The sequence below is a fragment of the Urtica dioica genome, chromosome 11, assembly GCF_054948205.1.
Source record: "Urtica dioica subsp. dioica isolate 48M chromosome 11, U.dioica_male_clone48M_v1_H2, whole genome shotgun sequence".
Taxonomy (NCBI): domain Eukaryota; kingdom Viridiplantae; phylum Streptophyta; class Magnoliopsida; order Rosales; family Urticaceae; genus Urtica; species Urtica dioica.
The window spans coordinates 1,681,518-1,741,321 of NC_142766.1; the positions used below are offsets into that span (position 1 = coordinate 1,681,518).

The following is a 59,804-nucleotide window of genomic DNA, read 5'->3' on the forward strand; positions in this document are numbered from 1 at the left end:
TCTGAAACACAGAAGCATGCCAAGAAACCAACATAAAGGTGTCTAAAAAGAGGTTAGATGTTACAGACCAAAAAAAACATTAACCAGAGGGATTAGAGACATCGTTGGCAAGAGAACTTTGAGAGTCGCTGCTGACAGCATCTTCTGAGTCTTGTTCATCAGGACACGTAGAGGGACTTGGTTGAGAAGTGGAAGCACCATCCATGGCAGAAGGGAGAGTCATGACAGAGATAAGACGCTCACACGCAGTCTTTCTTCGAGAAGAGATTGCAATGACTTCGTTAAGAGCAGCAACTTCTTCCAACAAACCCTTGAGGATATCGCTCTTGGCATTTTCTGACAGGGGAGCCACTTTGATGGTACCACCAACCGGGACAGATGTTGCGACAGAAGGCATGACAAGGTCCCTGGCATGTTTCCCTTCAAACAACTTAGGACTGAAAGAGAGTTCACTGGGAGGTTTACCTGCAACATCGTCAGCCCTGAGCAGATCCTTCTTCTGAGCAACCAGCAAGCCAGACAGGAGCGAAGGGAAGCCAATAGGAAGCTTTACTGCATAGGACTTAGCATGCTTCGCCAGGTGGCTGAAAACAAACTCCCCAAAGTCGAAGGACGCCCGAGTACCAATCTGGTAAATGAGGCATGCTAGGTCGGAGTTGATATTGGAGCCGTGAGAGGAAGGGGCCCAATTTGCAATCCCAATTCTGTACAGAACAGAATACTTCGCCGAGAGATCTGAGGAAGGCAGGGAACCCTTGGTGGGCCAAGTCTTCTTATCATCGTTAGTGAGCTCTTTGGCAACCTCATCCAAGGAAGGAAGCCGATCAGCAGTGACAATTTTTCCTCTACCCAGAAACTCGTTGATGGCAGTAGATGATATATCAAAGCAATGGCCACGAACATAGACTTTCCCAAACTCAGGGTGATGGGGCTGATCAATCTCAGAGGACAGATTCACAATGCACTCTTTCACCAGTCTGGGATAATAAGGACCGATCCCAGTGACAGTTTTCCCAAGTTGAGCGTCGGACAAGAGTTCCATGATCACATCAATCTTCAGGGCCTCTTTAGACAATTCTTTTTCCGGAAAAATGGATCTGTGATAGACATACCTCCATTTTCTGACACGATCTTCCTCATGGAAGGAGACATTGTCCAGAGGAGCGGCGGCGACATCCTTGGGAAGCTTTTGGCCTCCGTCAGATTTCCTGGAGATGAGAGACACCCCTTCAGGACGGGCAACATCTTCTTCCTCTTCCAAATCTTTCAGGACATCTGGAATTGTCTCTTCAACAGACTTTCCCTTCAGCCTTTTCTTGTTCAAACCCATCTTCACCGGTTTCTTCATCTTCTTTTTAGCTGGGATGGTAGTGGGAGCAGCTTCTTCCACCAGCTTTCTTTTCTTCTTTTTCTTCTCTGAGAGAAGAGTGGCTAGACACACATCATCATCTTTCTGAATTTTCTTTTTCAGAGAAGCAAGGATATCCTCTCCAACATCCTGGATAGGGTCGGACGTTCTTTCTTGCCTCTGAGAAGATGTAGGCACATCTTGCGAAACATCTTTACTTAAGCCTAACATGCCCCCAATGGCATCTTCAGGAGTAGGCTCTTGAGGCAGCGAAACCCTATCAATAGGAGAGGCAGAGACAGTAGGATTACCTATCACAACCTTGTGAGGGCTTTCGACGGGGGAAACACCGGATGGGGTTTCTTCTTCAGGATCATCAACACTTCTTCTTTCTTCCTCAGACGAGCTGCTGGAACTAGCTTCTCCTGTGATGTCAGTGATGGAGAGAGCAGCTTTCTTCAGAATTGTGCGTCTGGCGGCAGATAGAGATGGATTCTCAGGTGGGACTGATGACCCAGCGATCGCACCTCCGGCCTGACCATCGGCGCGTATGCTGTGTTTCAGACCACGAACCCTAACTCCATGCATGTTGCTCTCAGCACTGGGCTTTCTTGTCCCGACATTTTTCTTCCTCATTGTGGCTTTGACTTTTCCAGAGGGAGTAGAGGTACTGATCCCGCTTCTTGTACCCACCATTTTGGAAAAAGAAATAAGGAAACTGCCACAAGGAAAACTGTCAAAATGGGTAAGAAAGCAGATTTGGGAAACAAATCTTAAGAGCGAAGAAGTATAAGAAATTTCGAAATTTAAACAGGAAATAACTTCCCCTTCTTTTTCGGAAGAGTAACCGTCTGCATGAGTGAGAGCATGGCAAGAAAAACGACGTCGCAACTTCAAGTGGGCCTTGAACGTTCCTAGGCCTTGAGAGACAACACTTGGCATTATAGCCCGGCAAATCAGTCGAATGGGCCAACCAGAAACATGGGCCCATGAGAGAAATAACACACCAGTAACACGAACAAGAGTCAGCGAAGGATTAGCGCAAAAGTTAAGACCAAACAATCCTTCGATAAACAATAATTGCTATTGATCAATAACACATAACCCAAGAGAAGATCTGAGATTTTCAAACCGGTTAGCATCCAAAGCCTTGGTGAAAATGTCTGCAAGCTGTTTCTCGGTGTGAATGTATTCGAGTTTGATCTTCTTTTCTTCCACAAGATCTCGAATAAAATGATGTCTGATCTCAATATGCTTGGTCTTACTGTGTTGAACAGGATTCTTTGAGATGTTGATGGCGCTAATGTTGTCGCAGAATAATGTCATGACATCTTGTCCAACATCATACTCAGCGAGCATCTGCTTCATCCAGAGAAGCTGAGTGCAACTACTCCCAGCAGCGATGTATTCAGCCTCAGCTGTGGACAAGGAAACACAGTTTTGCTTCTTGCTGAACCAAGAGATGAGATTGTTTCCAAGGTAGAAACATCCACCAGAAGTACTCTTTCTATCAACCGTACTACCTGCCCAGTCAGCATCACAGTATCCCACAAGCGTAGAAGAAGTATCATAGGTATATAGTAAACCGAAATCAGCAGTACCTGAGATGTACCTTATGATTCGCTTAGCTTGAGCCAGATGGCTAGCTTTGGGATTGGCTTGATAGCGCGCACAAACACCTACTGAGTAGGCTATGTCTGGTCGGCTGGCAGTGAGATAAAGAAGACTGCCAATGATGCTCCCGTAGAGACTTTGATCAACAGATTCTCCATGCTCATCCTTAGTGAGTTTGATGTGAGTAGCGGCCGGGGTCCGCTTGTGAGAGGATTTCTCCAGGCCAAACTTTTTCACCAAGTTTTTGGCATACTTACTTTGGGAAAGGAAGATACCATCATTCATTTGTTTGATCTGAAAGCCCAGAAAGTAGTTTAACTCGCCGACCATACTCATCTCAAATTCTGACTGCATTTGTCGAACAAAAAGATCCACCATCTTGCTTGACATTCCTCCAAAGACGATGTCGTCAACATAAATCTGAGCTATCATGAGATTGCCATTCTCCTTTTTCACGAACAAAGTCTTGTCAATGCCACCTCGAGTATACCCATTCTGCACAAGAAATTGGGTCAGTCTTTCATACCATGCACGAGGGGCCTGCTTAAGGCCGTAGAGAGCTTTTCTGAGTTTGTAGACATGTTGTGGAGAGCTGGGATCTGTAAACCCTTTTGGTTGAGTTACATAAACTTCCTCATTCAGGTACCCATTGAGGAAAGCACTCTTAACATCCATCTGATAGAGCTTGAATTGCAGGTGACACGAGATGCCAAGCAAAAGTCTGATAGCTTCTAGTCTCGCAACAGGGGCAAAGGTTTCATCAAAATCAACGCCTTCCACCTGTGAATAGCCCTGCGCCACAAGTCTAGCTTTGTTCCGAGTTATATTACCATGTTCATCAGATTTATTCTTAAAAATCCATTTAGTCCCAATGACATTTACATTGTCAGGCTTGGGGACCAGCTCCCAGACTTGGTTTCTTTCAAACTGAACCAGTTCTTCTTGCATAGCATTAACCCAGTATTCATCATCAATAGCCTCGTTAACATTTTTTGGTTCAATCTTAGAGACAAAGCAGAGATTACCAATCATTTCCCGGTAGTTAACAGGAGGTTTTGGACGAGTCTTTATTCCTTCACTGATTTCGCCAATCACCTCATGAGCAGGATGATTTTTCTGAATTCTTCGAGAGGGGACTCTCTGTTCAGTCTCAGGAGGGGAGCCTTCATCTGGAACAATGTCGCTAACTTTGTCATCAGCATCAGTCCTGACATTTGGATTTCCAGTGGAGATGTCGTCCAAGGGGTTATCAGCATCTGTCCTGACATCTGGGTTACTGGGAAAAACTTCATCCTCATCATTAGGACTGTTAGTAGCATCATGATCATCATCATTTATCACCACATTTATTGATTCCATTATAGTCTTAGTGCGTTTGTTAAAAACACGGTATGCACGACTATTTCTAGAGTATCCAAGGAATATACCTTCATCACTTTTCGGGTCAAATTTACGCCGTGGATCCCTGTCAGCAAGAATATAACACACCGAACCAAAGACATGGAAGTATATCACATTTGGCTTTCTCCCCCTCCATATTTCATAATGAGTGCTGGAAGTACCTGGACGAATAGTAACTCTATTGTGAATATGGCAGGCAGTATTGAGAGCTTCAGCCCAGAAATGTGGTGGAATATTCTTGGCCAACATCATTACTCTAGCCATCTCCTGAAGGGTTCGATTTTTCCTTTCAACAATTCCATTTTGTTGAGGTGTGATAGGAGCTGAGAACTCATGTGCTATCCCTTCTTCAGTACAAAACTTAGCAAAGCTCATGTTCTCAAATTCCCTCCCATGATCACTCCGAATTCTGATCACTTTGCCTATGCTCTCTCCTTTTTCTCTCTGAACCTTCTTACAAAGAGCTTCAAAACAGCAAAAGTGTCAGATTTTTCACGAATAAAATCAACCCAAGTGTACCTGGAGTAGTCATCCACACAGACGAACACATATCTCTTCCCTCCAAGGCTCTCGACCTGCATCGGTCCCATCAGGTCCATGTGGAGAAGTTTCAGAACCCGAGATGTGGTAAGATGTTGCACCATCTTGTGGGACTTCTTGACCTGTTTCCCAATCTGGCACTCACCACAAATTTTACCTTCGACAATCTTCAGGTTTGGGACACCGATGATATCATTCTCAGAGACAATTTTCTGCATACTTCTGAGATTTAGATGACCAAGCTTTTGATGCCACAGCTTGGTTTCATCAGCTTTGGTCAAGAGACACTTGCTGGTTGGTACGGGGTTCCACATATAGCAGTTGTCACGAGATCTGTTTCCTCGCATAAGTTCATCCTGATCTTCATTAATCACCACACACTTATCACGAGTAAAGTTGACATGCAAATTCAGATCACAAAGTTGACTAATACTAATGAGATTAGCAGTGAGTCCTTCTACCAACAAAGCCTCAGTCAAACAAGACATACCAGGATAGTTTAATTGACCTTTACCCACAATTTTGGCTTTGACTCCATCTCCAAAGGTAACATGGCAGTTGGAGTAAGGTTTTACGTTGGTCAGGAAGGTGTGATCCCCAGTCATGTGACGAGAACAACCACTGTCAAAGTACCAGTCATTCCCGGTGGAAGCACTCAGAGAGGTGTAGGCAATATTGGCACGATAAGAGGTATTTTTCACTCTCCATTCCAGCCGAGTAGCAGGTTGTTGATGAGAATAGACATTTCTGTGGATGGACCTGTGTTGACGGACATTTCTCCCATACAAACGATAGCAGAAAGGACGGATATGTCCCTTTCTTCCACAATAATGGCATACCCAGCGAGGTCTGTTGATAGGAGACCTGTTTGGTCCAGATTGATGATATCGAGAAATGTCATGAAATTTGTTGTTACCAGATGGTTGAGGCAAGTTTCGTGACATCTGGCTAGTCTGCTTTTGAGGAACGAACGTAGTCTGGGATGATGAAGCTCCATGGGTATATCCAAGTCCCTTCATGTTCTTCGCGGGTTTGCCGATGGTGAGGATTTTGTCAAGACTGTCAGTCCCAGAATTCAGCATTCTAACAGTTTTAGTCATGTGCTCGAGTTCGCCATTCAGACGACTGACTTCCTTCTTTAGATCCACAATAGTCTCCAGAAGTCTTGCTTTATCTTCAGTCAGGGTAAGGATGAGAGCACCCTGTTTGTCTAGAATCTGAGATTCCTCAACCCATTTGGTATGAAGGGTATTGTAGGCTTCATTCATAGCATCGTCAGATAGTTCATCATCAAGAACATATTTCTGAGAGCATTCACCAAATTCATTAGTAGACTCATGAGTATGAACAGAAGCAGTAAAGGCTACAAAATTACTTATCTGATCTGAGTCGCTCTCTTCATCTTCTTCATCCGAAAGAGTAGCGTTGTATCCCTTTTTCTGTTTCTTGAGGAAGTTGGGACACTCCTTCTGAATATGTCCAAATCCTTCACACTCGTGGCACTGAATGCCTTTGCCTTTCCCAGATCGTTCACCACTTTTACTATTCCTGTGAGGATAAGTATTTTTCTGGAAACGTTGTTGGAAGTTGTCCTTGACATCTTGTGAGACATTTTTCCCATTCATCTGATTGAGTCTTTTCATGACCCTGCCATAGTTTTTTGCAAGCATAGCAATAGTATCATCAATATCATTGTCAGAGTCTGAATATACCTGATCCCTTGGTTCATGAACAGAACTTTTGAGGGCCATCCCTCTTTGTTTCTTTTCCACCTTAGGAAGAGAGAGTTCAAATGTCATGAGAGATCCCATTAGCTCGTCGAATTTCAACGTCTTTAGGTCATGAACTTCCTCAATGGCCGTGATTTTCATCTTGAATCTAGAGCTCAAAGCTCTCAGGGTTTTTCGAACAAGATCTTCATCTGTCATGGGTTTTCCGAGAGAATATGATTCATTGGCGAGATCACGAATGCGAACGTTGAACTCAGCGACAGTTTCGTCCTCGAGCATCGTGAGGGCTTCAAAATTGGTTGTGAGGTACTGAAGTTTTTGTTCCCGGACCTTTGTAGTTCCCTCATAGGCAACAGCAAGGATTTCCCAGGCCTCTTTGGCAGTAGTGCAAGTATTTATCAACCTGAAAACATCTTTATCAACACCATTAAATATAGCATTGAGAGCACGGGAGTTACCAAGGGCCTCCTCATCCTCAGTGGGGGTCCAGTCTTTTTCCGGCTTGGTTCCAGTACGGGCTCCTTTGTCATCAGTAGTCACAGGAGCTTCCCACCCATGTATGTATCACAGCTTTCCATGTTCGACTATCCAGAGACCTCAAGAAGGCGGTCATGCGTGCCTTCCAATATCCATAGTTGGTTCCGTCGAGTACTGGAGGGCGATTGACAGAACCTCCTTCTCGGGAACTATCCATAATTGGCAATCAGAAAGAAAATACAGGAAACCACCTAAGAGATCAAGGTGCCTGCTCTGATACCAATTGAAATTCTGATTAGTTGCAATGGCAAGATGTCGCACACAATGTGTTGACAATGTGTCCGACAACTTGCTTGAACACAGATATGGATAAACAATAAAAAGTGCAGTAAACAAAGTACACAGGATATGGTTACCCAGTTCGGTGAAACACACCTACATCTGGGGGCACGCTGCCAGTGGAAAGGATTTTCACTATCTTGTAGACAATAGTACACACAAGGTTATATCTGATTACAATCAACAAATCAATAAAACCTAGAGACTATTACTACCAGTGATCACCTAGACAGGGACTCCCCCTGAATTTGAGCTCCGTCTCAATTCCACCCTTCGAGCAACCTCCTGGCTCGGATGACCTTCAGTCTTCAGTTGTACGTGAACCTTCAATCACGAAAAGCACAAGAACCCAACTCTCACATACACTCAATCTGTGGAATAGTGTTTGAGAGAATACACCACTTAAAACCAAAACACACAGCCTCCCAGTCCGCCGGTCTTGCACGTCTAAGAGCTCTGAGTGTTTGATCAAAAGTGTCGAGGCTGCTAAGGGAGAGCACACGGCTTTTATAGCAGCTGGACAATCCTGGAAGATATCTCGGGTTTCCTTACCCGGCCTCATGCGAATATCACAAAGTAAAGACTCCATCAAAGTGAATATTCGTGCAATGAAGATAGCAGCGGAGGATATCTTGCAATGAAGGCTCCAGCGAGGCAGATATCTTGTAATGAAGACAGCAGCGAGGCAATAACTCTGCAATAAGTCGCCAGCGAAGCAAACTGACGAAACTGGAAACTTGCCTGAAATACTGTCTGCACACATGAGGAAAGATGTCAATCCAGAAGATGAAACATAACACCCGACATCTTTCCATACCACTTGCACTAAAAAATAAAGCCAACAAAACAACGTAACAACAATGACGTTTATCTTCTCAAACATGGCAAGCTGTAAGTTGATGACACAAAATACTTAATAAGAAACTACACATTTATAGAAACGACTAATTAGAAACTTCATTTCTTTAACGAGAATTAAAACTGACCTGGTCTCGCCTCATTCTCTCTAGCCTGCGACCGTTCGTACTCAGAGCTCTCAAGAGGGTCGCCTGAGAATGTACCATTTGATTCCACATTTCCTCCGTCAAAGCCCACAGAGCGGGAGGTGCGGGAGCTTCAGGATGAGCATGAGCACTGAAATGATTGAAACTAATAACTAATTCATATAAAACTACTAGTAACTAACTCATATTTTATTGATAAAATAGAATTTACCTGACGAGGTTCTTCGTCATCATCTTCCTCACTCCACTACTTCTCGTCTTTGTCCACTTCGGCTTGTCTGAGTACGCCGGCTTCTTTCGCGGTTGATTGTACTAAGTCAATCTCTTCCTCGATATTACGTGGCTCAACCACGTTTTCGCCTTCAGTCGGATATAGCGATTGACTGAGTTGCGTCTCTAGACGCTCGAAGAGCTCGCGCTCTCCGGTCCTTGGTCTTAACATCTGAAGAACGTCGAGCTACAAAACAAAAAATTTATAAATATTTATAAGTTAGATAAGTGTAGTTATAAATATTTTTAAAAATTATAAATTACCGTTTTTTAGAGAAAAATCTTCTTGACGTCCTTGCACGTGATCACTCGAGTGCTTGACCAAGAATGCATCCTCGGTTCTCGGACACTGGCATTATTCCCGAACTGCTGACCAATCTCCGGGATCGCCTCGAACGCCCAATATTGCACCGAGTGCAAATTCCCTGATAAGGAATACTACTTCGCCTCCTTCTGTAGGACATTCTCTTTCGTGGATTTGTCCTTTACTCGTTCGTAGTAGCGCGACAAATTTACCGAGAGGGACGACAGAGTCTCGGCCCATGTGATGTTCCCCCATGACAGAGAATAGAAGAACGACAAGTCCTCAACCATGTAGAGGTAGTTGTCGTTGATGGTTCTGTTGTGTTCTAGTCCGAGGAGATATCCCAAGACAAACACACACAAACCAAGCTTGAACGCGTCGTTCGGATCTTGACATGTCTTGGATGCGTTGACCAAGACGTCGAACTTGGGGTTTTGACACGCCGTTCAAGTAATTCGTGACGAGCCTATCGCTCATTCTCTCCTTCTGCTCCTCCGCCGGCGAATCATCTTCCATGCTAAATCCGATTATCGACGCGTATTCCAGCCTTCCGAATCTCACGCGTTTATTTCCTAATCCGAAATGAATCTCTCCCCTTTTCGCTAGGTCGATCTTTCGGAGAACAAGAGAGTGTAAGAGTATCGTACAAAAATTTAGCGTACTCCCCTCGAAGAATTAGGCGAACGGAGTCTCCGCGACCCTTTGAAGTAGACCAAGAACGGTGGATTTTTCTTTCACCATCTTCAAATATCCCGAACCACCGTATGTGATTCGACCCGCAAAGTCGTGCTCACATAGAAATGTCAATTTGTCATGAAACACGAATTAAAACAAGATTAATCTCATATTTTTCCTACAATAACTAAAACCTTAATAATAATAATTCATGAAAGTTTTTGTAATATAACGTAATATATAACATAAAACAAAATATCAACAATTTATAAGTAAATTTATCATAAAAACATCAATGTATTAGTATATTGTTCATAATTAAAAAAACAAATATTTATTAGTATATTCTTCATAATTAAAAAACAACTAATAAATAATTAACAAAAACAACTATATATTAGTATATTTTGTGCATAATTAAAAAAATAACAATTTATTAATTTATTTATCATAAACACACCAAATTATCTTAAATTAAAAAAAATTCATCCTTCTAGTCGGATTTGGTCGGATTTTATCAAGGATGTCAGAAATTGTCGGACTCGATCGGATTGGGTCAGAATTGGCGGAGTGTCGGAGATCATCGGAATTTGTCGGATTGAGTTGGAACCTATCAGAATTTTCCGATGAATATCATCGGATTTGGTCGGATCCGACCGAATCCGATGGAACCCGATGATATTCATTGGAAAATTTCTAGAAGTTTTCCAACCCTAAAACCTATTTTTTCGTCCAAATCCCATTCAAATCAACCTAAAATCACTAATAAGCACTAAAATCATGTATCCTATCAATCCTACACTCATCAAACCATGAAAAAACATAAAAATCTAACATTTTTTTTGTCATTTTGAGTTATGGCACTTTGAGAGCTTGATAACCACCAACGTCGGAAGGAGACGGTCAGTTTTGGAAGGAGCCGGTCGGATTTGGAAGGTGGGCCGATCGGATTTGGAAGGTGGGCCGGTCGGATTGTGATGGAGAAGGTCGGATTTTGCTTGTCTTGGTCGGATTTGGAAGGTGTTCGGTCGGATTTGGAAGAGAAAGAGAGGAGAGAGAAAATGAGAGAGTGAGAGTGAAAGAGATGAAGTGTGTGAGGGTGGGTATATTTGAACTGAGGTTATTTTTGTTCGAAATTAGTATAAAAATACAATTTTGAATATTTCTTAACTAGTATGTCTAATTGAGATATATTTATTAATTTAGGGTCTACAAAATGAAATTTTCTTAATATATTGAAGATAGATGGGGTCCACTACAATGCGTAAATGCGCTTACCCGCTTACAAAAATCAATTCTCATAAGAATAAACCTGACGGCCTATCAGACTAAGAAACACATGGTCTCGACCTCTCATCGGTAATAATCCTGCCGGAAGATCAAACGGTCAAAGAACACAACTCGTTATACCACGTGGAGCAACAAGAGAGGCAGAGAGGAAGGTATAAAATTAGGAACAGAGAACGTGACATAATCATTGTTGGTGTTCCTAAATTCTAATTGTTTTATGTCTTTGTTCGTTGTTGAGAGAGGTAGGCCTCGAGAGACGTGCATTGCGTGTGGAACCACTCTCGCAGATCTATCATCTCATATTCACTTCATACCCATATTCCTTTGGTAAAGCAAATACAAAAGCCTCTGCGCTTTTAAGGCAATTGCTTGCAATTTAAGGATTATCTTCAATGTGGCAACAAAGCATCAGTTCCTTGCAGCACTGCTTTTCTTTCTTTCTTGTTCCCTTTTCCCCTCTCACTTCAATTTCCAACACCTAAATGCCTCATGTCCCTCGTTCAATTTCAAAATATCAACGATATCTTATCTGTTTAATCGAAATGTTAGATTTATACTTTTACATTTCAAAAATATCAGATATATCCATTCAGTTTAATATAAATGACATATATCTCTCATAAAAATACATTATATTGCAAATACCACCTTTCACTTTTATTATATTGAACGTGTTTGGTTAATTTTGTTGAAATTTCTTATAGATTTGTCATGATTAAACATAATTTATTTGTTTTGAACATGATTATGAGCTATTGTTATTCAAGTTTGAATTTTGAATATGTATATGTGTATGTTTACGTGATATGAATTTTTGAAATTTCATATGAATATTGAATGTGTGTATATATTATTGAAATTAAATTTAGAATACGTGTATATGATTTTGTTGAAATTTGATATGGATTGTTGAAATTTCATATGAATTTTGAATATGTGATATGGATTGTTGCATTTAAATTTAGAATATGCGTATATGATTTTGTTGAAATTTGATATGGATTGCTGAAATTTCATATGAATTTTGAATATGCGATATGGATTGTTGTTATATGATTTCTTCGAAATTTGTTATGGATTGGTGAAATTAAATATTGTTGAAGAATGATGCCACCCGACCCAACAAGGAAGTACTGCACGCCCGTTCCGGGAAAAGCAAGTGCAAACACGTGCAACTTCTGCGGTCATATAATGGGAGGAAGGGGGGTCACGAGAGTGAAAAATCATCTTGCACATTTGGACGCTCAGAAGAACATTAAAATGTGCGATAAAGTTCCTCATGAGGTGATGGATGAGATGCGATGTTTAATCCTCGGTAATGTTGAGAAGAAGAAGAAGCATAAATATACATTGGGCGAAACCATTCACATGACCTTCAACAAACCCTTTCACACTGACGCTGATGAAGAGGGTCCTGAATAAAGAAGCAGAACTCCGACCAGCGATGAAGAGGTCGTGACAAGATGCAGCTCGATCAGAGTGAGAAGCTTGGTTCCAATCGGGTCGGGGGGGGGGGGGGGGGGGGGGGGGGGGGGGGAGGCTGCAAAATCTCCACATGCGACTCCATCATTATATAAGTCTCCCAGTGCGAGGCAACCAAGAGTGGACGAGATGGCGGACCCAAAGAAGAAGACGTGGCTTGGAAGAACTATCACCAAATTCATCGTTCACCAGCACGTGCCCGCGAGCAAGGTCAAAAGTCATGAATTCAAAAACATGATTGTGACTACTCAAGATCTCGATAATTCTCATACCTTGCTGTACTTGCATTGCAATATTTATGTTTGGAATTGTTTTTTTATTTGAATGTGATTGTTCATATGTATTGCAAGTCCTAAGGTTCCTCTTCCATCGGCATATGAAGCTCACAATAAGTACCTCGAGACGGAGGTCGTAGATGCCGAGAACTTTGTGGAAGAGCAGAAGAAGCAGTGGAAGATGTATGGATGCACCATACTGGCTGATGGTTGGACGGGCCGATCAAGTTGAGTATCATCAACATAATGGTGTATTGCGCTGGTGCGACGATGTTCTTGAAGTTCATAGAGGCGTCGAAGAATGTCAAGAGTTCGGACTATATCTACTAAATACTGAGGCATGTGGTGAAAGAAGTCAAAAAACACAATATCATCCATGTAGTCACCGACAACAGATCTAACTACAAGAGAGCTGGAACGAAATTGGCGCGGCATTAAATGTGTACTGGATACCCTGTGTTGCACATTGCTTGGATCTGATGTTTGAAGACATCGGGAAGAGAGACTCGATGAAAGGGGATAATCAAAGCAGCGAGGGACGCGATGAAGTTTATCTACAACCACAACGCAATGTTGGCCAAGTTACGAGAAGTGGCCCCAGGTGAAATTATCCGTCCATGGGCAACAAGATTTGCAACAAACTACCTCGCCCTAAGTAGTCTCTGAGTGAAAAGAGCCGCGTTGAGGTCGTTGTTCACTAGTCAGTGGTGGGACGACGAAACATTGAGCCCTACGCATGCAGGGAAATCTATCACCGAGATTGTTTTGAGCCCGCGGGTTTGGCAATCTGTCGATGAGTTGTGTGTAATTTTTGAGCCTATGTACACCACTCTTCGATTGGTTGATATCGAAGTGCATCTGACAATGGGTCTAGTCTACTATGTGTTCCACGAGATGAAGAAGAAGTTGTCGACACTCAACGACAAGAAATGGGTTCTCGACATCGTGGATCGCAGATGAAATAGTTAGATGTGTTATCCATTACATATTGCAGGTAAACTTAATCTCACAAACAAATCATTCATTGAAATTTTTGATTTTAGTAACACCTGCTTGTTTTGCAGCTTTCTTTCTCAATCCGAAGTTGCAATATAACCCGGATGTAGTAATGGATAACACTCATATGGCGGCTGTCACGAAGGTGTTTGATAAGTTACATCCGGAGTTAGATGGTGCTTTACTGGGTAAAGAGGTATAATTTTGCTCGTATGTAATAATGAGATTTAGTACTTGCACTAACATTGAAGTTATCCATTATAATTGTTCACATTTCGAGAAGCTAGAGGGAACTTCTCACAAAAAGATACTATCTCAGCACGATGGACGTTGTGTGCAAATAAATGTTACATATACTGTTATATGAAGATTATGCCATGGATTGTATTGAAATGAAATTATATGACTTATTGTGACATGATTACAGGTGAATTGTGGGAATGTTATGGGAATCCGACCCCGACGTTGCAGGCGTTGACCATTCGAATATTGTCTTAGACTTCATCATCATCTGCTTGCGAGAGAAATTGGAGTACTTTTGCCTTGATCCACACCAAACAAAGGAACTGCCTAGCATACAAGAGGCTAGAAAAGCTTGTCTTCTGCTCGTACAACATGAAGCTACATATGAGAGAACTGATTCGAATCCACGACAACTCGACAACCCCGACAGATCCTTTGGATATCATTGAAAGAGTTTTTGAGCATTCAGGTCATGATAATGAGGGAGACGATGAGCTGCTTCGCTGGATTGACTTGGTTTTACTAGATGACGACAACCAGAACCCGGATCCGACAGTAGCTCAGATGACTGAGAGCTTGGACTTGATCTGGAGCGTGTGATAGAGGAAGAAGTTCTTCCTCAACGCGAATCTAGCGACAGATCTGTTTCCGATGGCGATGATGGTGGTGATGGAGGACGTTGAGGTTCCGGAGGAGGTGGAGGTGGAGGGGGTGGTGATGATTGAAGTTCATATGTTGGTGGTGAATATGGAGGAGGCTCCTATAGTGGTGTTGGTGGTGGTGGTGACGGACGTGGAGGCTCCTATACTGGTGGTGGTGGCAGTGTATACGTACCAAGTGATGAAGACTATAACCATTTCTACCCTACTTTTTTTTACACAGGTTATGGGGGCAGGCACGACGGAGGTATGAACAATGTCATGTCATTTACGTCTAGCAATGACGTTGATGACTTGTCGACCAACTTCGGATCAGTGGCAATTACTCCTCGAGACACGAGGTACTCGTACCCGTATTATGAAGGGTCTTCTTCTTACCACAACAACCAATATTGTATACCACCACCTCCCATCATTACACCAGTCTGACCGCAACAAGGCTTTTCGACATATTCTTTCTCTACAAGTATGACTCAATGGAGAATACGACTACCATTTTGAAACGTATCAAACTTCATACGCTCATTTTTTGAGTTGGTACGATTATTGTATGACCATTAGCCGATAGATATTGTCGGAGTAGTCATTTCTTGGGTTGTTTTGGTTGAACACTTGGATATTTGGTAGATTGTTGAACTATTTTAATTACGTTTGTGTTAAAGTATTTTCATTAGGTTTGTGGTGAACTATTTCAAATTGATTATGAAATAAAGATGTTGTAAGTCATTTTAATTTTTAGCCTATGGTATGTAATATGTATGACATTTTATAAATTATTTGTTCACTGGATACCCTATCGGTAAGTCCGGTATTTGACGGTAAAACACAAGGTAACGGTAAGTTCACCGGCACGATTTACCCTCAGTTTCACTGGATACCCCGGTAAACCAATACTATCTCCCGGTAATCCTGCAAAATCTGAGTTCCGGTATGACACCGGTAACGGTAGTCGATTTCTTGGTTGTATTATGATATTGTGTAAATATTTTTTTTATAGTAATGCATATATATATATATATATATATATATGCATTATGTTGTACTCTGAAGCTGAAGCTGTACATATCATAATACTGTTTGTATGATTATAATACAGTAAAAATAAGATTAGTTTTACAAGAGTAGTGATATGTATTATAATATTCTTTGTATTTTATTTGATTGTTTGTTTGTTTTTTTGTTTTTAATGTAAACAGATAAACAGGTCTATCCGACTCGGTCTCCGTAAACGTCAAACGGGTAACAGATCCGATACTTTCTTGTCCATTATTCGATGGGTATACTCGTTACTCAGTCCGCTCCAAAAAACGGATAAACGGGTCCGGTTCTATTTTTTAATGGTACCTAATAACATAATAAGTGGGCCCGATCGGACCCGTACCCGTTGCCATCCATAATCACAGTACAAATATCCAAACATCAAACTCTCTCTCCTCCATTCTTCTTCTCCATCAAGTTTATTTTTACAAAACAACGCAAACTTTAAACGCTAGTTCTCCGAAAACATTAGTTCATCGCATAAACGAAAAAATTTCAGCGAAATATTGCACCATAACGTACAACAAACACATCGTCGTCCAATAACTTTGAAAAATGACATATCTACAAAAAACGATAATATTCCCCGACATTTCAATCATTGATTAAGCTTAAAACAAACCGTTTAGTCCAATATTTCAAGAGCCAAAAGAACCATTAGACTTTGAATTTATTTTATTAAAAGAATTTGTTGCAAATAGCCAATCTCGTAGCTTCTTTTAAGATTCTAGAAAAAAGTTTCATTTACTAAAAAAATAGTCCCTTAAGCCGAAATAAATTAGATTAACTGTTTTAGTCAAGGAAAAAAATGCCGTTTTCGTTGCCGTTTCGAGCCTCCTGATTTACGGAAAATCGTCATGCCGATGGAATTTCCAACGGAAAAATTGTGGAAAAGGGCAAGTAAAATGACGTTTTCAAATGCCGATTTCCATGGAAAACCGACGTGCCGACGGAAAACCGAACGGAAATAATGTGGCGAAACAAACACATAAATATATATATATATATATATATATATATATATATATTTTTAAATGTAGTTCAAATTTAAAACACTTCAAATCATACATATCTAGCATAAATGTTCCATTTGTTCATAAAATAAATATGTTTCACAACCATATAGTTACAATATTAAAAAAAATGTATCAATAGAATCCCGATGGACGTCCCGGTTGGATAAAACTCGGTTGGTTTTCTTGAAGCTCGCAATACTGAGACCAAGTGAAATTTCCCTGGTACGATTGTTGGAAGTTTTGAACATGTCTGTCGTAGTCGGCTTGATCGTACCCTACAGCTGTACTTATCAGTGGGCATCCCTGTGCACATGCTATGATGTGCTCGGCACCGAACCGACACTACTACAAATTAACATATTGGGTGCGGAAGGGTATTAGGTGCGACATGTCGCACCTAAATGTCGCACCTAAGAACATATTAGGTGCGACATGTCGCACCCGATAGTCTTCCATGCGCCTAAAAATTTCGCTGATGATTATGGCTATCAGGTGCGACAGCGTCGCACCTGATATGAAATTGTCGCACCGGATACTATTAGGTGCGACATCTGTCGCACCTAATGGTATTGGGTGCGACTGGTGTCGCACCTAATGGGTTTAAAAATTTAAAACGGTCAGAAGTTCCCCCCGAATGTTTTGGGTTCTGGAATTTCACATTCGGTGCGACAGTGTCGCACCTAAAAGTCATATTAGGTGCGACACTTATGACTATTAGGTGCGACAATGTCGCACCTAATAGTTTTAGGGTATTTATATACCCGAGCGTCTTCTTCTTCGCCCAACCTCACTCTCTCACTCTCTAACTCTCTCTTCTCTCTCTCTCTCTCCGACCAGCCTCCACTCCGGCGACTTGCGTCCTCTCCGCCGTGAATCTCACCGTCCTCCAAGGTACGCCTATCTCTATCTCTCTCTCTCTCTCTCTCTCTCTCTCTCTCTCTATCTCTATCTCTTTCTGTCTCACCCTCTCTCTCTCAATCTCATTCTGTCTCTCTCCGACCAGGCCCGTCCCGCCGTCCGCGACCATCTCCGCCCCGCCGCTCGTGACCATCTCTGCTGAACCCGCTTCCGAGTCTCCTCCGACAGCCCCCTGCGACGCACCACCACTTTTCCCCTGTTGAACTTCGAGCCGTGAGTCCTCTCCGCCGTGAATCTCACCGTCCTCCAAGGTACGCCTATCTCTATCTCTCTCTCTCTCTCTCTCTCTCTCTCTCTCTCTCTCTCTCTCTCTCTCTCTCTCTCTTTCTGTCTCACCCTCTCTCTCTCAATCTGTCTCTCTCCGACCAGGCCCGTCCCGCCGTCCGCGACCATCTCCGCCCCGCCGCTCGTGACCATCTCTGCTGAACGCGACCATCTCCGCCCCGCCTACAATATATACAAGTATACAATCAATTGCCGTAATTTGAATTGCTCTGAAATATATCCAGATCCATGGAGTAGTATGATTGACTGATTAGCTATATAGATGAGACGTTCACTATTGAATCGGTATTAATGTTATCACTTTCAGTTTCAAACAATATTGTCTTTTAGGGAAAGGAAAAAAAAAACTTCTGTACTAGAGAAATGTGAGCTTTCTAGTAATAGTGAAAAAAAAACGAGTCACCAGATTCTAAATTGCTGATCGTATACTATCTTCTATGAAATTGGGTGTTAGATATATTTTGCTAGTGTTGTAGTTTTGAATTAAATATTGAAAATGAAAAAAGGACAAATATAAAGAATATATCAATAAATGAACTATATAAAAAAAATCGAATAATTAAGCACCTAAAATAACTTGATTGAGATTTGTGAGTATTCTTATTAATTTATTTCACGATGTATGTTGCCGCAGCTCGTCCCCGACTTGCCGCAGCCCATCCCCGACCTCGCCGCAGCTTGGTCACTCGCAGCCCCGCGTCGTATCTCGTTGCCTCGTCGTCGCCTCGGAAAAGGTTAGTTATTTGTAATTAGTAATATTTTTACATTATTTAATATTTTTAGATTATTTCATATAGATTAATTAGTAATATATATGTAAATAGTAACATGTTAGATTAGATGAAAATATAACTTTGATGAAAATAGTAACGTATAGTAATTGTCAAATTTTTTAATAATATGTAACATGTTAGATTAGATTAATTAAGTTAAAAGTAATATATTAAATTAATTAGTAACATGTTTAGTGTAATTTAATGGATTCCAAGTGCGAGACGGGGCGAACGATGAAGTGTTTCGGTTGCGTGCCGCGCTTCTATGGACGATAAACGACTTTCCGGCTCGATCGTATTTGTCGGGATGGAGTGGCCAAGGGTATCTTGCTTGCCCCACGTGCAACATTGAGACGCCATCTATGAAAATTAGAAACAGGATTGTCTACTATGACCATCGTCGATTCTTGCCTACGCCTCACCGATTGAGGAAAAGCACTGATCACTACGTAAATCGTCACGAGAAGCGCCTGAAACCTGTCAAGTTGACTGCGCAAGACATACTCGATCAGTTGACTAGTGTGTCTTCCACGAAAACCGGCAAGAATATCGGTAAACGAAAACGTGCTGAGTGCGAATTGAATTGGACCAAAAAGAGCATCTTTTATAAGTTGTCTTACTGGTCAGAATTGGAGTTGAAGCACAACATGGACGTCATGCATATAGAGAAGAACGTGTGCGAGAATCTTCTCGGGACGATGCTCAGCTTGGAAAAGAAGAACTACGATACGGAGAAGTCGAGATTTGACTTGATGGACTTGAAAATCAAGTCTTCTCTGCACTTGAGACAACAAAGGAATGGGTGGTACAAACCGCCAGCAGCGTACACGTTAACGCTTGAGCAGAGACACCGGTTTACCGAGTTCCTTCAATCTGTTAAATTCCCAGACGGGCTCGCTGGAAATTTGAAGAAAAATGTAACTGCTGACGGGAAACTCACAGGTTTGAAGTCGCACGATTGTCACGTGATCATGCAGAGGCTGTTGGCTGATGGTATTCGCCCTTTTGTGCCAAAACCGATACAAGAGACGATCTCAGAGCTCTGCAACTTTTTCAAGTTGATCAGTTCTAGAACCCTGAGAGTGGACGATCTCGAAAAAGCGCAAGATTCAATCATTGAGATATTGTGTAAGCTTGAGATGATATTTCCGCCAGCTTTAGTGGTTTCGACGTGTCTGAAGAACTTTACGCGTTGTCTACGGGATCTATGCAAATTGCTCATCAGTATCCGAGTTGCTTTGTGAATGGCGTGAAGTTCATCACTCGTCGTCGTGATAACCAACGAATCACCCAGAATAGCGGTGTTTGTGTGCCCCTGAACGACTTCAACTTTTACGGTCGAATGGAAGACGTAATCGTGCTGAACTATACACATAACTGTCGTGTCGTACTGTTCAAATGCATATGGTATGGTGACAAGTACAATGCAGGACGTATAGTGCACGTTGATAAGACCACCGGAGCAACGAGTTCGTATACCGCCAAAGAGTGGTTTACAGAAGAGCCGTTTATACTCGCGACTCAAGCGAAACAAGTGTTTTACATCCAAGATCTCGTTAAGGGTCGCGAATGGGAAATCGTTCAGGAATGCAATCAACGTGGGATATGGGACATTCCTGAAGTTGATCCAACCACTTCAGGATCGATTCCATTGACAACAGAATTGTCAAATATCGACCGTCTTAATCATCGACACGAAACTGCTACGGCCGAGCTTGTTAATGTCGTTGAAGATGATGAAGAAGTGGATGAAGAAGATGAGGCGCTTGCCGTTTTTGAGGGAGACGATGTTGATGTCGATACTAACATTACATCGAGTGACAACGATGAATGACTAACACCATGTAATAACCGTAGTCGTCGAATAGTAATTACATAGTAATTAAACATACTAACTACAATTCATTTTGCAGGATGTCTACTTCAGGTCAGGACCCATCAGGAGGAGAACCCCCGCAGATGCCGAGGAAGAAGCGGGGACCAACGACTGGCGTCGTTTCTGCGAGAGCTCGTGTTGGGACCCCTGGAGCGAACACAGTTCGCTACGATCAGAATGCGCAGGCGTTCTACCAAGACGTCAGGGAGCAAAATCCGTTGATCGGGACGTTCCAAAACCGATTAGGAAACCTGATCAAGAGTACCATTCCAGTCGACCTCCCAGACTGGAATCATGTGCCTGCGCAGAGTGTGGCGGCTCTTATGAACTCGATTCATAACGAGTATAACTTCGTTTATGCACATCCCGAGAGTGGCGAGCTTGTGCCTGCAGATCCTATTCGCAACGAGATTGATATGGCTATCATTCGCGATGCGAAGAGGATGCGTCGTGGCCAGAAGTCGAGGTTGTCGCAGCTCTTCTTCAAGACATTTTGCGGGAGTAAGGATCTCGCTAAAAGTGAAACTCCCGATGGCTACAACCAGGAAGCCTGGTTGAAAGCAATAGAGGTGTTCGACTCGCCAGAGCATAAGGTATGAGTTGAACTTCCGATGATTATTCGAATTTCTTAAAATTAAACTTCACGTATTTATGTCTTGCAGGCGAAATCTCTCCGCAACCGGGAAAATTCGAAGATGAAGAAGACGAAGGCGAGGCAAGGCTCGCTTAGTTTTTTTGGTCATCGCTCGAGGAACGTAAGTCTCTTAAAATTAATATATAATATATATGTGATTCATATTTTAATGTTGAAAAATTACAGCGAAGAGAAGATGGGAGTATAGGCTCGGCTTTAGCGATATGGTTAGAAAAACACCAGGACGCTAAGGGATCGTGGACGACGGACTTCGCGAAGACGCAATACGTAAGTTAATTTTTTTTATTTACTATATTTAATTACTTTATTTCTTCTTATCTTATAAGTTTTTTGTGGTTTTATTTTGAAGGATCAAGTCACCGCCCAGACGATAGATATTTTGCGGCAAGCGGAGGAGCAAAACATCGTGATCTCCCAAGAAGATGCGGAGATGTACGCGATGCGCGATGTTTTGGGAGTGCGCAGAGACTGGGAAGTCGGTTTAGGGCCTTCGATCCCAAGGTCATCGTTGGGTGTTGCCCAAACGCTAGATGGATGCTCGTCAAGTTCGTCATCTCAGACCGATCCATTGGTTGCCGAGATGCGAGCTCAGATGGATGCCCAACAAGCCGAGCTGCAACTGATGCGGCAACAGATCGCCTTCCTCAGCCAGCAGCACAACCAGCCTCCCACGACTCCTCAACCTCCGCCTGCATCGCAACCAGGTGGGACGGATCAGCAGACGCCAGGTTCCACGCCAGGTTCTATGGATTACTTGCGAGATCGTCCTTACGGAAGCGGCGGAACGAGCGGCAGCGCGTCAGGCAGCGGTGGACGAGGACGAGGAAGCGGTTCTCGAAGTTCTGGCAACTTATTCGGCAGAGGAAATTCTACTATCGATAAGTTTTATAAGAAAAAAAAATAGGAATTCATTTTTTTTCGTTTTTTGTAAAGAATTTGTATTTTTAATTAAGAATTCTATTTTTAGAATATTATTTCTAATTCATTTAGAATTTTGTTTAATTAATATTATTTTGTTAATTTACTTTTTTTAATTTTGTATTTTTTTTTAATTAAACAAACGTATTGGGTGCGACATTGTCGCACCGAATACCATGGCGCGAAAACTTTCAGGTGCGACATGTCGCACCCGATATGCCATTACCCGCCAATTCTATAAAATTTGGCAGGAAAATAACTTGGGCATTAGGTGCGATTAGTCGCACCTGAAAATGTCGCACCTAATGGGGTACCTATTAGGTGCGACATGTCGCACCCAATACCTTCTGCGACGGGTTATCAGGTGCGACAGTGTCGCACCTATTGTCGCACCTAATAAACCATTAGGTGCGACATTTGAGGCATTAGGTGCGACATTCGTCGCACCGGATAACGTCTTTTGTCCTAGTGCGATCTACGCGTACACCGTACATACGACGTCCACGTCCTTGCGAATTCACCTGTGGCTGTGGCACTCCTATCGGATTAGGATAACGGTAGGAAGGACAAGTATACGAACCGTCACTCTGTGTGTCTGACGTGGTGAATGACATTGTGTCGAACTGAGACATCAAGTGATCGACGCCGTATTCACTGCCAGATGACATGTACGCTCCATATCCTTGCTGGAAGTCACCGCCGTATTCACTACCAGAAGACATGTAATGCATGGGCGCTCTCTGTGTTCCTCCACCGTAATACGATCCGGTCTCAAAGTCAAAGTACTCTCCGGGTCTGTTAAGCATGTAATATATTACTTTCCATATTCATCATACGTACATTGTTTGTGAACTCCGACATGAATAAATGCGAATACACTAACCTATCAGATCTTTGACGTCGTGACCCGTGATCAGAATCTTGCGTGGGTTGATAACCTTGCTCCATAGTCCACGGCTCGTAATGTTGGCTACCACCACCACCACCACCACCACTACCAACACCACCACCACTACCACCACCAACGTCTTGACTAGCTGGATAACTGCCAAAGTCACCACCGTCTCCACCATCGTCACCGTCGTTAGGACCACGTCCATCGTCTGATGATCCATGCGAAGTATGACCGACATCTTCGCTCAAGACGGTGTCGACATCAACACCTTCCGCCCGGGCTTGTGAGGCGACGTTTGGGTCGGGGTTCCGGTCTTCATCGTCGAGGTGAACTGGGCGGATCCATTGTAGGAGTTCATCATCGTCGACATTGTCACCCATTATCTCCATTGATCTTTGGATCATATCCAACGGATCCTTCCTGTCGACGGCGTCGTTTTGGATATCTCGTAATTGTAGCTTCATATTGTAGCTACAAAAGACGAGTTCCTCAAGTCGCTTATACGCCAGTCGGTTCCGCTGCTTAGTATGGACAAGTGCAAACGTGCTCCAATTTCGCTCGCACGCCGATGATGATGCGGTCTGAGAAAGGATTCTCATCGCCAACTTTCTCAACGTGGGGGTTTGAATTCCAAACATCGCCCACCATTCTCCTAACAAAATGAAGAAACTCCGTAAATATGACATTATGATATGAACATCGGGAACCGCAATGTAACGGATGGTCAAGTTGTCTATTCCATCTCTGAACCGCAATGTCAACCACCCATTGCTTGTTTGGGATGCTTTCCAACTTCTTTTTCATTAAATCGAAGACGTGGTACAGCAAGCCCATCGTGGGAACAACTTCTGTATCAACGAGACGTGGAGCAGAGTACATAGGTTCGAACACCTTGCACACGCTATCAATATGGAGCCAAAAGTTACTGTCCAATACTTTTGACTCCACAAACTGCCCAGGTGCAGTTTGACGTAAGGAACATCAGTCCCACCAATCCGACGTGAACATCTTTTTCAACCTCGGTCGACCTGCTCTTGAGACTCGTTAGGGCCAAGTAGTTCGTGGCGAATCTCGTCGGACCGGGACGGATTAGCTCTCCTTGTCCTTCTTCTCGCATCTTCGAGCTGACAATCTCGTGATTGTAGATGAACTTCGTGATGTCTCTACAATTCTTAACAACATCGGCGACAGTCGCTCGTTTTCCAACGTCCTCGAGCATCAAGTCAATACAATGTGCGGCGCACGGAGTCCAGTACAGATTATATCGACGAGCGAGTTTCAATCCGGCTTTCTTGTAAGCCGAACCATTATCAGTGATAATCTGAACAACATTGTGTTCACCGACTTCTTTCACAATGGGCGACAGAATCTTATAGATGTACAAATAGTTCTTGATCTCATCTGACGCATCAACTGACTTCAAAAAAACAGTCTTACCTTCCGAGTACACCATAACATTTATGATGCTTAAACGCGTAGGTCCCGTCCATCCGTCCGACATTATGGTGCAACCATATTCCTTCCACACTTCCCGTTGCTGATGGATGTACTTCTTGACGGATGCAACCTCTGCTTTCAAGTACGTGTTATAAATCTCATACGGAGTCGGAAGCGGAATACCTGGACATGTAAAGTTTGAAATGATAGAACAGTTAGACACCACAATACTTGTCAAATTAAAACCGGTAGTTCAAAAATTCAAATACACGAGACTTACCAACTGCCACAGCTTCATTGATCATGTGTCAAAAATGCGGCAACTTCACTTTGGCGGCTGGGATGTTCTCGTGGATGACGTAGCTGCTAACAGCTGTTCCTAGACGCTCTTTCAATTTAGGATTTGTGATTTCCGGGATCGTAGGTTGTCGTCCACTATCTGGCCGAAAATGAGGTGGTGGTGAAATCCCTGAACCCCCACCAGGGCCGGATCTACAAGCATCTGGCTGTGTCTCTTGACGGCTTCTTTTAAGAGCTTGCATCATATCACGTTCGTATTGTTGGTCGGGGTCAAGCTCTACGTGAGTCGGACCGAAGCGTCCGGCCACGTGGTCGTCTACGGTTTCTTGAAGGACGCCCTTGTTTTTCTTCTTTTGGACCGTCGCCTCTTGTAACGCTAACATCTCCGTGCGTACTTGTGAAGGAACACTCGTACATGCCTTCACGTTTTTCTTCGGATCGTTTCCACTTAAGTGTAACTTCATCCGTGTGATTCCCCCTCCCCTGGTAATGTGCCCACAATAATTGCACGTGAAGTGGAACGGGTTTGTTGCACTTGGGGTGCAATGCTTACGAACTCCTTCCTCGCTCATCTTCGATATACCTGCATATTGAATGCAACATTTCAATCCAATTTCAACTTGTCAAAAAATTCTAATCAAACTACTTTCATTTCAATATGTCAACAAATTTCTTTCACCATGTCAACAAATTTCTTTAAACATGTCAACAAATTTATTTCAACATATAAACAAATTATAGTCAAACTACTTTCATTTCACTTCAAAACGTAACAACAACAATTCATAATCTAATTTAAACATGTCAACAAATTTATTTCAAGATATCAATAAATTCTATTCAAAGTTCAAACTAATTTAATTTCAATTCAAAACGTAACAATTTCAATTCATAATCTAATTTAAACATGCAACAAATTTATTTCAACATGTCAAAAATTTCTATTCAAAGTTCAAACTAATTTCATTTCAATTCAAAACGTAACAATTTCAATATATCAATAAATTCATACACTTAAGTCTTAAATAATTTCATTTCTAGCATATACAAGATAAAAATTAAACACATAAACTTACTTAAAAACAGAAATAAAACTTGAACTTCTGTTTTTTCAGTCGCCGGAAAATTCAAGGTTCGCCGGAAAAAATGGTGTTTCGCAGGAAAATTTCAAGGTTCGCCGGAATTTCACCAAAAAATCTGGAAAAAATATATATGATAGATCGTCACATTACAAACAACTTTCATAAAGAGAATTATATGAAAAAAAATCAAATTACTCAAGAAACTGAAGGTGCAAGTTTCAGAATCTAGGGTTTCCAAAACGACTTGGAAATTCCTTCAAATCGGAGGAAATTCGTCGACATCTTGTTGATTTATACCTTCAGCGTGACGAAAATGGTGGAAACTCGCCGATCGCCGTCGAATTCCTCCGACACCCACGTTCTCTCCTCCACAGCCGCGACTTTTTTTTTTTTTCTTTTCCTTCGAATTTCTTCGAATTTCCTGGAAACGAAGATGGTTTTATACACAAGTTGGAACGACATCTATCGGCATTAAACGACAAAAACGAAATGTCGTTTCTTGGAAATTCCAGCGACATCACACATGGAAACGACAAATGTCTCTTCCGCTCGCCGTTGACCCATGGAAATGGAATTTCCAGCCGAAATTCCGGGAAATTCGCCGGCATTTAGTTCCTTGGTTTTAGTTAATTTAATTTACCTTGGGCGGGCTGAAGTAAATTAAACTAATTAAAATAGTTAATTCAATATACTTCGGCTTGATGGACTATTTTCTTACTAAAATAAAACTTCACTTATTTTTTAAAAAGATGGTGAATTATCGGACTACTAACTTAATTGTCTCTTTTTATTATTATTATTATTATTTATTTATTTATAAGAAAACAAGGTTGGTGGTTGTTTTTAAATAAATACTAAGAATATTCTTTACAAGATCAAAGGAAATTAATTTACAAAATTATAATTGCATTGGTATTTATTTATATCAGTACTTAATTTATTTTTTTGGTTATGTTCCCCTATAAATTGTTTCGACTCTCTTTATTCACACCATATATTTAGTCAATTATTACTCTCTCTAGCTAATTATTCAACCTGCATACCTAATTTCTATATTATTATTTATTTTGTTTGATTACTTCAACAAGTTGTTAATTAACTCCTCGTGCATTATAAGAAATCAATATTGATCATCACTGTTGGAAACACAAGCTCTTGAAAATTGCATTATCTCTTGGAAGTTGCACTATTTATAGGAAGTTGCACTATCTCATTTGAAGTTGCGTTACCACTTATATTTCCTATATTGATGTAATTTTTTATTCTTTTTCTCCTTGTATAAATAGGGGTTCTCCTCTCATATAATACAATAAATAGAAAATATTTCTCCATCTTTTCCTCTCTAAATTTCTACGATCTCACATTTTACAACATAACTAGAAATTAAAAAAAAAAAGATTTTTAGATAAGATATTGAAGAGATTGGTGTTGAAAGTAGTTAGGCGAAGAGGAGAACTTTCCCCGAAGAAGATGGGCCCAGCCGAGAATAAGTTCAACGTGATTAGAGCATTTTTCAACTCTCCACGGCATGATTAGAGCATCGATCGAACAATCCTTAGCAATTAATTTGGCTCGTATATCATTAAAATTGTTTGAAATACTTTTACTCTAACTATGAACCCGTTAATAGCATGAAATGATTTAACAGTTGGACTATAGTGATATGAATATAAATCGTTATATCAGGAGCTATGTCTTATCACTTTTTTTTTCTTGAACATAAATTCTCATTAACAATCAGGACTAGCATCAGCCAAACAAAGAACTCAAACAGAAACCGGACCTTCCAAAAATAAAAACATGCCTTGAATTGAAAATGAGAAGCAGAAAACGGACAAAGCTAACAGAAAAAAGATAAAAGTCTATTCTGATCGACAAGACAATCACGTCTACAAATTTCTTTGAACCCCTCCTGTAATTCTTTAAGCGAGCAAGAAGCACTGCTTAGTAGTAGATAATCGCTCATTACCAAAGGCGACCTTGAGGTACTCCGACTTGGCAAGAGACTAGACAAAAACATTTCAACCAACCCTTTTTTTTATCATTATTTTTTTTTAGAAAATGGCGGCAAAAATTCCTTAAGTTTTAGGAAACAGTTAACATAATCCCTATTCTTTATTTTGAACGGTAAAAATCCTTAATGTTGAAAATTACACATTCCGTTGGTCCCTACTGCTATATTTCTCTACGTTAAATTCTTAACGGTATCAACAGCAGTAAGGACCAACGGAATGTGCAATTTTCAACATTAAGGATTTTTAACGTTCAAAATAAAGAATAGAGATTATGTTAGCTGTTTCCTAAAACTTAAGGGACTTTTGCCGCCATTTCTTTTTATTTTTATTTTTATTTTTTTATCGAGACTTCCTTCAACTGCCTAGTTCTAGAACTAATGAAAACCACGGATTAAAATCTCGCGCGAGATAGGGATATCTCGCGCGAGATCTCATCTCGCATAGGGGTGCGGTAGCGAGAAGTTCTTAACTCGCATTTTGTATAAATTTCGCAAATACCGCGCGGAATTAACTATATACCGCAAATACCCAAAAAATTGGGCCAAAATTCATATTTTTAAACTTTATTTGATCAGGCTCATTAATAAGATAGGCCCGTACAAGTTAATTCAGGCAAAAATAATAGATCTCTTTATATAGTTTTTTTGTATTACAAAACTCTTGTACATAACCAATGTGGGATTTTTTCTTTTCTCAATTGGCGAAAACTTGTTATACTTCTTTCTCTCTTTTATTTATTCCGATTAATTAATAATAGAACCCTTTAGACTCTAAGTTACGTTATATATATTTATAACTAAGTAGTATAGTTAAAAAGTAGATATACTATATATATATATATATATATATATATATATATATGCATTCTTATGTGTATATATATATATATATATATATATATATATATATTAACATTTAAAACAAAATATACTTATTGACATATTTAAGTTTTATTAAAAAATGAAACCTACTATTAATTTTATTTTTTCAGCTGAATATGAATTTATAATAACTTCTACAAAATTTATTGCATTTTAATATATATATATATATATATATTTAAAAATTTATTTTTTGTTTAAATATCCCGCGGAATACTCTTTTTTATATATGCGGTATATCCCGTGAAATGTGATTTACCAAGCGGTATGAAATACCCCAGATACCCTCAAAATCAAAGATGCGGTACGAGCGCGAGATACGAGATTTTAATCCCCGATGAAAACCCATATAAGGCAATAAGAAAACATAAACAAGCATAGAAACAAACTGAAAGTCGGAACTAATCCAACTGCAAAACTCCAAACTGAAAACCTAAACTGAAACTGAAACTAAAAAACCTCACCTAGCCCCTCTCAATTCAAAAAGCCAGTACACTCCAAGTCCTACCCTCAGCCTCATTCAGATCAGAACCTTATGATTCCGACCAGCAAAGAGAAGCCGGGAAAGGTCACCACCTCAACACGTCGGCGAAGAACTGTCTCCATCAGAATCACGACCAATCAAATCCGTGACAGAACCCCTTGAGCAGAATCCTTGTTCGAGGCAACGTACAGACCCAGCACCGACGAAAAACTCATATCTGGACTGAGACTCTGAGCATTCTCCGTCCGAGCTAGATCTGAAGAAAAGACGCACTCTCCAAACGCTCGTCGGAGAAACAGAGCCCGGGGACAGAGCGCTTCAGCAGTACACAGCCAAAGGAAAGCTACAAGAGGCTCGTCTTCTAAAGCATTGCGAGACGACGAGGACGCCAGAGAACCGCCGGCCGACGCGTCTTAGTGGAGATGAGGAAGAGACTAGCTTTGACGTTGAGCGGAGTCAAGCCGGAGGAAGGCCGACCACTCGAATGGAATGCAGATCTGGAAATCCCTTCGCGAGAAACGCCTCTCCCCCGAGCCGGAGTTGTGCAAAACGACGTCCATGGACCGGGGACCGGCAGCTGCGAAAACTCTCTAGGATTTTCTTGGAGAGAAAACGCGAGTAGATGGAGACTGTATAAGTTTTTATGTTACTACGTATGTCTTATCACAACACTGCATGCACGTGACATTTGGGATCGTTACAACAAGGACCATTGTTAAGTGTGGTTATCCATCAATTGATCATGGAAAAACCGTAATAAATACTTAGACTCCCTTACTTTTATTACTTGGAAATAGAAGTAATCCATCCTATTTATTAGATGCGTGAAGGGCCAGAGACATGGCAATGGAGGAGAAAGATAGTTAAGATTTAGAGTCCCCCAACCTGAAAAGGTTGTAGGAGAAGTGAGTGACAAAGTACAAAGCAATAGCTCTTTTGTATCAACCTTACGCCACCTGGGTCAGAAACACTTCAGAATTCCCAATATTAAATGTAAAATGATAAATAAATATCGGGCTTTGTTTGCCAAAATTTACACATTTGACTTTCACTCAACTCAGCCCAAGATTAGCCGAAAGTACAGTTATTTTCACCGATCATCTCTCCATGGCTCAATTTCTTTTAATTATTAATAGTCCTTTACAATATTACATATCAGTAACCAATCTTTTTTATGAATTAGGTTTCTCGTGCCAAATGATACATTCAATTGTCTGAAGATTTCAAAGTAGTGCATAACATTGCTTGCTTTGTTGGTAAGAGGGACATTTTTTTTTTTTGGAGTTACAAATTGCGGAATTCGCTCTCTAGATTTTGAGCAACTTTTGGTCAGATTTCAATTACTTGATTTTCCATTACTTTGATAAGATTACAAGGGACTCAATATTTAATGCGTATGCATATGCTGAAAGTTACATAGTTAAATAATGATATAAATTAAGTTAACAGATAGTTCAAACAGTAACATGCTTATCAAATATCATCAGAACTTTGTCCATCCAAAACCAACAGTAAAAACTTCCAGTCTTGACAAATCGTCACCTTCAGAGTTGAACAGTAAAATATTTGAGAAAACTAGGTTCTTATGTCTCATCGTTTGTCTATAAATAGGCCACACACACGCACACACTTCTCTGAATATTTCTTTACAATACAAAAAATGTACGTCATCTTTCACTCAGATGATCACTATTAAATTTACAAACCCACCCGATAATTTTACCGGTAAAATACAGACACAAGTGACACCGCATACATACACGTACAATACAGCACAGCACACTATAAACTGCACTATTATGTATGTAGTATGTACCCAAAAATAAAATATAATAACAGTTGATTAATAAAATATACACATTTTTTTTACGTATACAACACCGGAACCATTTTCCATCCCTGATTCAAGAGATAGATAAAAAGACTGATAAGTTAATCAAAGCATAAACGAGTTGACGTATCTGAAGAAGAAGAAAATAGAAGGTACTAATTTAAAAGAAAAAATAATCAAGAAGACGAAATGAGACATTCTTGTTGCTTACTCAAGTGTGGTTGGGCATTTAAATGGGGAACGGTGAGAGAGGTGAGAAACTCGTGTTGGAGAAGGGGAGCACGTGCAGACAGTGCTAAGTGTAGCCAAGTTGCACGTGCCCTGCTTCTCCAGCAAGAGCCACTCACCCATTAATAAGACTCCATTGCCAAAGCTCAATATCAGAGACAAGTGTAGTGAGTGACTACTTGAGTGAGCTTGGTTAAAGAATGAAGAGACCTTGCATTTATATAGCGATAGAAGGGAGTGAGAGAGAGAGAGAGAGAGAGAGAGAGAGAGAGTCTGCGTGTGTGTTTTAAAGAGATTGAGTCTTCAAGTGGCTATTCTTTGAAGACACCGATATGATGAAACAAGAAAAGTAATCAAAGCGACTTTGGTGCTTTTTTATCATTTTTTTTTCTTTCCCTTTTTCTGTTTTCATGTGAGGCCACATTGACCCCCATGTTAGACGATTTTCAATTTTCCTCCTAGTACAAAAAGGAAAAAAAGAATTAAATTGAAATTATATTATACATGTTCATACGCATACCTCTCTCTCTCTCTCTCTGCGTTGTAACTTGTAACTTGTATGTGAGTGTATAGCAGCCAAAAAGACTTGTGTGATAGATAGCTCCAATTCTTGAGCGCGTCATCGACACGCTCTTTATTGAATGTGCTGTTTTTGCTGGCAATGTTGCAATATTGCATAGCTTTTGGGCAAAACTAGATTTGACCCTGAATTTGACTCCAGGCCACAGTGAATCTTATTCTTGCCAATCCGTTCAATTTCATTAGCTTTTTTTAAGTATGAATTTGATATATTATTTAGTCATCTGCCGCCTAGTGGAAGCTTTGAAAAACTTTGTTTACTATAACCTAATATATTCTTGAGAAATTGGCAATAAAAGTTGGTTTATCTCTAATTGTACTTATTCATCCTTAGTATCTAATTGTGCTTAAGTTAAAGTCCACCAAGGTTTCTCTAATAGAATGTTCTTTGCTATTGTTGCGGAGGCAACCATGAGGGGGCGGTGTTTCGGGCTTAGTGGCGGCTTGCCAGGCACAAAATTTGGGGATTTTTTTTTTGGATTCAATAAACACATACACATTTTGAGGACTTTTATCAAAAATTAAATTTTCATACTTTTGTGACACCATTTTTAGAGGAAATTAGGAACTACGGCGACACTTCGATAAAAACATGGGGACTTCAGTGAATCTTGATAAACTTTGTGGGAACTTTTAACGCTAAGCTTTCTATAATGATATATTTTTTTTATTATAGTTTTAGTTTATAGCAAGTCTTTCTGCTAAACTTATTTGTAAAAAAAAAAAAAAAAAAAACTAGCTTATTCCTTTTGCTTGCTTTGCTCTTCAAAATTTGAAAATGTCACTAGATTCTCAAGGTGGTGGAGATAATAACTCAAGCCCTGAATAGCCTTAATATGACATCCAACTTTCTTACTTTCTCTTCCACGGTTCCGCAGTTATAATATATTGGATCACAGCAGATCATGGGTCTCTCTCTCCAATAAGTATATAAATCCAGAACAAAGTACACACATGAATTATTATTACTGCTTATGTGTGCTAGTATATATTGTAGTGAACGGCAAAAAGTAGGCAATCATTAAATTCATTCAAAACCTTTTACCACACGTATAATAATAATAATAACAATACAAACATGAACAACAATAATAAGAAGCAAAGTTGCTGAAAAGAGCGGAGTATGTTTGTAGACATTATATTCACCGACAAAACCTTTGATACTTTCCTTGCGATATACATTTCCTATATGGTATAGGGATCTGGCATTTGAAAAGAAAAAAAATTCACAGCCCATTTAATCAACTTAAGCTAAAAACCACCAAGCAAGTAAACGGAACAATCTTGGCAAATAATAAATGCCCATTTTCCCATCTTCTATTTGTTTTTGCCACAATTGTCAATGCTTGTACACAAACTTCCCTCGTAGCACCATTGTCATCAATATATGCGGGTAAATGTAAAATGGTAAACATAAGATAAGATGTATACAAAAACAAACACTTAATTATAGTTTGAAAAAAAATATATTACACGTTGAGGATTGCGTGTCGAGTGGAGTGAGATTTTCAATGAGGATCTGATTCCCAGTCTTTGGAATGGTATAGAGACGAGAGCCTGTTTTTTTAATTTTTTATTTTTATTTTTATTTTTAATAACCAATCCTCAGAAATCCCCCATGGTTTATGGTCTCTCTCTCTATGTATTTTTTTTCCCCTCTGAAGTCTGATGTTTTCCTCTGCAGTGTGGGATTAGATGACCCACGTCACTCTTTGAGTGCTGTTGTGATAGTCAATTCCCGGTTTACTCTCACGCTAAACTGCATCGGTAAAATCAGTTTGTTTCCTTGCTTAACTAAGCAATTGACCTTTCCAAGCAATCCGTAGAGAAACAAATAGTAAATTTGACCAAAGCAATAACTTGTAGCTGGTCACTTATCACCTCTACCGATACTAAATTTGGACATATGTGGTGGTTGATTATTGGCCTGCTTGGAATGTATATTGCGTAGATCACAGTAACAAAATGCACGTACTTTAAGGTAATAGGATGTACATAAAACTCACTTGACTTTATATCAACTGCAGTGTTCATAGGGACTTTTTATTATATATATATATATATATATATATATATATATATATATATATATATATATATATATATATATATCTATAACATTGTTTTTTATTTCTATTGTTTTTTTTTCTACCTCTCTCATCAATATATTTTGTATAATTTTTTTTTTTTATGTATTTTATAATCATAATTACTGATACTATATTATACTATATCAATAACATACATTATTTTGACTGTATGTTAGTTTTATATTTTCTTTATTAAATTCTATTTCTTTTTCTCTTTGATATTTATTTCCCTTCACCTTATATGTGTCTCCATATTTCATTGAAAAACGAACGCAAGTCTTATTTATCCATGAAAGTCTAATCAATGTACAAAATAAATTTTTTACATTTTATTATTCGTTCATGATTTTTAAAGGTTTTTTCTTAATTATACTATATCATTTTTTTTAGTTTTTTTTTCAATCTATTTTGTAAATTTTTATTTTATGTATATTGTTTTTTTTCTCCCTTTCATCAATATATTTTTTATAATTTTTTTTATGTATTTTATAATCATAATTACTGATACTATATTATACTATATCAATAACATACATTATTTTGAGTGTATGTTAGTTTTATATTTCCTTTATCAAATTCTCTTTCTTGTTCTCTTTGATATTTATTTTCTTTCACCTTATATGTGTCTCCATATTTCATTGGAAAGCGAACGCAAGTCTTATTTACCCATGAAAGTCTAATCAATGTGCAAAATAAATATTTTACATTTTATTATTCGTTCATGATATTTACGGGTTTTTTTCTTAATTTTCGATTTCTTTGTTGCCCATTGTTTATGAATCTTGATAACACAAATTAACCTCTACAAATTTTACTTGCTATTATCATTTATAATATGTTAAAATCATTCGCGCGTAGCGCGATGCTAAAACTAGTATATATATATATATATATATATATATATATATATATATATATATATATATATATATATATATATATGAAAAAGGCGACTTTCACCAAAATATTATTATGACTTTCTAGTACTATTAGCTCTTAAACTATTAATAATATATGTGATATTTTAATTTACAAATTATTACAAATGATAAAAAATTTCTCAAATAATTTATTTGGTAGTATTTTAATCATTATATAAAATCTAATAAAATTGATCACGTGAGAATTAAAATATATGTTAAATAGTTTGTTAATTGGGTCAAGTGGCTATATAGCCAAATAGAACTTAAGCTTTTGCAAAATAGCCATAGTTTGTCAACTATAAGCAAACTAGTCAAAGTAAGATTAATCTAGGCTGGATTAAATTTAATCCCAACGAACTATAAAGACAGAATGTAAGTTTTATGAAGGCTGGATTAAAATTGATCGAGACAGGATTAAAAGTCGTAGTACTCTCAATTGGCTATTTTGCTATACCTAATGAAACTATGACTATAATGCAAAAGTTATAGTTTGAATTGGCTATTTTAGAAATGGTATGAAGTAGCCAATTCAAACTATGACTTTTGCAAAATAGCCATAGTTTCATTAGGTATAGCAAAATAGCCAATTGAGAGTACTAGGACGTTTAATCCTGTCTCGATTAATTTTAATTCAGCTTTCATAAAGCTTACATTCTGTCTTTATAGTTCGTTGAGATTAAATTTAATCCAGCCTAGATTAATCTTACTTGGGTTAGTTTGCTTATAGTTGACAAACTATGACTATTTTGCAAAAGTTTAAGTTCTATTGGGCTATATAGCCGCTGGACCCTTGTTAATTTTATGATATAAAAAAATTAAACTAATAGATAACTTCAAACTTTAGATACTGACAATAAATTCGAAAATTCAAACGATATGTGTGTTTTGAAACTCTCTCTCTCTCTCTCTCTCTCTCTCTCTCTCTCTCTCTCTCTCTCTCTCTCTCTCTCTCTCTCTCTCTCTCTCTCTCTCTCTCTCTCTCTCTCTCTCTCTCTCTCTCTCGCAATTTAACATCATGACAACATTACATATTTGATTCCTCTTTTTGCACAATTTCCAGTTTAGAATGAAGTGGAACTCTAAAAAAAAATTGAAGTGGAAAAAATTCTTTTATTATTAACAAATCATCAGCGTGGAGAAAAAAAGCGTTTCAATCAATGAAATATCCCTTTTCTTTCTTATCATATAAATCTTAACTCGTTTACAATGGTAATATTTAATGTATAAAATCCTAATATAGACCTTTGTGTTTTGAATTTCGTCTTCCATATATTTTCAGTTTTATCAACAATTTCACCGATATTAGCTTTTATAAATATGGTCCATTAGATATATAGTCTTATCTATATTTATAATTTACCATTTATCCATTTTTTTTATAAGTTTTTCATAAATAACCATATTCACCATTGCATATGAATAATATTTACACAATATTTACATTCAATATTTGCCACAAGAGTGAGTTGTGATAGCTAAATCTTGCCTTGTAATGGACTAGAAACACAAGAAGAATCAAAACTAGTTTGCATAACAAATTCTTCTAATAGCTTTTTAAAATGGTTATTCGTAATCTTATGATCAAAGAGCATTTGATCATAGTATTGATTGTTAAGAAAACTTGTGATGTCTTATTATGAGCGATAGGGGGTTGATGCCCTATAATTATAATGGTCAAATTAGATTATAATGGTCAAAATTGGATTTTAATGTTTAACATATGATGCTACGGTTATAAATATAATTTATATCCAAAGTATTTTAAGTGGTTTAAGACTTAAATAAGTCTTTGAATTTACACTTGTCATTTTCCTATTGGTGCTAGACCATTTACAGGGAATTGATGACATCGGAATTAATAATTAATTATGAAATTAATGACATAGACATATTAAGGTCGTGGCTTCTTATACAGATAAGAAAAGACAATCTTTGAATGAATTTTTGTACACTTTGCCATTTTAGGATTTTTCTAAAGGAAAAATTAGAAAATGATTTTCCAAGTGTCAAAATCTTATTGGCTCTATTCGTTTGAGAAAGGAATGATATAAAAACGTTGCATGAATCAAAGGATGTGGGACACTGGCTACTAGGGCTGTACAAAACCGAACCGAAAATCGGATAAAATCGATATCCAAACCGAACCGAAACCGAAATCTGGAGCCACGTCAGATAACCGAAATTCGGATTCGGATAACCGATCCGGTTTCAAAAACTGGACCAGATATCGGATTTGATTTTAGACAAATTTGGATATCGGTTATATAACCGAATTTTTTTTTATTTAAAAAAAATAAATTAAAAATAATTAAACATAGGTCTTTCACAACCACCTAGACCATGATTTTGAAAAGGAAAAAAAAATTCACAACGTTTTTTTACCTAACTTTTATTTTTTATTTTTTAGACTATGAATTATTATTTTAGAGCTTTATATGACTCGTTTTGTACTCGTATTTAAATCATTGTAATAATTTTAGAACTAGATATGTATTTTAAAAACTTGATAACCGGTTTGTTTAAACCGGATATAAAACTGGATCCGAAATTTAAAGAATCGGATAACCGAATTTTGAAAAACGGATATTGGATTTAAGAAACCGGATAACCGAATATTCGGATAACCGAATTTCAGTTTTAGAGTAAACTGGATCGGATATTGGACCGAATTTTTAAAAACCGAATATTCGGATTCGAATATAAAAAATGTAAGAAACCGAACCGAACCGATCCAGTTTCAACCCTACTGGCTACCTAGAAGAGTGGAGAACATGGTCCATGATTTATGGATATCACATATTAAGGTTGTTGAAGATATAATTAGCCCTTAAACACCACTCTCAGCAAAAACACGCCAAAAAACAAAGAGAAAATCTTCTTCTTTTTTTTTTTTTTTTTTCCTCAATGTTTATCTCTCAACTTTCCCTTGAGAAATTTGATCTTACATTCTCAGAAAATAATACCAAATTATTTCAAGTGGTTTTGTGACTCAAAAATTGTTTACGAATCACATTAGCTCACTTGTGCTCACACGCCTGATATACACGTTTTCTTGAGTACCGTTGAAGACTCTTTTTATGGTTGCTCTTTAAAATGAAGATGGATGCACGTGGGGAGAAAGAACATAAGATAGAGGGAGAAGTGCACCTCAAAGGAAGAGGGGGCGAGAAGGCCAAGAGCCCGACACTCTCGCGTCTACATATCAAAAAGCCTTGGCTCGCGAAAACATTTAGACGTTACTCTTCAAGGACCCGCCTCCTATAAAGAAGAACGTTGCAGGTAGAGACAAAAAAAAGTACGTACTTCGGAGTGCTACAGTCAAGCAGATTGAGGCTCTGATTTGGGGAAAAGAGCTAAAAGACTTCGTGCTTAAAATGGTGGGCATATCGCAAACCCAGACTCCTCAACAACAACAAAATGGAGAAAAGAGATGATTGCAGTTGTCACCATAACTAACAACATAAACCTGGGTCTAAGACCAACACATGGAGGCACGATGCACGTCATGTGCACCGTCTTTGGTGGCCCCGAGAGCATTCGGTGAAATCGATCCACGGGAAGTGGAGCGAATTAAAAAGGTCGACACATCCGACGACCTCACTCATGTCGTACTCGACGATAGCTAACCCGACCAAGTGGTCAAAATCGAAGCACAACTGCCACTCATGATCAAGCATCAATTGGCCGCATTCGTAAACTAGTACAAAGACGTATTTGAATGGACTTATGCCGATATGCCTGGGATAGACCCAGAGATCATCGTCCAACGACTGAACGACGATGAGAAACATTGTTGGAATCGATCTAGGGTTTAAGAAAATAATTAACGCTTCGGTAAGCGGCGGAATTTTAAAAATTTTCTTTTACAAGGTAAAACCAGTTTTACTAACCTAGACAAAGAGCAAGTACATGTAATTAAAAACTATTATGAGTATAGAAGTTTACTAACCTTTCTTGAAGCTTGAACTTTGAAGAAGCTTTTGGAAAGTTTGCAATGCTCGTCTCCCCTCGCAGCACGTCTCTCTTTCTTTCCTCGGCACCTCGAGCAACCACGAAAGTTTCTATCACTAAATCACTCGAAATAAAAGAATTAGTGAGTCGACACTTTTAAACACTACGACTTAAGAACGAGTCTTGAAGTCGCAGAGCTAAACACTAGGTCGAATGAGGACCTAGGTGCCAAAACAAAAAATCGAAAATAAACTATAGAGAGAGAGGAAGGGGCGGCCAAAGTTCTAGAGAGAGAGGAAGGGGCGGCCAAAGTTCTAGAGAGAGAGAGTCTCTCAAATCTCTTAAACTTGGATGAATGAAAAGTGTGGAATGAGGCTCCTATTTATAGGAGAGGTCTCACCTTCAATAAGGTAGTTTCCTCTTCTATAGAATATCACATATTCATGAGCCAATTTCCCTTTTCCTTCAAAAAGTCACACGGCCAAGACTTGCCAAGCAAGTCATTGGATTTGTTTCCTCTTTTATTTGCTTCTCTCTTGACTCATTTGGGAGCCCACCTTGGTTTCCCCTTAGGGGAAATTTGTTTCCTCTTTTTCTTTTGGCAAGTATCTTCATACATTCATGCACAAAATATTCTCTCTTTATTTGGGTATGTTGGGCGCCTATACCATCTAGAAAAAGGCTTCTAGAAGCTTTTCCATTTGTTCATAACAACATGAAAAAAGCCCATTAAGAATTTTCAATAAAATTCTTATGAAATGAAATTAATCCACAAGGCCCAATTAATCTTATTATGGCCGAGTGTTACTTGTCATCAAATGACCATGTCAAAAAATTTATTGACATTCATTTCATCCTATGTCTCAAAAGACAAAAATACCCTTTTGACAATTTTCGTTCTTGTTTTGACTTAGCTTCCAGTTTAACTATTCCTAATCGATGTGATTCGTGACAGTGACCTCATGGACCCAAATGAACAAAGCTTGAGCTAAACACTTGGACTCAAAAGTTCACAAACCTTTTCCAAGTTTAGCTTAATGCCAATTGACTCCACTAAAGAGTTGACACTGAAAAACTCTCGGTTCAAATGAATTTATTTTCTACTCAAGAATTCAACCTAATTATGATGAGCGGATCCACTGAATATTATCTATGTTTACCCTTCATGAATGTCATCAGCTAGTCGGGATTTACTAAATTACCACTTTACCCTTCTAGCTGTTATTTCCTCAACTCCTTTGTCGCTTGTGAATAAGTTAGAAACAATGTATTGACGAGGAGCTAACAAGTCACATTGTTTCATCCAAAAGAGTCAGGACTCAATTTGGACACTGGCCAGTTCATTTATTCACACTCCAAGGAACAAAGCATGAGGTGACATACATTGCATTTCAGCAATCTTGTACATGAATTCCATATCTATGAGAACTTCACAAAGTTACTCATGACATTCTCACAACTTAGTACTTCACCAATACGCCTTGTTCGGAATCACATAGTGAGTCCGAACTCTGACTTTCTCAAATGAGAATACGTAAGCTGTGAAATGGCATGTCTCATTTCAGGATTAAGGTAAGCATGATGCAATTCATACATAGTGACTTCGAGACATAAGAGGTTAAATGGTTTGTTCTTATCTTGTCTCTAGAAGTGCACTGGTCAATTCAGTACCTTCGGAAGATACCTAGAAGAACTATAGAGTCTCCAACTCTCAATGCCTCATAACTAGACATCATAGATTCTTCTAACAATCATACTGAGGTCAATAGTCCTTTGACCCTTAGATTGCGAATATATCGTTTTAAGCAAACTACGAAGAGTTTGTTCATGCAAATCTACATTTGTCTCTTTGTAAGTTGTTAAGTTTGTTTATGGACTAAAAGACTAAGGTTTTATCATAAAGCTTCAAACAAAGAAAGAATGAATGAACGTTTCAACTTTATTATTAAATGAATAGGCAATTACAAGCAAGAGTCTTCATGAGACTTTATTACATCAAATGTACAAAATAAAGACTACAACTCTTCTTGTGGGCACCATTGACAACAAACTCCCACTTGACTCAAAGAAGATGTGTGTAGTCCTTCATGCCTAATCCCTCACGATGTTGGTCGAAAACCTTGTTCGCTAGGGCCTTGGTGAATGGATCTGCGAGGTTGTCCACCGTTGAGATCTTCTTCACTTCCACGTCTCCGCGCTGCACGATCTCTCGAATCAAATGGTATTTCCTCTCAATATGCTTAGAGCGCTTATGGCTTCTAGGTTCCTTTGAGTTGGCGACAGCCCCACTATTATCACAATAAAGGGTCATGGGCTCGTCGACGTTTGGAACAACTTCCAAATACTTAAGGAATTTTCTAAGCCATACAGCCTCTTTGGATGCTTCACAAGCAGCCACATATTCTGCTTCCATTGTGGGGTCAGCAATGCAAGATTGCTTAATACTTCTCCACACAACAGCTCCACCATTAAGGATGAACACAGATCCCGAAGTGGATTTCCTGGAATCATTATCCGCTTGAAAATCGGAGTCGGTATATCCCGTCATAGTCAGGTCAGGACCTGAGTATGTAAGCATCAAGTTCCTAGTTCTTCGAAGATACTTAAGAACATGCTTAACAGCAATCCAGTGCTCGGGTCCAGGGTTGGATTGGAAACGGCTAACTACGCCAACGGCGAAACATATATCAGGTCTAGTGCAAAGCATAGCATACATGAGGCTTCCTACGGCAGAGGCGTAAGGAATCTTCCTCATGTCTTCAATCTCTTGTGCAGTCTTGGGAGACTGGTCCTTAGAGAGTGAAACTCCATGCGTAAAGGGTGTTTGACCCTTCTTGGAGTCTTGCATCGAGAAGCGATCCATCACCTTATCAATATAAGATGCTTGAGAGAGCGACAGGGTCCGGTTTTTCCTATCTCGAAAGATTTGGATTCCCAGAATGTACGCGGCTTCTCCTAGATCCTTCATATCGAATTGCTTTGCTAGCCAGACCTTAACCTCAGATAACTTACCCACGTCATTACCAATGAGTAGTATATCATCGACATATAGTACCAGAAACACAACTTTGCCTTCGTGTATTAACTTGTAAACACAAGGCTCATCTATTGACTGTTCAAAGCCGAAGCTCTTTACAGTTTCATCGAATCTAATATTCCATGACCTAGATGCTTGCTTTAGTCCATAAATGGATTTAAGCAACTCACAAACCTTGGTCTCTTGACCTTTATCCACGAAACCGTCTGGTTGAGCCATATAAATGCGCTTGTCAAGACTGCCATTCAGGAAGGCTGTCTTGACATCCATTTGCCAGATCTCATAGTCGAGAGCTGCAGCTATGGATAGGAGTATGCGGATGGATTTAAGCATCGCGACTGGCGAGAAGGTTTCTTCATAGTCAATCCCTTCTTGTTGGGTATAACCCTTCGCCACAAGTCGTGCTTTGAACGTCTCGACGTTCCCATCAGGACCCCTTTTCTTCTTGTATATCCACTTACACCCTACGGGTTTAATCCTTTCAGGAAGGTCTACAAGTTTCTAGACTTTTGTTGTCGCTGTTTTTCGGACAACTATTTAGGAGCCAAAGACGGTTAGACCCAAGGCCGGACCAAGTGGTCTCGTCTCGACTCGAGCGTGTCGGACTTGATATCTCAAGTCGCCCCTTAGCTGTCAGTGGTGGTTATCTCGTCCAGGTACCTCAAAAGCAAGCAGGAACACGTGAACTACAAAGGGGAAATAGAGGGGGTGCCTCTATTTACCTCTCCGACGCTCAACATTAGTGGGATTGAGGTGGATGTAGAGGGTTTAGGTGTTTAGAGGCCAAAGCTTGAGAGAAACGAGCGAGGTACGAGTTCGGCAGCGTTTCAGTACTCAAGAATGGGTTACCTGGACCAAGGGATGTACCTTGGTATTTATAGGCGACCAAGGAGCGTCGTGGACAGCCCCTTGGCCGAGAGACGCCTCTGACCCGGCCATGGACGGCTCTGACCCGGCCGTGGCCGGCTCTGACTCGGCCGTGGAGGCCATGGCCGGCTCTGACCCGGCCATGGCCGGCTCTGACCCGGCCATGGCCGGCTCTGACTCGGCCGTGGAGGCCATGGCCGGCTCTGACCCGGCCATGGCCGGCTCTGACTCGGCCGTGGAGGCCATGGCCGGCTCTGACCCGGCCATGGCCGGCTCTGACTCGGCCGTGGAGGCCATGGCCGGCTCTGACTCGGCCGTGGAGGCCATGGCCGGCTCTGACCCGGCCATGGCCGGCTCTGACTCAGCCATGGAGGCCATGGCCGGCTCTGGAGAGCCGGCTACGGAGGAGGGCCGGCCTTGGAGCGCCGGCCTTGGAGGAGGGCCGGCCTTGGAGCGCCGGCCTTGGAGGAGGGCCGGCCTCGGAGTGCCGGCCTTGGAGGAGGCCCGGCCTTGGAGGAGGGCCGACCTTGGAGGAGGGCCGGCCATGGAGAGCCGGCCATGGAGAGCCGGCCATAGAGGAGGGCCGGCCTAAGGCCGAGGCAAGGGTTCGCCCCTCGAGGCCTTGCACCGGTCGCGTGGGTCGAAGTGACGCCCTAGTCCCCGTCGGTCCGAGACGGACCGACAACATTAGCCCCACGAGTTTCTGGTCGAGCGTAGATCGAGTGGAAACTCAAAATCCACGCTTTCATACGGATTGGGTTTGCGTCATGAGGAATGGCCTTCGCGCGTCGCGAGGGACGACTTTTTGTTTCGGGTTGATCGTGCGTGGCTCATTTTCTCGATCTGCCAATGAGGGCGTGATCGATTAGCACGGTTTATTGTATTGTGCGCGTCTTATTTTCTCGATTTGCCAACGAAGGCATAATCGGTTTGCACCTCTTCATTGTGTTGTGCGCGTCTTATTTTCTCGATTTGCCAACGAAGGCATAATCGATTTGCACGTCTTCGTTGCGTTGTGTGCGTCTTATTTTCTCGATTTGCCAACGAAGGCATAATCGATTTGCACGTCTTCGTTGCGTCGTGCGCGTCTTATTTTCTCGATTTGCCAACGAAGGCATAATCGATTTGCACGTCTTTGTTGCGTTGTGCGCGTCTTATTTTCTCGATTTGCCAACGAAGGCATAATCGATTTGCACGTCTTTGTTGCGTTGTGCGCGTCTTATGTTCTCGATTTTCCAACGAAGGCATAATCGATTTGCACGTCTTTGTCGTGTTGTGCGCGTCTTATGTTCTCGATTTGCCAACGAAGGCATAATCGATTTGCACGTCTTTTTTGTATTGTGCGCGTCTTATGTTCTCGATTTGCCAACGAAGGCATAATCGATTTGCACGTCTTTGTTTTGTTGTTGTGCGCGTCTTGTTTTCTCGATTTGCCATCGAAGGCATAATCGATTTGCACGTCTTTGTCGTGTTGTGCGCGTCTTATGTTCTCGATTTGCCAACGAAGGCATAATCGATTTGCACGTCTTTTTTGTATTGTGCGCGTCTTATGTTCTCGATTTGCCAACGAAGGCATAATCGATTTGCACGTCTTTGTTTTGTTGTTGTGCGCGTCTTGTTTTCTCGATTTGCCATCGAAGGCATAATCGATTTGCACGTCTTTTTTGTATTGTGCGCGTCTTATGTTCTCGATTTGCCAACGAAGGCATAATCGATTTGCACGTCTTTGTTTTGTTGTTGTGCGCGTCTTGTTTTCTCGATTTGCCATCGAAGGCATAATCGATTTGCACGTCTTTTTTGTATTGTGCGCGTCTTATGTTCTCGATTTGCCAACGAAGGCATAATCGATTTGCACGTCTTTGTTTTGTTGTTGTGCGCGTCTTGTTTTCTCGATTTGCCATCGAAGGCATAATCGATTAGCACGTCTTTGTTGTTGAGTTGTTTTTTTTTTTTTTTTTGTTGAGCGAGCGAACTCTAGTTTCGTCGAGCATTGTTCTTTGTTGAGCATTGTTTCCCATTAGCCCCCCGAGTTTCTCGTGTACTCGTAGAGGAGACTAGAAATTATAATGCAGCAAGATAAAGACTTCGAGGTGAAATGTGATACAATTATCATGCACAAATAGTCAAAAATTACATCCCTGGGCCATTGGCCTTATTGAAATTCGAGATTGTCTTAAAACCGGAAATAAAATGACATAATGAGAGAAGGGGACGGGCTTAGCCCACGACATGCAGCTGTGAGCTCTCCGATTCTTCAATCGCTGTCTGGTCCATGACAGTCACCGTCGCCGGACCCTTCCTTCCCTGCCGTGGACGGCCTTCGTGCACCGTGGCCGCCCCGACCGTTCTCAGGACATACTCTTTAAATTTCCCGTCCTGAATCAGGGCCTCGATCTGACGCCTAAGATGATAGCACTCGGACGTCAGATGCCTGTGATCCTGGTGGTACTCACAGAACTTGTTCCGATCCCTCTTCGCGGGATCCTTCGCAAGGGGAGCCGGACTTCCTAGCTTGTCGCGGTGCAGAGCTAGGATCCGCTCTTGCGGAGTGTTCAGTGGGGTGTACGCTGATAATGCTCGGAAGCTATCAACGGGCGACGATCTTGAATCGGAGAGGGGACCGTTAGGGGCCCGGCCTCCCCTGCTCCTCTTCCTCTGAGGGTCAGGACGATCTTCGTCTTGTTCGTCGCGGTGGCGACTACCTTGTCCTCCTGACTTTCGGCCATCGCGGCCATCGAGATAATCCTCGATTCCCATATGTGTGCGGGCTCTCGTCATCAGCTCCGCCATGTCTCGCGGGACTTGCCCGACAATGGACTTGAGGAAGTCGCTCGTGCGAACTCCCTCGGTGATCGCTGTGATGGCGTCCTTGTCGTCGAAGCCCTCGACTTTGTGAGACTCCTCGGTGAAGCGAGCGAGGTATTGTCTCAATGTCTCACCTCTCCCCTGTCGAATGGAGAGGAGGTGGGTCTTCGATTTCTTTTGTGCCACAAGCGTGGCAAAGCGAGCGAGAAAAGCCTCTCGCAAGGCCCGGAAGGACGGGATGCTTCCAGGCCTCAAACTTTGGAACCACTCAAAGCCCGACCCTGTGAGGGTCAGGCTGAAGGCTTGGCAGAGGGTGGCGTCCGTCTGCCCTTGCATCGTCATCCACGTCTCATAGTGTTGGACGTGGAAGTGGGGGTCCGTACGCCCATCATAGGGGGGAATGGACGGTAACTTAAAGTATCCCACGCATGGCTGCGCGAGGACTTGTGCGGCGAAGGGAGAGTATGACCCCTCGATCCCTCCGTACGGCCTTTGCCTCCCTGACTCCCTCATCTCGATGATTTGATTCTGGAGGCTCTGAATCATCGTGACCACGTCAAGCCCGTTAGCAGGGCCGACCGTCGGGGCCACGGGAGTCACCGGTTGGCGTTCGTTGGATGCTTGGTCCATGACATTGGCCTGAGGTCGGCCAAGAGTTGCGGCGGGGAGCGCGTCCCTTCGAGAATTTAGCCTTTGGCGGAGATCCTCCCCTCGGGAGTTTCTCTGCGCCGTCAAGCGCTCTCTAAGGTCCACGCTTGGCGCGTGACGAGGCGAGGTCACCCTTGGTCGGGTCGTCCGGTGAGCGCTTCGGCTATCGGCTCCATCGTCGACCAGAGTCGCTCTCTCCTCGGCGAGGGGCCGTGTCCGGCCACCTCTTGAAACCGAGGGGGCGAGTCCCCGGGACTGTGACCGTGCATGTTGTCGCGCCGGGTACAAAGGATCGGCCAACGCAACGTTGGCCCTCTCGGGTCGCGCTTGAGCGAGGCTAGGGGTGGCCTCGTCGGTCCTCGACTCCTCCACGTATTCGGGGTCGGAGTAATCTTGAGCAGATCGATCCTCGACGTCGTAGCCGAGGAGACCGGCGATGAGGGAGCTGTCAACGCCGGGACGGTCAAGGAGCTCCGCGAGCCGCCGGGCCGTGTCCTCTCGGAGCTCGGCCTCGGGGTCGTTCACCGGGTCTTGGGGCTGGCTCTCGCTATCGCGAGGTTGCCCTTCAAGACGGTGCGCGAGGAGTCGGAGACCGTACCTCGAGCTCGTCGCTCGGGTACCCGCGGAGGTAGTGGGTAGGTGACTCATCTCTCGAGAGTCGTAGGGGCGGTGAAAGTGTAGAATGGAAGGGAGAGCGTGCTAAGGTCGGTGGTCCCCTCCTTCTAGCGCCAAAATGTTGTCGCTGTTTTTCGGACAACTATTTAGGAGCCAAAGACGGTTAGACCCAAGGCCGGACCAAGTGGTCTCGTCTCGACTCGAGCGTGTCGGACTTGATATCTCAAGTCGTCCCTTAGCTGTCAGTGGTGGTTATCTCGTCCAGGTACCTGAAAAGCAAGCAGGAACACGTGAACTACAAAGGGGAAATAGAGGGGGTGCCTCTATTTACCTCTCCGACGCTCAACATTAGTGGGATTGAGGTGGATGTAGAGGGTTTAGGCGTTTAGAGGCCAAAGCTTGAGAGAAACGAGCGAGGTACGAGTTCGGCAGCGTTTCAGTACTCAAGAATGGGTTACCTGGACCAAGGGATGTACCTTGGTATTTATAGGCGACCAAGGAGCGTCGTGGACAGCCCCTTGGCCGAGAGACGCCTCTGACCCGGCCATGGACGGCTCTGACCCGGCCGTGGCCGGCTCTGACTCGGCCGTGGAGGCCATGGCCGGCTCTGACCCGGCCATGGCCGGCTCTGACTCGGCCGTGGAGGCCATGGCCGGCTCTGACCCGGCCATGGCCGGCTCTGACCCGGCCATGGCCGGCTCTGACTCGGCCGTGGATGCCATGGCCGGCTCTGACCCGGCCATGGCCGGCTCTGACTCGGCCGTGGAGGCCATGGCCGGCTCTGACCCGGCCATGGCTGGCTCTGACCCGGCCATGGCCGGCTCTGACTCGGCCGTGGAGGCCATGGCCGGCTCTGACCCGGCCATGGCCGGCTCTGACTCAGCCATGGAGGCCATGGCCGGCTCTGGAGAGCCGGCTACGGAGGAGGGCCGGCCTTGGAGCGCCGGCCTTGGAGGAGGGCCGGCCTTGGAGCGCCGGCCTTGGAGGAGGGTCGGCCTTGGAGTGACGGCCTTGGAGGAGGGCCGGCCTTGGAGGAGGGCCGACCTTGGAGGAGGGCCGGCCATGGAGAGCCGGCCATGGAGAGCCGGCCATGGAGGAGGGCCGGCCTAAGGCCGAGGCAAGGGTTCGCCCCTCGAGGCCTTGCACCGGTCGCGTGGGTCGAAGTGACGCCCTAGTCCCTGTCGGTCCGAGACGGACCGACAACAACTTTGTTGACATACATCGAGTGTATTTCAACTTTCATGGCGTCAAGCCAAAGGTTTGTGTTGTCGGCCCGTCTAGGGCCGACGAGGACAAAGGCATTTCCTCGACCCTCGTGGCCGGTACGAGGTCTTGAACGGCGAGGCCCTGACCCAACCAGGGGCCGGCCCAAACCAAGGGCCAAGTCAAATGCCCATGCAGCCAGCCCAAGGTTTGCCTCGGCCATTGGCCGGCCCAAGGCTTGCCTCAGCCAATGGCTGGCCCTAAGGCTTGCCTCGGCCAATGGCCGGCCCAAGGTTTGCCTCGGCCATTGGCCGGCCTAAGGCTTGCCTCGGCCAATGGCCGGCCCAAGGCTTGCCTCGGCCATTGGCCGGCTCTAAGGCTTGCCTCGGCCAATGGCCGGCCCAAGGCTTGCCTCGGCCATTGGCCGGCTCAAGGCTTGCCTCGGCCATTGGCCGGCCCAAGGCTTGCCTCGGCCAATGGCCGGCTCTAGAGCATTGCCTCGGCCAATGGCCGGCTCTAGAGCCTTGCCTCGGCCATTGGCCGGCTCTAGAGCCTTGCCTCGGCCAATGGCCGGCTCTAGAGCATTGCCTCGGCCAATGGTCGGCTCTAGAGCCTTGCCTCGGCCATTGGCCGGCTCTAGAGCCTTGCCTCGGCCATTGGCCGGCTCTAGAGCCTTGCCTCGGCCAATGGCCGGCTCTAGAGCCTTCCCTCGGCCATTGGCCGGCTCTAGAGTCTTGCCTGGGCCAATGGCCGGCTCTAGAGCCTTCCCTCGGCCAATGGCCGGCTCTAGAGCCTTCCCTCGGCCATTGGCCGACCCAAACTTGTTCACTCGGCCAAGGGGTCTTCAAACCACCCCTTGGCTGCCTATAAATACAGGGGCCGCTCCCCTAGTCCAGGTAATCCATTCTTGACTACTGAAACGCTGTCGAACTCGTACCTCGCTCGTTTCTCTCAAGTCTCGGCCTCTAAACACCCCTAAAACCTCTATACTCCACCTCAATCCCACTAATGTTGAGCGTCGGAGAGGTAAACAGGGGCACCCCCCCTGTTTCCCCTTTGTAGTTCACACCTTTTCTGCTCACATTTCAGGTGCCTGGACGAGACAGATACCACAGACAGCTAAGGGACGACTTGGGATACCAAGTCCGACACGCTCGAGTCGAGACGAGACCACTTGGTCCGGCCTTGGGTCTGACCGTCTGCGACTCCTAAATCGTTGTCCGCAAAAACTGCGACAACAGTTTGATTCAGAACAAGCCATCGCTTGGCTATAGGAAATAGGATCATCTATGTCAGAGACAGCTACAAGAGAGTCTCAATAAGACATGTACCTGTCAGGCTTTTGAGTAGCCCTCCCACTACGTCTAAGTACTACTTGAAGAGATTCTGATGAGTTAGGTTGTGTTTCAGTTGGGGTAAGAACAGTTCTTACAGATGAGGTAGAAGCTTCCTCACCCAACTTTTCTTCAAGCACAATTTTGCTTCTAGGTTTTGCATCCTTCATAAAGTCCTCCTCAAGGAAACGAGCATTCGTGCTAACGAAAGTCTTATCATCCTCGGGACTATAGAAGATGAAACCCTTGGTTTCCTTTGGATATCCCACAAACAAGCACAATTCTGACCTACTAGCCAACTCGCTAGTCTTTTGCCTTAGCACGTGTGCAGGGCAACCCCAAATTCTGATGCGGCCAAGATTTACTTTACGGCCAGTCCATCGTTCATAAGGAGTACTAGGAACCGTCTTGGACGGAACTTGGTTCAGAATATAAGCGGCTGTTTCGAGGGCAAATCCCCAAAAGGAAAGAGGGAGTGATGAGTAACTCATCATTGATCTAACCATCTCCATAAGAGTTCAGTTTCTTCTCTCTGACACTCCGTTTAGTTGAGGTGTGCCAGGTGCGGTAAGCTGAGAAGCGATACCTTCTTCTTTAAGAAAGTCATCGAACTCTCCAGACATATACTCACCACCTCGATCAGATCGAAGGGTTTTGATCACTTTGCCAGTTTGCTTTTCCACTAAAGCCATAAAGACCTTAAATACGTTTAAGGTCTCGGATTTGTGTTTGAGCAAATAGACAAACCCATATCGTGAGTAATCACCGGTGAAGGTAACGAAGTATTCGTATCCTCCACGTGCCTGTTGGTTGAGCGGACCTCATACATCAGAATGTACTAGTTCTAGCAACTTAGTGGCTCTTCGACCCTTATCGGAGAAAGGTCGCTTAGTCATTTTTTCTTCTATGCAGGATTCACAAGTAGGTAGTGAACCTATTGCAGAGTCTTGGAGTGGACCGTCCCTCACAAGTCTCTTAATCCTATCTGGACTTATATGACCAAGTCTCAAGTGCCAGAGGTATGTTGATTTTGTTAGATCGGAGGATTAAGAAAGTTTGATCCTCTTTGGCTCCCTAATTAGATCATTATCTATTTCGGTGTCTAAAAGAGAAGGTTGAGTTGGATAGATGTAAAAAAGACCATTCTTCATACATGCATCAGTGAAAAAAGAATTAGAAAAAGAAATTCGAATTCCATTCTTTATAAACTTTAAATAATAATTTTGCTCTAAAAGTTGAGCAACAGATATTAAGTTTTTCCCAAAGGAATGAACATAATAAACATTATTCAAATTTAAAGTGCGATCTTCAAAAGATAGCGTCACGGATCCCACAGCCTATGCAGACACCACGCTCCCATCACCCCACTTGAAGCAGGAGTCGCCATCCTCTAAGCTTTTGCTTTTCCTAAAACCAGTTAAGGAGCAGCAAATATGGTTAGTAGCAGCGGAGTCAATAATCCACGATGATACATTATCAGCTACTAAACAAGCTTCAGTAATAACTACAATACCTTTTACTTTGGTTTTGAGGTAGGCAGGACAATTCCTACGCCAGTGACCAGGTTCATTGCAGTGGTGGCACTTGTCTTTAGACTTGTCCACCTTCGGAGCCTTTGGCACCTTCTTCTTCGTTTGAACCTTAGGTTGGTTCTTCTTCTCGGCATTGCGAGGTCTCTTCTTAGATCCAGAGGTGGAGGCAGTAGCATGTACTTCTCCTTGAGCCCTCTTTTTCTTAGTGAGTGCCTCAGCGGTTTAAAGTTCCTTCATGAGCTCGGTAACAGTGTACTCTAGCTTGTTCATGGAATAATTCAACTTGAAGGTATCAAAGGTTTCGTGGAGAGTTTCCAAGATCATATCTATTTTAGTCTCTCCATCAATCTCGGATCCAAGGATCTCCATTTCATTTAGATAGCTAATGATCAGCATCATATGATCTCTAACGGGAGTTCCAGCCTTCATACGACAGTTCATGAATTGTCGGACCGCTTGTTGCCTAGCTTGCCGTCCTTGCCCTCCAAACATCTCATGGAGATTGTAGAGCATATCGGTGGCAGTTTCGTAATCACGATGTTGTTGTTGCAACACATTGTTCATCGATGCCAGAATGTAGCACCTCGCAATCTCATCGGATCGAAGCCAGGCCGCCAGGGCGTCTTTTTCCTCTTGCGTCGAATCTTCATTCGTTTGAGGACATGGGGTGGTGAGAACCCATTTGTGCTTGTCGACAGTAAGGACTATGTCGAGGTTACGTTTCCAGTCGACATAATTGTCGCCTTCGAGTTTATTCGAGGAAAGAATGGTTGAGAGAGGGTTGAGAGACATATTGCCTATAAAAGTTGAAACAAGTTTATGATTAGTCTTTGGTTTAGGATTTAAGTTTTATTAAGACTTTTATAAAATCCAAAAGTGTTATAAACCAAACGATAATTTACTCCCTCAAGAGAAGGCCGCAAAAAATCTCCGTTTATAAGTAAATGACACATCATTAATGCTTAGCCAAGATGTCAATACATCTATTTTGACTAGCCACCTTTTAAATTAGTTTGATCACTCACATCCTTTCGCAGAGCCTCAAGGGAGGATTACTAGGGATTGAGCCTAAGTGTGCAACCAACCACTTAGTCCAAAAGATCAACTTTGAAAAACAATCCCCCAAGGGGAGGCCTTGCCATCATCGTCTCACTCTCGGACGTAGCTCATTGAGCAATGATCGAAGCAATAACGCCTTGGAGTACTCCCATTTAAGTGAGGGTCGCAAGAGCGGCTCATAGTCCCACGTTAATTGCTTCTTTCATTAGTGTTGGGGATCGTGGGTTACAAACAACAAGTATAACCCTCCCACTTAGTTTTTGGAGTTGGTTCATCGACTCTTATAAGTTCGGAAACAGATTTCCTAGTTAAAGAGCGACAGAGCGGACAACTAGAAGAGAATCCTAGATCGACATGTTCAGAGCAGTATTAGTGCATAAAGGCACAAGGTACATACTCGATCTTTTCCTATTTTCTATTTCGGGAAAGTGAGTGAGGGAAGTGTGAACTTCAACTCACTCGAACACTTGAAAGTTTGAGATTACACATCTTTTTATTTTTCGGCTTGTCTACAAGGAGACCTCCCACTCAAATTTTTCAAGAGAATATAGATTTTGAACATATGTGATATAGATATAGTTTTGAAAACATTTTGAAAACTTATTTGATTTGGATGACAAAATATTTTCAAGTTTGAAAGTGAAAACGGTTTTTCAAAATTCAAACTAGTTTTGTAAAAACTCAATTTCAATTAATCTTTCAAAAATCAAAAAATTTTAATCTTACACATCATGTTTATAATCTTATAAAAAACAATTTTTCTCAAGAAAATTTTCTCATTAGAGTTCTATAACTCATGGTAGTGGGGCTGAAAATCCGGAATTCTAAAAAAAATTGGAGTTTCGGAACAGCCGCGTACCTCGGAGTAAAATCGCCATAACTGGCGGCTCCGATGTCCTTTTGACCTGAAACCGGTGGCATTGGACAGAGGAAAGACAGAGATTTAATTTGATTCAAGAATCATTAAATTTAGATTTCTGATCAGAGAGTTATGCCACTTTTAATGTGGGTTTACTCCAGCTCGAAGAAAAAGAAATAATTAAAGCTTGGTCCTTTTTAGGTGCGAAAAAGAATCGAGTGTAACGGATCGTTTTAGGATGTTGTTAAAACTTTTATTTGAGTTTTATTAGCAGGGTAATAACATGGTATAAAAGAAATAACAACAAGCATAAAACGATTCAAGCAAAAATAATAAACTAGTAAAACAAGAAAACTAGTCACAAAATTTTACTCGAAATTTCTCAAACCTTTAAAACACGTTTTTCAATATAAAAAATTAAAAACTTTTAGAACTGATTCTAATGTGTTTTAATATCATCCCAAACTCATAGAAAATCAACATGATTTTTAATTTAAAGGCATGAGCAATAAATTAAAAAAAAATCTAAGATAACAATTCTAACTTGTCACAAAATTAGTAAACTTTCGAAAACGATTTTCAAGCTCATATTTTTAAACACATGTACATGCTAATCTTTGACCATAGCTCTGATACCATTTTTGGAATCGATCTAGGGTTTAAGAAAATAATTAACGCTTCGGTAAGCGGCGGAATTTTAAAAAATTTCTTTTACAAGTAAAACCAGTTTTACTAACCTAGACAAAGAGCAAGTACATGTAATTAAAAACTATTATGAGTATAGAAGTTTACTAACCTTTCTTGAAGCTTGAAATTTGAAGAAGCTTTTGGAAAGTTTGCAACGCTCGTCTCCCCTCGCAGCACGTCTCTCTTTCTTTCCTCGGCACTCGAGCAACCACGAAAGTTTCTATCACTAAATCACTCGAAATAAAGGAATTAGTGAGTGGGCACTTTTAAACACTACGACTTAAGAACGAATCTTGAAGTCGCATAGCTAAACACTAGGTCGAATGAGGACCTAGGTGCCAAAACAAAAAATCGAAAATAAACTAGAGAGAGAGAGAGGAAGGGGCGGCCAAAGTTCTAGAGAGAGAGTCTCTCAAATCTCTTAAACTTGGATGAATGAAAAGTGTGGAATGAGGCTCCTATTTATAGGAGAGGTCTCACCTTCAATATGGTAGTTTCCTCTTCTATAGAATATCACATATTCATGAGCCAATTTCCCTTTTCCTTCAAAGAGTCACACGGCCAAGACTTGCCAAGCAAGTCCTTGGATTTGTTTCCTCTTTTATTTGCTTCTCTCTTGACTCATTTGGGCGCCCACCTTGGTTTCCCCTTAGGGGAAATTTGTTTCCTCTTTTTCTTTTGGCAAGTATCTTCATACATTCATGATAAAATATTCTCTCTTTATTTGGGTATGTTGGGCGCCTATACCATCTAGAAAAAGGCTTCTAGAAGCTTTTCCATTTGTTCATAACAACATGAAAAAGACCCATTAAGAATTTTCAATAAAATTCTTATGAAATGAAATTAATCCACAAGGCCCAATTAATCTTATTATGGCCGAGTGTTACTTGTCATCAAATGACCATGTCAAAAAATTTATTGACATTCATTTCATCCTATGTCTCAAAAGACAAAAATACCCCTTTGACAATTTTTGTTCTTGTTTTTACTTAGCTTCCAGTTTAACTATTCCTAATCGATGTGATTCGTGACAGTGACCTCATGGACCCAAATGAACAAATCTTGAGCTAAACACTTGGACTCAAAAGTTCACAAACCTTTTCCAAGTTTAGCTTAATGCCAACTGACTCCACTAAAGAGTTGACACTGAAAATCTCTCGGTTCAAATGAATTTATTTTCTACTCAAGAATTCAACCTAATTATGATGAGCGGATCCACTGAATATTATCTATGTTTACCCTTCATGAATGTCATCAGCTAGTCGGGATTTACTAAATTACCATTTTACCCTTCTAGCTGTTATTTCCTCAACTCCTTTGTCGCTTGTGAATAAGTTAGAAACAATGTATTGACGAGGAGTTAACAAGTCGCATTGTTTCATCGAAAAGAGTCAGGACTCAATTTGGACACTGGCCAGTTCATTTATTCACACTCCAAGGAACAAAGCATGAGGTGACATACATTGCATTTCAGCAATCTTGTAGATGAATTCCATATCTATGAGAACTTCACAAAGTTACTCATGACATTCTCACAACTTAGTACTTCACCAATACGCCTTGTTCGGAATCACATAGTGAGTCCGAACTCTGACTTTCTCAAATGAGAATACGTAAGCTGTGAAATGGCATGTCTCATTTCAGGATTAAGGTAAGCATGATGCAATTCATACATAGTGACTTCGAGACATAAGAGGTTAAATGGTTTGTTCTTATCTTGTCTCTAGAAGTGCACTGGTCAATTCAGTACCTTTAGAAGATACCTAGAAGAACTTTAGAGTCTCCAACTCTCAATGCCTCATAACCAGACATCATAGATTCTTCTAACAATCATACTTAGGTCAATAGTCCTTTGACCCTTAGATTGCGAATATATCGTTTTAAGCAAACTACGAAGAGTTTGTTCATGCAAATCTACATTTGTCTCTTCGTAAGTTGTTAAGTTTGTTTATGGACTAAAAGACTAAGGTTTTATCATAAAGCTTCAAACAAAGAAAGAATGAATGAACGTTTCAACTTTATTATTAAATGAATAGGCAATTACAAGCAAGAGTCTTCATGAGACTTTATTACATCAAATGTACAAAATAAAGACTACAACTCTTCTTGTGGGCACCATTGACAACAAACATCCTAACAAGGTTCAGGCTAGATGAACATTCAACTCGGAGCACTATTTGGCCATCAACAAAGAAGTTGATAAACTCTTCAAGGCCAACTTCATCCGAGAAGAAAAATACCCTAAATGGGTAGCGTATGCTATCATGGTGTAAAAAGCGAATGGAAAGTGGCAAATTTGTGTCGACTACATGGATTTCAACAAAGCGTTTCCGAAGGACTGCTTCCTACTTCCACGCATCGACCAACTGTTCATCGCTACTGCTGGTCATGAGCTCATGAGCTTCATGGATGCGTACTCTGGTTACTGTTGGAATAGATCTAGGGTTTAAGAAAGATTTTTAGCTTCTAGCAAGCGGCGGAATATAAAAATTTCTTTAAAAACTCGTAAAACGTTTTTACAACCTAGACAAAGTGCATGAGCATATAATTTAAAATTTTAAAACTACTTATAATTTTTACTCGGTACCAACCTTGAATGGAGCTTGAACGTTGTAAAGCCTTAGGAAGGTTGAAACGTTCGTCTCCCCACTCAGCTCGCCTCTCCCACTACTCTACTTGAACTTGTGAACAACCACGAAAGTTTCTACCACTAGAGTCTTTAGAGTTTTGGTTGGATTTAGTGTGTGGGCACTTTTAAACACTATGACTCAAGAACTAGTCTATGAGCCAAAGAGCTAAAACAAACGCTGGGTCTAATGAGGACCTATGTGCCAAAACAAAAAGGACAAGAATAGATAGAGAGAGAGAGGGTGCGTGGCTATAAGTTCTAGAGAGAGAAGCTCTCAATCTCTTAAATTGTGTCTTGTGAATTGTAAATGAGGTGGGGTATTTATAGGAGGAGGATTTGCCTTGAAAAGGTAGCTTCCTCTTTTTTATTGAATATCACATATTCATGAGTAAATCCTAGTTTCCTCTTTTCCCCCCCTTGAACGTGCAACATGTGCATTAAAAGTCTTTGGATTTGTTTCCTTATTTGTTTTTCTCTCTCTTGGCCGCCCAACATGTTTCCTCTTTAGAGGAAGTTTGTTTCCTCTTTTTCTTTTGGCAAGTATCTTCATACATCGATGCACAAAATAAAATTCCTCTTTCTCTCTATGGTATGCACGAAATTTAGAGCTTCTAGAACATGTTTCTAGATGTTTCTTTATTTGTTCATGACAATATAAGAAAAGCCAATGTAGAATTTTCATATAAAATTCCATGAAATGAAATTCAATCCTCAAGGCCCAATTCACTTAATTTGGCTGTGTAACATGAATTCATTGTCATCATATGACAACGTAAAAAAACTTATTGATTGACATTCATACCATCCTATGTCCAAAAGGACAAAATTACTCTTTAGACAATTTTCGTAAAACTTGTCTAGTTCAGCATTTGAACCTGTTTTGACTTAGCTTTCATGTTTAACTAATCCTACTCTAAGACTTGTGGTAGTGACCTCATGGATCCAAATGAACAAAGCTTGAGCTCGCATACTTGGACTCAAAAGTTCACAAACCTTTTCCAAGTTCTAGCTTAATGTCAACTGACTTCACTAAAGAGTTGACACTGAAATCTCTCTGTTCAAATGAATATATTTTCTACTCAAGAATTCTACTTAATTGTAATGAGTGGATCCATTGAATATTATCTATGTTAACCCTTCCATGAATATCATCAACTAGATGGGATTTACAAAATTACCATTTTACCCTTCTAGTTGTTATTTCCTCAACTCATTTGTCGCTTGTGAATAAGTTAGAAACAATGTATTGACGAGGAGCTAACAAGTCACATTGATTCATCCAAAAGAGTCATGACTCAATTTGGACACTGGCCAGTTCATTTATTCACATTCCAAGGAACAAAGCATGAGGTGATATACATTGCATTTCAGCAATCTTGTACATGAATTCCATATCTATGATATCTTCACAAGTTGTTCATGACATCTTCATAACTTAGTACTTCACCAATAGGCCTTGTCTATATCACATAGTGAGTCTAGAGCTCTGACTTTCTCAAATGAGAGTACGTAAGCTATGAACTGACATGTCTTATTTCAGGATTGAGTTCAGCATGATGCAATTCATACATAGTGACTCCGAGACATAAGAGGTTAAATGGTTTGTTCTTATTCTGTCTCTATAAGTGTACTGGTCAATTCAGTACCTTCAAAAGATACCTAGGAAGAACTATAGAGTGTCCAACTCTCAATGTCCCATAACTAGACATCATAGATTCTCCTAACAATCATACTGAGATCAATAGCCCTTCGCTCCTTAGATTGTGAATATACTGTTTTAAGCAAACCATGAAGAGTTTGTTCATGCAAATCTATATTTGACTCTTCATTTGTTGTTAGGTTTGTTTAAGGACTTAAGACTATATTTTATCATAAAGCTTCAAACAGATAAGGAAGAATGAATGAATGTTTCAACTTTTATTAATTATTCAGCAGTTACAAGCAAGAGTCTTCGTGAGACTTCATTACATCAAATGTACATAAGTAATGACTACTACTCTTCTTGTGGGCACCATTAACAACAGTTACAACCAGATACGGATGCACAAGCCCGACCAAATCAAGATAATGTTTGTCACTGACCGCAAACTATATTGTTACAGGGTCATGCCATTCGGTCTGAAGAATGTTGGAGATGTGCCTACGCCTGGTGATCCGCATGTTCCCTGACTAGATTGGTAAGATGATTGAGGTCTATGTTGATGATATGCTCGTCAAAAGCGTAAAGGCCGTAGACCATGTCCGAAATCTAAGGGAGACGTTCATTTGGTTGCGAAGGTACAAAATGAAGCTTAATCTCAATAAGTGCACGTTCGGAGTCGAATTGAAAAGTTCCTTCGGTACGTTGTGAACCAGCGTGGGATCGAGGCAAATCCTGAAAAGATTAAAGCATTGTTGGAGATGAAGTCCCGTAGAAGGGTGAATGAGGTACAAAGCTTGACCGGGTGAGTCATCGCTCTGAGTCGTTTCGTTTCTAAATCGACCAACAAATGTAAGCCATTTTTAAAGCACTAAAGAATGCAAATTGATTCGAACGACGAGTACGAGCAGGTCTTTCAAGACCTAAAGATCTATTCGCCTAGCTACAACTCTTGTCAAAGCCTAAAGAAAGAGAGACACTCTCTGTGTACCTCTCAGTGTCACAATAAGTTGTAAGCATCGTCCTAGTGAGGGAGGAAAAGAGGTTCCAATTGCCCATCTATTACGTCTGAAAAGCCCTCTTGGACGCAGAGACACGTTACTCCAAGATTGAGATACCCTCTCTCGCGCTGGTAACTGGAGCATAGAAGCTTCGGCTTTATTTCTAGGGTCACCTGATCATCGAGCATCCCATTCAAAAAGCCCTTCAAAAGGGACCTATTCACGAATGGCAATATGGTCCCAAGAGCTTAGCGAATATGGGATCCACTTCTGACCAAAGTCTGCGATAAAGGGATATACCGTAGCTGAATTCGTTGCCTTGTTGGAAAAGGAGTTGGAGAAAGCAAGAAAGAAGAACTGGCAAGAAAAAGGAAAGCGAGTCCCTCTGGACTCATATGGAGATTGCATGTGGATGGCACTTCAAATGCTGAAGGTGCTGGAGCTGGAGTTATTATTACCAACCTCGATGGCGAGAACCTGAGATACGTGTGTAATTCGAATTAAAAGCCTCCAAAAACAAGGCTGAATATGACGAGTTATCACAAGTCTAGAGCTCGCACGAAAGCTGGGAGTGGCTAACATCCGTATACAGTGTGAGTCATAATGGATCGTCAACCAAGTCTAGTGTGACTATGCTGCCAAGGAGGCCAACATGGCAGCCTACCGGGCAAGAGAAAACAAGCAGCTGGAGGCATTCTCTTGGTATGAGAGCACGTAAGACCCAATGAGCCAGCAGGAGACGGCCCGACGCTAACCCTAGCACTGCTGGGTGCGCCGGACTGGGCCCATCTGGGTGACGAGGTGCGCACCGGCCCGGGCCCAGTGCCAACCCTAGTGGGAGCTGCGCGGCCGAGCCGTGCAACTAGGAGCGGGGAGGGCCGGGCTCCGCGCCAGCCTAGAGCCTGCTGGGCGCATTGGGCTGGGCCCGTCTGGGCGACGACGGGCCGCGCGATTGGCGCAAGGAGCGCCGAGCTCAACATCGGCCCATGGCCTGCTGGACGCACCTGATTAGGCATGGGTGGCCTAGGGGGCAGGGGCGAGGCGACCGAGGGAGCCCAGTCAGGCGC

The 59,804-nt window shown here is 41.6% G+C and overlaps 1 protein-coding gene and 1 pseudogene across 1 annotated transcript; both read right to left on the bottom strand.

Moving 5' to 3' along the window:
• Window positions 1–23,039: 23,039 nt before the first annotated feature.
• On the bottom strand, window positions 23,040–23,665 carry LOC149380631 (uncharacterized). The gene is made up of 2 exons (XM_089630422.1): window positions 23,153–23,665; window positions 23,040–23,096 (listed from the first exon to the last, which is right to left on the bottom strand). Exons 1-2 carry the CDS (start codon window positions 23,657–23,659, stop codon window positions 23,040–23,042), a joined length of 564 nt encoding a protein of 187 aa, XP_089486548.1. The 5' UTR covers window positions 23,660–23,665.
• Window positions 23,666–23,754: 89 nt separating this feature from the next.
• Window positions 23,755–24,624, bottom strand: LOC149380632 (uncharacterized; annotated as a pseudogene).
• Between the last annotated feature and the right edge of the window lie 35,180 nt (window positions 24,625–59,804).

What these genes read in the sequence shown, in the direction of transcription:
- LOC149380631 (XM_089630422.1), bottom strand. Translation starts at nt 23,659, where the DNA reads ATGTTTGGAATTCAAACCCCCACGTTGAGAAAGTTGGCGATGAGAATC. An exon ending in GTTATCCAGCTAGTCAAGAC is followed by an intron (nt 23,097 to 23,152) that starts GTTGGTGGTGGT and finishes TGGTGGTGGTAG; the next exon opens with CCAACATTACGAGCCGTGGA.